Source organism: Taudactylus pleione, unplaced genomic scaffold, assembly GCF_031769625.1.
Source record: "Taudactylus pleione unplaced genomic scaffold, aTauple2 ptg000256l, whole genome shotgun sequence".
Lineage (NCBI taxonomy): Eukaryota > Metazoa > Chordata > Amphibia > Anura > Myobatrachidae > Taudactylus > Taudactylus pleione.
Window position 1 is genome coordinate 8,744,459 of NW_028284658.1, and position 72,089 is coordinate 8,816,547.

Sequence of the window (72,089 nt, forward strand, 5' to 3'; positions counted from 1 at the left end):
AAGCCTGTGGCTGGTTTGGCTTTTGGGGGGGGACCCTATGTCATTTTTTTTTTTTACTTTTAACCTGTTTTTTTACAGGTAGAAACATAACGGCAATTTTCGGGAAATATTCCAGGGGACACCCTAAAGATGTTTAGACATAGGGGATCACTATGGGTACCCCCATTATTATCTCCTGAAGGAAGTCGGGGTTTGTAATAGCCGCGGCAGGTGAATAAATGCGGCTTTGAAGAAAGTGCTGCAGAAGAGCATTTAGAAGATTTTTTGGGGGGGAAATAACTATGCCCATCAGGTTTGGGGTACTTGCAAATGGGGGTCAGCATATTTTAAACTCACTAAAGTGAGTTGAAAAAAATTTGAAAAACCTCCTGCCGCAAACAGCTGCAATGGAAAAAACACTTGGGGCATACTTAGGGACCCCCCCAGAGTCAAGTTCGCTATTTTTTAACTTTGTCCCCCAACTTTTTTTTTCACACACCCAAAATGAAAGTGATTTTTTGGGGTGTCCAAAATGTTTTTAACATTTTTTTTTACACAGTTTACCTTGGGGACTGTCTGAAGGCTGCACGGGGGGTCCCGCAATGTTGCACCCCAAAACCCCAATTCTGCACTTTTTAACGCTTGCTATTCATAGGCAATACTTTTCTGCCTATTACATAGCGTTAACTTTCCGCCTAGGTGGAAAGTCTTTCAAATTGAATACGGAGGAAAACTAAAACAGGCGATAATGACATCATCGGCGGTAAATTACTGCGAATCCGGACTTAACGCCTCAAATTGAATACGGCCCATAGAGAGTTATGGATTTAAATGATTCCTGTAATGCGGTCAGTCTAATTTGTTATGCAGCGGGAAAATGGACACAAAGAGCTGTTGGAGGCTGGAATGTGGCCATACGAATCGACCTATGAACTGTACTGTAACAGAAGAACCAGAAAGAAGAACCAATGGAATCATGCCAACCTGTTCTATTGTATTGCCTATCTCTGCTAGAGTATATATGCATGCTCTCTGAAACTAGATGCTAGTCTTCTTGCTTTGCTGTTGACGGAGGTTTCATCTTTGATGCCGGGATCTGGATTCAGAGCGCGTGCGTATGTAATGACTGTACCTTATGCCTGTATGATTTATTTGCACTAATTGTATTTAGATCACAGCGTGTAACCATCTGCTTTTATATTGAATAATAACTTTTTGTGCTTTGGAACTACAATCAAAGTCTGAAAGCAATTATTTCTATTGTGCGACTCATAACGCTAAATAGCGACAATGTTAGAGTGAATAGATAGGTAGGAATCGATAGTAGGGGGCTCGCAGTGTGAAATCACGCTACTACTTACATGATAGACACACGGTCAGCGATCTCTCACCAACAGGGTGGAAAGGCGCCATAAGCAGGAAAGAACGCTTTGCCTTCGAAAACCTGCTACCACTTGGTTGCTTCGAGGCCGCTATCCGTATATTGTGTGAGTTCAAGGAGCGCTGATTAGAATCTAGGGACAAGGGAGGAAGAAGTTTGTTTTCCTTTGTTGATAGAATTTTCATGTTAAAAGGGGTAGTCGCACAATAGCGTAAGGGTAATAATACGTTTTGTGTAGTAGTCGCATTATTGTGTATGCGACTAGTCGCACAATAGCGTATACGTATTTTCTGTATTGCTGCCACGTGTTTTAAGCAAAGCCGTTGAGATTGCATTGTGATATTGATAGATAACGTTGTTGTAAATATCTTGATCAGTGTTGCCATAATCTGGGAAAACGTTTATTTTTCTGCACAGAAAAAGGGTGTGTAACAGTGAACATTAGTTGGTAGGGGTAACATGTTTCCTAGTTAAGGGTATCTGTCGGTCTAGAGGCTCGGTAGTAGATACCGCAGTCTATACACATAAGCAGGTGTAGTTGTTGTCTTTGTTGTAGGTATCGGCTATCAGTGTGATTGCAGCATTCAGTGATCAGTTAGGGTTATTTGAGCATTGTAATTCAACCGCACAGTTGTGGCAAATTGTGATTGTGAACTGAGCAGAGGGTGGACGAAATCACTGAAAAGGGTAGGTGTTATTGGAATGCCTAAATGCTAGCAGTTGAAAGGTAGTAAAAAAGGGATTAGGCGCGTGGAAGCAGCCTGGTTATTCTTCCATAGGTGTGTGGGCTCATCCTGTTAATATCATTCACAGGTAAGTGAAAGTAGCCTTGACATTCTTTCACCAGTTTAAATCTCTATTGAAAAGCTTAAAGTTATTTTCCCAGGATGGGAGCCAAGCAAACGGTAGAGATGTTAGATGATGTGCTGCTGTTGGAAGCACCGCTTGGGTCAGCACGGCATATTATGCATACTAGGTATGGTGCTTATGCAACTAGGTACTGTGATGTATGGTTTAAAATGATGAGGAAGAGTGGGAAACTATTCCCCAGAATTGGCAGCTTTGATAAGGAGGTATTGAACAATGTCCGAGATAGCATCTGTATGGTGCACTCTCGCATGAAAAAGATAAAATATAACGAGTGTTTAAAGTTGTGGCAGCACGAGGGGGATGCGTGGCTTAAAAGTGTGCACGCGACGCAAACTAGCGTCACGAGCACGATGCAGGAGAGTGCACACGCGGCGCTAAACTGCGGTGCAGTATAGCAAACCCCTATATGCGGATGGGGGTGGAGGTACAGTCAATGTAAAAACTCATAAAAATATAACAGGTAACTTGACCCTCTCTTGAGTAATCACAAGGAAAATGTTTATGATGCGGATGATGAACCTGTTGTTATGTCTGCCATTTCCCATGCTGTACACATGTTAGATGCTCCATCACAACAAGCACGAATGGTGGCCCCATCTTCATCAGTTATAGTACAGGAAGTGTTAACATCCACTGCACCCGTAGAGGAAGTTGTTAACTCTATACGTAGCAGTAGTAGACTAAATCCCCAGCCAGGTAACAAGGTCAAAAGTAGCAGTGCGGCCGGTCTGCATCCCATCCGGACAATAACTGTTCCAAATGGGAATGCGGATACGAATGGTGTAGTGCCTACAAGGGAGGTAGCAATGCATTGTCCTTGGACAAGAGCTAAGCTAAATTCCATAATGAATGATTTCCCTGACCCTAAAAAGGAATTGCAAAATGCCAAAGATTTTTGAAAAATTTGGGTAATGCTCTTGAGCCAACCAATAAGGATTGGTGAGTGGTGTTAAGGGCTTGTCTTCCACACAATACCGATGTGAAAAGTTTATCACGGATTGCGTATTGGATGGAGATGGTCCCTTAACAGACGAGGGTAACCAAGGTAACATTACCCAAATAATAACTCACTTGGGTGTATATTTTCCAGTAGTAGTTAACTGGAGTAAAATTTTCACCATAAAACAAAAAAAGAGTGAATCTGCAGAGGATTACTGTACCCGAACTCTGCAGGCTATCACCCAGTACACTGGGATAGAAGATATTAAAGATAGCACTCATTACAGGGAAATGATCATGGATGGCCTTAAAAACAATCTTAAGACCCGAGTCCAGACCTCACTACCTGGCTGGAGGGGAGTTACTGTAGACACACTCAGTGAATCCGCTATTGAGCATGATAAAAACATCCTCAAGAAGAGAGAGACCCAGAGCGAGAAACTGATGGCTGTTAGTATTCAAGCTCTAGAAGGAATGACTGTAACATCACAGACACCAGACACACATGCTCCTGCACCGCTACATGCCCTCACCAATCCTGCACCACCACAGCCCTACCCCACTTATCACACACAGTCACAAAACCCATACTATCCACAACCACCATATTACCCTCAAAATCCTTATCCACACCCACAATCTTTCCCTACTTCTCAACCCACACAGCAACCCTTTCACCCAACCCACTCACGAAGGTGCTTTAACTGCAACCAAGTGGGACATGTAAGTAGGAACTGTAAGGTGAAGAAGGTAGGAACCCTTAACAAGGGAGTACCTGGATATCCACATAAGGGATATACACAGAGTGCAGGAAATCTCCAACAGTCACCAGCTCCAATTGTGGCCTTAAATGCTGTATTGGAGAGTGAGAGTCAATGCTAGGGGTCAGGTCATACCTGTAGTCTACAGATAGTCAGGTTAACGGGAAGTACTAGGGAAGAACCGGTGATGATTGTTGATGTAGCTGGTACTAAACATCCTTTTCTTGTAGACACAGGGGCGACCAGGTCAGTGATAAAATCTCCAGCTAATTTACAGGTGACCAGCGAGACTGTACCAGCAATGGGTGTAACGGGTAAAGTGCTACATTATCCTTTAACCAAATCCACAGAGGTCACTATCGGGCCATTGCATACCAGGCATTCTCTTCTCCTGGCAGCAGCGGCTCCTACTGACCTATTGGGAAGGGATTTGTTATGTAAGATGGGATGTGTCATATATTGTACCCCTGATGGTATATTCTTAGATATCCCAGAGAGTTGCGCACGAGGTGAGGGATATGTTGGACACTCCCCAAAGGTTGATGTATCACTCTACTGGTTCAGGTAAAAATCCATTTCAAGTAGATCAAATGTTATGCCAAATTCCAGATTCACTTTGGACCAAGGATGGACAGGACACTGGATTAATGGCAAATGTAGCTCCCGTAATGGTAAATCTTAAAAGCGGTAGGCAAGCTCCAAAAATTCCCCAGTACCCATTAAAACAGGAGGTAGAGATAGGGGTTTATCCCATAATTGAGCGGTTATTACAGCAGGGAAGTTTAGTCCGTACAGCAACTGTAGCCAACAGTCCCATCTTCCAAGTGAAGAAAAGTGGTGGGAGGGGTTATAGGCTGGTACAAGACCTTAGAGGGGTTAATAAGGTGGTAGAGAGCCAATTTCCCGTAGTGCCGAATCCAGCTGTCATTCTTATGCAGATCCCACCAAATGCAACCCATTTCACTGTCATTGACCTCTGTTCTGCTTTCTTCTCTGTACCTCATCCTGACTGTCAATACCTATTCACTTTTACATACAGGGGTGTACAATACACATGGACACGATTTCCCCAGGGCTTCATAGACAGCCCCAGTATCTTCTCCCAGGCCTTACACGACTGTTTACAATCTTTTCAACCTGCCAATGGATCTGTTCTAATACAATATGTGGACGATATATTGTTATGATCTGATTCGGTTATGTCATGTTTAAATGATACTAAACTTTTATTGCTTTATCTCTCGCAAACAGAACATAAGGTTGCTAAGAACAAACTGCAGCCATGCCAGTCCAGGGTTAAATACTGGACATTGCCTAACCCAGGGGTTGCGACATCTGACAAATGACAGAATCCAAGCCATACAGACCATGACACTGCCGCAGAACCAACAGCAAATTCGTACCTTCTTGGGAATGTGTGGCTACTGCAGAATGTGGATCCCAGGTTTTTTTATCTTGGCCTTGCCATTACAGGACTTAGGGCCTGCTTCAGAGATGGACGCTCTGAACGAGCGCTTGCTCTGAATCAGGGCATTTTTGTTTGTTTTTTGTCCGGCCTCCTGGCCGCTCTCATAGCTGTGGGTGACCACCCACAGCTATTGCGAGCGGCCAGGTTGTTGGTCGCGATGGTCAAGACCATCGCGACCATCGGGCTTGCGACGAGACTCTTGTGGTAGGGTCTCGTAGCCGCAAGCCCCAGAGAGCTTCTGGCTCTAATAGAGCCGGAAGCTCTCCCATTGACATCACTGGTGATGTCAGTGGGGCTGCCCCCAAACTGCAGGCGTTCCTTCGGGAATGCCTCCGTTTGCCCAGCCACCCCCCCCTGCCCACCTACCAAACGGGGCGAGTTGTCAATCACCATCGACAGCTCGCACCCTTTTGTGTGAGGCCCGGAGCGAGAAGCACCCGTCGCTAGCCGGGTTTCGCGCTTGCGAATGACAGAGCCGGCTCTATCGTGCACATGGCCAGTGGGCAAACATCGACCCGGTTGTGAGCGCTCAGCGCTTGCGACCGGGTCTGAATCAGGCCCTGAGTCTCTTCCTCAAAGCCCGATCGTGTCATACAGAGAAATCAGAGCAGGCTTTCCTTAATCTTACAGATAGTCTGACAAGAGCACCTACATTGGGAATACCTGATTATGGAAAACCTTTCGATTTGTATTGTACGGAAGCTGATGGTTGTGCAGCAGGTATCCTCACACAAAAACATGGTGATGCCAGTAGGCCCGTAGCATACTACAGTGCACAATTGGACACTGTGGCAAGATCACTCCCGACGTGTTTAAGAAGCGTAGCAGCAACTGCTCTATTGGTCAGTAAGAGTGAGCATGTGGTATTAGGCCATGATATGATTGTCTATGCTCCCCATGCTGTATCTGCTTTGCTAAACTCTGCCCAAACCAGACCTGTCTCCTCAGCTAGGTTCACAAAATGGGAACTAGCCCTTATAGCACCTGCAAACATCACCATCAAATGTGCAGTACGTTAAATCCAGCTACGTACTTACCATATGTGCAACATGATGCACAAAGGGTAGAGGTGAGTCGCTGGCGGAAGGTGAGTTCTGCAGGTATATTGATGCACATGACTGTATGGAATATCTGAATCAAACCTTTACTGCAAGACCTGACATATGGGATACACCTTTAGAAAATGTAGATTTGACATTTTACACGAATGGGAGTTGTCATAGACAAACTGACTCTAGAGAGTTATGTACAGGTTATGCTGTGGTAAATGACGAAGATATCATAGAGGCCGAACCTTTAGGTCCACCTCATTCAGCCCAAGTGGCGGAGCTGATAAAATTAAGGAGACCGTGTGAGTTAGCAGAAGGTAAATCTGCTAATATCTACACTGACTCTAGGTACACCTTCGGGGTAGTACATGATTTAGGTGCTCTATGGCGTCTGAGAAATTTTATGATAGCAGCAGGCATACCAATCGCACATTCCAGACATATAAAAGGACTACTGACAGCGATCCAATTGCCTAAGACAGTGGCAGTATTTAAGTGTAAAGCCCATACATGTGAGGATGATCCGGTGTCACTGGGCAACAACAGGGCAGACGAAGCTGCCAAATGGGCAGCAGGGTTAAAAGTAAATGTGCCAATTAACCAAATGATATTTCAAACAATTGATATGCTGAAATTAATTGAGATGCAAAATTTGTGTTCCATCCAAGAAAAGGCAGTCTGGAGGTCCAAGAGATGAGGGCAAGAGTCCTCTGGACTCTGGAGAGATGGGCAAGGTAAACCAGTGGCTCCCAAGGCGTACTACCCAAGCCTGGCTGAGGCAGCGCATGGTCTGACTCACTTGGGAAAGCAAGGTATGTGCAAATTGGTGAGAGCATACTGGTGTACACCGGGTTTTTCTTCTCAAGCGGAAAAGAGAGCAATGTCCTGTCTGACCTGCTTGAGGAAAAACATTGGGAAAACGATCCCTACCGAACCATCCCACATTCCTCCGACTGACAGACCTTTTCAGGTAATACAAATTGATTTCATCGAATTACCACCCTGCAGGAATCTCAAGTATGTATTAGTGTGCACTAATGTGTTTTCTAATTGGGTTGAGGCATACCCAGCTGCCACTAATACTGCTGCTTTTACTGCTAAGAAGATTGTTCAGGAGTTTGTATGCAGATACGGTATCCCTAGAATTATTGAAAGTGATACGGGTACTCATTTCACAGGTGATGTCTTCCAAAACAAGTGTAAGTTGATGGGTATTAATAGTAGACTTCACACCCCCTACCGACCGCAAGTCAGTGCCAAGGTGGAGAGGATGAACGGGACTATTAAAAATAAATTGTAAAATTATGGAGGAAACTGGACTGCGCTGGCCAGAAGCACTACCACTTGTCCTTCATAGTATCAGGACAACTCCTAGACCCCCTCTCAATCTGTCCCCCTTTGAAATACTGTTTGGTAGACAACCTCATTTGATTATAAGTCCGCAGGAAGATTTGAAAAGTAACAACGAGGTTACTGTAAGGTATCTTATAACAATGAGTAAACAGTTAAAACAGCAACAGCAGAAACTGAAATTGTTGTCACAATATGCCTGAAACAAACTGTCATGATGTTGAACCTGGAGAATTTGTTATGATCAGAAATATCTTGCATTCAGGTTGTTTGACTGATCGGTGGGAAGGTCCGTATCAGGTGTTGTTGATGAGTACAACTTCATTGAAGGTGGCAGATAGAGATACCTGGGTCCATTCCACTCACTGTAAGAAGGTTAACCAACTGGTGGAGAAACGAGGCGGAATCGAGGCAGATAACATAGACCTGTTAATTGCGAGTCTGTTCCGGGGAGGTTAAAGGTTACAGTGAGATACCTGAGCTAAAGAAATTTGTAGATCCTTATTTTCAGCAGTGGATTGGACTGCTGTGGTTATCTTTGTGTTTTCTCCCAGAGTCCTCATTATCTTGGGTTTTTTCTGGATTTCTGGTTTCTGTGATGGAGGACAGAGGACCTCATTCAGAGTCGGTCGTGGCGGCCGCACGGTCGTAAGGGAAAAGGGGCCGGATATGCAAATGATGCCCTCGCAAGTTGCGTCCTTAAGATCGGATCGTTAGCTGGCCGACCAAGGGGAGGATGCGGCCTTAAGACAAAAAATACGCCCCCTTCTCGTATGCATTACACGTCATGTCCGGGCATATAAGGATTAATCGAGACAATCGGGAACCATCGGAACTGGTCGTAGAGCTTAAGGTTGACCATACCCTCTCTTAAGCACTATGATCAGGTCAGTGTACAAACCACCCATGTCACGTGTGCCATGACACTACTTTGTTAATTATGCACTCCCATAAAACGCCGTTCACATAATTAGGCACGCCTGCATTCGGATCTCCACTCCCCCGTTTTCAAGCACCTTCCCCTGTTACCACCCACAAACGCCTCATCCTGTCACTTAAACTACCGACCTGGCTGTGTTCAAGGAGAGAGAAATTTCTGATCGTAGCAGCTAGTTTGCGCACGCGCATTGCGAACTTTACGCATGCGCAGTGCGGCAGCTACGACCGACTCTGAATGAAGTCCTGAGGACGGAGAGGGGAGCTGATGGTGATATCAATGAAATGGAGTCGGGAGAAGGAGTGCTAAACCTACCGGGGGAGTATCTGACCAAACCCAGTACAGTAATTGTTAAGAGATCTGCTATTCTGGATACTCGGAGACAGTGTGAAGGTCTATCATCTGAGGATTATTGTATGTGTGAGTTCTGTGGGTCTGTATTCAATGAGAGATGCATCCAACAGTGCCAACCTAAGTATAACCAGTATTGGGGTGGATATCCTTTAGGATTATCATACCATGGTGTGCAAAGTTTTAAATCAAACCGACTATTGGGTGTTCTCTCACGTGCCCCAAGGACAGCATAATGTAGGATTAGTGCCATTTCCATTAAATGTCTCTGAAATTCTAGAATTAAAAAAAAAAGGGAAGACACTGGATGGAAATTTTCTTAACACCAAACCACCCCATTTTAAACTCCACCAGTACCAGGTAGATAAAACACTTTTATGTTTAAACATCACCAACTCCAATGAACCAGGAAGTTGGGAGGTGACTGGGAATAACCAGACGATGACCTTCTCACTAAGAGCTGATCATGAGCCTATGAATTATGAACTGTTATGCACAATTAGGTCAGGTGGAAGACACTTCCGGTATAAATATACACTAAGGGCCTGATTCAGAGCCGCTCGTAAGCGGCCGCTCGTTCGTTCCGAGCGATGTTAGCCCAACTGCGCATGCGTACGGATCGTTATATGCATGCGCTAACCAGTCAGTGCGGGCGAAATCATGTGCTCGCAAAATAGCGAATGCCTGCTATTTTGAGTGACAGAAAGAGGCGTATGTGGGTGGTAACAGGGGAAGGTGCTTGAAAATGGGGAGTGGAAATCAGAACGCAGGCGTGCTTAAAGGTCAAAACGGGCGTTTTATGGGTGTGCATATTTAAAACAGCAGCGTCATTGACCACGTCACTGAGTTATTTTATAGTCAGAACTGCTCGCAAAATTGTGGTAGCAAACACCAACCCCAAGAATAGCGAGCAGCTCATACCCTTGTCGATGTACTCGATTAATCTAATAAATAGCGGACATGACGTAGGATGCGAGCGGCCAGGGGGCGTATTTTTCCAAAAAACGAACGCAAGTTTTGTTCGCTCGTTCAGACATAGAGGCGTGAACAGACCGCAAACAGCGAACGGTTCATTTGAATAGCCACCCCTTGTTTTAGAACGAACGACTGCAAATAGCGAGTGGCTCTGAATGAGGGCCTAAGTTCCACCAAAGAAATGGTTGGTAGAGTACCAGAAGGGTACTGTGCTAGGGTTATACAACCAGAAACGTGTATTAGCCAGATGGGAGAACCTGAGATAGGATCATTTGTTAGGGAAATGTGTTGGATGATCATGATGCATTATATTCCTTATGTTCTCCCCGATGATGTATATTTTATATGTGGTAGAAAAACGTATAAGTGGCTCTCTCCGAGTTCCGAAGGTTTGTGTTATCTGGGAAGAGTAGTTTTAAATTATTTAACAGCTGTCACTGGAGGGTATTGCGTAACTTTGGCCACCCAATTTGGTGTGAAGTGTTGCACATACATTATAAATAATACTAGTGACCCCAAGGAGAAATTCTGCAGCTGAAATAGGAATTTCGGAAGAACCATAATGCTTCAGTGGCTGAAGTAGAGGAGAAGGTAGAGGAATGGGTTTCATGGTTGAACCCAGTGAAATGGTTCTCAGGTCTAGGAGAGTGGGTCCAGGAAATGATTGAGTATAGGAAAACTCCTGATCCTCATACTGGTTGTGATCATAGTAATTGGCTTATGTGTCAGGTGTGTTCCTACTGTGTTGAAGTGTGGAAAATGTAAAGATAAGGTAAACCGAAAGAATGAAATTATGATGATGGTCAGTAGTAACAATATGAATACTCAGGTAAATGTAGGACTGCATTACAACCCTGAACTAGAAGGTACCATCAGATGATGTATAAGATGTAGACATGCATGAAATGTGTTATTAAAATGTTATTTTAAAACATCTTAAATAATGTAAGTCCCTATCCCCTTCAAGACTTCCTTTATAGGATTGGTGCATCCCCACATCTTTCCCATGATCTCCCAAGATCCGCGGTGTGCGTATAAGGGTAGTTTTATGTCCCTCCCTAGAGACACATTATTGATGGTTTAAGAACCACCTTGTGCCATCCCATAATATAACATTAAATAATATGTCATAGTGTAAGCCTAAATTAATTTTAAAGTCTGAGTGTGATAGCATGTTGTTTGCTTTCAAAGGGTGGACTGTTGAAGCTGGATAATTGGCTGAGACAGAATCTGTTTAAAATTAAATCTGCATGACACCATTTTGAGAATGGCAACAAGACGCCATTTTGTGACTGGCCGCCCAGTGCCATTTTAGCGAATCTCATACATAAGTACATACAGCGTTGCTATTATTTAGCATCATGCGATTCCCACGCAATAGAAGGATGTTAAAAGTCTTCATTATATAAATACCATCAGTTACTAAAACATATATGATCAACCCTGCAAAACACGTACCACAGTGTATTCCACAAAACACATAGCCGCACAACGCTACCTAGCATCTTTTCTCAATACCCCAATACTTACACACTGCACACTTACATAAAAAGGTTCCCTAGCATTAAGGTTAATATTTAAGGTTTTATTCATTATCATTAATGTTGTGAAATACAGGTTATTTGATATCTAAGGTTTGGTATATGAAAAGCAGACCGTGTTTGGTGTCATTCCAAACCACTATGTCTTTGCAGATTTCCGGTTCCATCAGGGAAGAAATCGCACATGTGTCTGCAAGTTATGGAACATAGAGTTAGGGATTGAAATGTTTCCTGTAATGCAGTCAGTCTAATTTATTATGCAGCGGTGTGGACACAAAGAGCTGTTGGAGACTGGATTGTGACCATACGAATCGACCTATGAACTGTACTGTAACAGAAGAACCAGAAAGAAGAACCAATGGAATCATGCCAACCTGTTCTATTGTATTGCCTATCTCTCCTAGAGTATATATGCATGCTCTCTGAAACTAGATGCTAGTCTTCTTGCTTTGCTGTTGACGGAGGTTTCATCTTTGATGCCGGGATCTGGATTCAGAGCGCGTGCGTATGTAACGACTGTACCTTGTGACTGTATGATTTATTTGCGCTAATTGTATTTAGATCACAGCATGTAACCTTCTGCTTTAATATTGAATTATAACTTTTTGTGCTTTGGAACCACAAAGTCTGACAGCAATTATTTCTATTGTGCAACTCTTACGCTAAATAGCGTAAATTTTAGAGTGTATAGATAGGTAGGAATCGATACCAATGTTCACTTAACCACGGACATGTGGACAAGTGGAACAGGGCAGACTAAGGACTATATGACTGTGACAGCCCACTGGGTAGATGTATGGCCTTATGCAGCAACAACAGCAGCAGCATCACCAGTAGCAGCATCTCAGAAATGCCAGCTCATTCCAAGGCAGGCTACTGTGTGTATCACCGGTTTCATTAAGAGGCACACCGCCAACAACCTCTTAGAGAAACTGAGGGAAATCATCACCCAATGGCTTACCCCACTTAGACTCTGCTGGGGATTTGTGATATCTGACAACTCCAGCAATATTGTGCGGGCATTACATCTGGGCAAATTCCAGCACGTCCCATGTTTTGCTCACACAATAAACTTGGTGGTGCAGAATTTTCCGAAAAACGACAGGGGCGTGCAGGAGATGCTTTGGGTGGCCTGAAAAATTTCTGGCCACTTTCGCCATTCAGCGACTGCGTGCCAAAGACTGGAGCTCAAGCAAACACTTTTGAACCTGCCCTGCCATCACCTGAAGCAAGAGGTTGTGACGCGGTGGAACTCAACCCTCTATATGCTTCCGAGGATGGAGGAGCAGCAAAAGGCCATTCAAGCCTATACATCCACCTATGACATAGGCAAAGGAGGGGGTATGCACCTGACTCAAGCGCAGTGGAGAATGATTTCCGTGTTGTGCAAGGTTCTCCAGCCCATCAAACTTGCCACACGTGAAGTCAGTTCAGACACTGCCAGTTTGAGTCAGGTCATTCCCCTCATCAGGCTTTTGCAGAAGCAGCTGGAGAAAGTGGAGGAGCTAAAATGGAGCGATTCCACTCGGCATGTGGGACTTGTGGATGAAGCCCTTCATTCGCTTTGCCAGGATTCGAGGGTGGTCAATCTGTTGAAATCAGACCACTACATTTTGGCCACCGTGCTCGATCCCAGGTTTAAAGCCTACGTGGTGTCTCTCTTTCTGGCCGACACAAGCCTGCAGAGGTGCAAAGACCTGCTGGTGAAAACACTGTCAGCTGAAGCGGAATGTGACATGTCAACAGCTCCTTCTTCATTTTCTCCCTCAACTGGGGCTGCCAGGAAACAACTAAGGTATCCTAAGCAACCCACTGGTGGTGATGCAGGGCAGGCAGGCCCAAGTTTGGACATCTGGTCCGGACTGAAGGACCTGGCAACAATTTCTGACATGTCTACTGTCACTGCATATGATACTGTCACCATTGACAGAATGGTGGAGGATTAAATCGGTGACAGCATCCAAGTAGGCATGTCAGACAGTCCGTACCTGTACTGGCAGGAAAAAGAGGCAATTTGGGGCCCCTGTACAAACTGGCTCTATTTTACCTAAGTTGCCCCCCCTCCAGTGTGTACTCCAAAAGAGTGTTTAGTGCAGTCGGGAACCTTGTCAGCGAAAGGCGTAGGAGGTTGCTTCCATAAAATGTGGAGATGATGTTCATCAAAATGAATTATCAACTCTTCCAGGGAGACCAGCCTCCAGAAAGTACAGAGGGACCTGTGGTGGTGGATTCCAGCGGGGATGAATTAATACTCTGTGAGGATGAGGATGTACACAACACTGAAAAGGGTGAGGAATTGGTGGATGAGGCCGACATTTTGCCTCCGTAGAGCCAGTTTGTGCAGGGACAGATTAATATCCAGCCTGTTTTGTGGGGGCCCAAACGAACCAATCATTTCAGCCATAGTTGCGTGGCAGACCCTGGCGCTGACATGATTGGTTTGTTAAAGTGTGCATGTCCTGTTTATACAACATATTACCCAAGGACAATTCCATCTTGCACCTTTTTTTTCTTTCCATTATGTACTGTTTGGGGCCTAGTTTTTCAAACTGCCATCCTATCTGCAGTATACAATCGGGAAGCCGGCTGCCTTAATACCGGCAGCCGGTTTCCCGACTGTCATATTCCGGTGAGGGTGAAATGCCGGGCGTCTAGATGTAGACGCCTGACATTTCCCCGACGCCGGGAGACAGGCGCCCGGCATCCCGATTGAAGGGATGCCGGGCGCCGCAAGCGGACAGCCGCGGGGGGGAGGAGGGTTAGGTTTAGGGCACCCGGTGGAGACTTAGGGTTAGGCACCCACCCGGGAGGTTTAGGCTAGTAGGAGGAAGGGTTAGGCACCCCCGGAGGGGACTTAGGGTTAGGCACCCCCCTGGGGGACTTAGGTTTAGGCAGCGGGGAAGGGGGGGTTGGGGTTAGGCCATGCGGCTGGCGGTATTTCATACCGATTCCCTGTCTGCCACTGCAGTGCCACTTCTAGATGGCCCACGTGTTTGTGCAGCACACTTGTGTCGCTTAGCAAAGTCATCCAGCTACCTTGGTGCAACCTTTTGGCCTAAAAACAATATTGTGAGGTGTGAGGTGTTCAGAATAGACTGGAAATGAGTGTAAATTAATGTTATTGAGGTTAATAATAGCATAGGAACAGAAAATCCCACAAATTCTGTGATTTTAGCTGTTTTTATGCTTTTTTCCAAAAAAATACAGATCCAAAACACAAAACCCAGAACCCAACTGACGGAAGGGTGGTTTTGGCAAAACCAATCCAGATCCAAAACCAAAACACGAAAAGTGGCCGATGCACACCCCTAGTGAAAACCAATACTTGTGTCATTCTCAAAACTTTTGTCCATGACTGTATGTTAATATAAAATATCTGGAGAACTTTGAAATTAAAATTTGAAGTAAATATTTGAGGCTGCATTGAGTGAAAGTAATCAGTAACATCATTGCAAAATAATATTTTCACCTTTTGATTTTTTTTGTTATAGTCCCACATAAAGCCCAAATAAACTAGAATTCGATATGTTGCAGAGTGTTGGTTTTTAATTCAATATCTGCCCTATACCTATACATAATTATTTCTCAATCAACACAGTGGACCTGTAACAGGACTCAGTGGTGACTAAGCCAGTAAAACGTTTTTGTTTAAACTAAAGATTCGTTCTTTATGGATCGTTTTTTTTATCAGTTTTATCAGGGAGGCGCCGAGCGCGGAAAATGGTGACGTTGACACGGTGACTGTATAGCAAGAGGCCGGGGCTAGCCATGACATCAGCAGCCGGTGCCTCTTCCATGCCTGGACAGCAGCAGCTGAGCCTGAGCGGCGGAAGAGGCGCGGCGTGCGGCGCACATGCTCCTCCTTGTCCTTTTAAATCAGTTGCGCCTGCGCAATGAGGCTAAATCGGGACTTAGTTGTTACACAATCCGCTGAGTGGCTCTGCCCCCTCTCATTTTGCTGTTGGCTGTGCCCGGCCCCGGTTCACCTTCCCAGCCTCATACTATAGGAGATTACCATACTGCTCAGGAGTCCTCCTACCGCATAGCAGTCTCTGTGCTCCCTGCCAAGCACAAGGCCTCTGTTACCCTCCCCAGCCACCATTCATTGACCCCTCCGGTACCTCGTGAGGATGAGTGGGGATCACGGACAAAACGACTCACAGGTAAGCCGGTCACATCCCTATCCCCAAACACCTACCCCACAACCACATGGCTGATCGGGCCCTGCGCCGGCTGCCAGAGATCTTCAGCCCCTAATCCCAGGATCCCCTGTAAGGACCCCTGTGCCGGGAGACCTGCAGCTGCCCAGCGTGTAACATTCCCTCTAGCTCCCTTACAGAGACACAATAGTGTGTAATGCGGGCTGGGGTGTAAATTTGTCTGATTCAGCACCTGAGAGAGGTCATTTTATTTCCAGTTGACCCCAAGTGTCCCGATGTAGCGACCCTCTCCCTTCTCTCCCGGGGAGATCGCTCAATTGCTGTCTGTGTACATGTGCGCCCCCCCCCCCCCCCCCCCATAAAATGCTGCCGGGGTACACATGGGCTCCAGAGTCTGGTGGTGATGGTTCCAGCTGGAGCGGCAGTGCTGGGTCTATTACCCGGCAGCAATGCATCCGCCAGCCTAACCCGGACTGTGTACACAGTGCTGTGCGTCTCACTGGCCGGCACCCCAGCTCATTCTAGGGTGCAGACGACACCCCACACACCTATCCAAACGTCACTCATGTAGGTAGCAGACCCCCAGGTATGTGTCTGGGTTGCTAAAAACCCCTTTGGCCATATAATAGCCCCCCTTTTGTAAGCTCTCTCCCTGATGTATCTTTCTGTTCCCTTTTTCCGTAGATTGACGCGAATTTTCGGGCGAACGGTGAGTATTCCGGGCTGCTGCTAATATTAGGGTGTAGCTGGGCGTATGCAGTTGAAATTGGGGTGTATTGAGTGTTGTTTCATGGGGTGTGGGCCCCCTGTTTTCCTGATCTAGCCTCTCCCTCCCCCTCCTCTCACTCTCCTTCCTCCTCTAGAAAGGGCAGACATGGCGTCCAGAGACTAAGTCCCGTCTGCTCGCTCACTGGCTCCTTTGTTCACTTACAGCCCTGTACATCTCCCCCATCGGGACTTGTCCCCGCCATTAACCGTGATATTCCGCTTCAGCCCGAACCGAGCTCCCCGTTCCCCTACTTCCCGGCAGCACCAGACCCCGTTTCCCCTCTGCTTTTCCCGTCTGAAAGTCGGCTTTCAGTCGGTGGGGACTTAGTCTCTGCGCCATTTTCTTTTTCTCTCTCGCTGCTGCCTGTGTGAGTGAGGCTGTGTGTGTGTGTCTCAGGCCTGGGCTGCGGGGCTGACATGGCTGCTGCTCATCTGCAGCTGTACACAGACACCTCTCCAGCCTGCTGCCATCATATACACCTTTTATTCTTATTACACACTTCTTGTTATTTCTTCTATGTTCTGAATGCTGTGCTGTCACATGTTATCCTTAATGCTCTGTGTTTAGATATTTTTATAGACCCATTTGCTCAATGTATACAGACCAGCATCACTCTAGTGATATATAGATTACCTGTATAGTGTACATTTTATGTAATAGTTAGATGTCATGTGAAAGTGGTCAATTGATAAAAAATTCATAGGTATGCAACCAAAAACATTCAATTTTTAACTTACTGATTTATTGCACTTCAATAATAAAACATTTTATTTTTTTAAATAAAACGTGACAATGAATTTATACAGTTTCTACTAGGTATATTCTGTTTACATGTAGATTTAAAAATAATTATCTGGTTACCACTATAATAAAATTTTCACAAACTTTGACAGTTTTTAAAACAAATGCAATCTGCTTGGGGATGGTGTTGGGATTGAAACTAGTTTTTAGGTTTTTTGAAGCACATATTTTTTTTTCTTTCTTTTGTTTATTCCCTATCAGACGCTCTTTAATATAAAGTATTGAATTGAGAAAATGTTAAGTTAATTTTAAAGAGCAGGAAATCGTCCCAAAACCTTTGGTGTGAAGGAGCCCTTAAGGATTTTTTTTTAGAAATATTTCTCTGGGTAGCAAAAGAGATTTGTAGCTTTAGGAACTGTGCTTTGTCTTTGTTTCCTACGGATCCAAGTATACACATTAAAGTTTGCTTGTCTACTGAGTGAGGTCAGTGTAAACGGGTTAGAAAATACCTTACAGTGTGAATATGAATTAAGCAGCTAAATACTACAAGTTAAGTCTTCATGGAAAATCAGAGCACTGTCAAATGCATTAAGGGTTATATTTATAAATCTATGGGGATGGCTCAATTCATTTATTGGGCGCCTTAACTAATGGGCGCCCGACGGACCAATTCATTTGTTGCTCCGTTCAGGCGCATATAGCCGTAGGTATATACATTTCTGCTTGCTGCCTCCTGAGGTGGCGAGCAGAAATGTGCAAGAAGTCCGTCACTTTGGGTGCCCAAACGGGTGTTTGCGCGGCTAAACTCGTTTGTCGGGCGCACAGGCGACATGGGCACCAAAACTAAGCAATAATTTAATTGCTCTGTCAGGCGACCATTAGTTAAGCGCCCGATAAAAGAATTGCATCGACCCCTTATCAACATAATGCACATTCTGTATCACAGCAATACAGAATGTTTGATACCCTATTTATTAAGATGACACCTGCCGGAGAGGTGTGAAAAACCACCTTTGGCAATGTAGTTCTACTTTCTGTAGTCAGCGTAACATTAACTGCAAAATTCACAGACCATGTTTTTATACTCTTCATTTGTGCTGCACGTGCGGTAGATGAAAAGTTCACACAATCACATGAAATATCAGAATCGCTGAGAAATCCACTCAACATACTGCTTTAACCTTTCCTCCATACTGTGCATGTGTGAGCTCAAAAGATTGCGCACACATTGGTGGGCCTGTATGTACTAGCGTTCCCGCTAGGTTGTTTTAGTGGGGCACCACACCCTGTCCAATTTCGAAAGGGCAGGATGTGCCCTGCCTATTTGGCGGAGTCAAACATGCTGAGTACCGTGCCCGGCCGTGGGGTCCCGCAGGTGGGAAAAATTGCGGTTCAACGTGCGCACTGCATCTATTTGCAGAGAGGGGAGTCCTTGGGGGCATCCCGGTATGTCCGTAAATGCCCGACAAGCCCCCGAGAGTGATGAAAAGGTGGCATGTCTTAAAGACATGCCCCCTTTTCAAACGTGTACGACTTTGGCTCACGTTAGAGTGTCCCTTCTACTGTCCGGCACTCTGCCCTGCATCGGACTTAGAGTGAACTCTATGTACTCTTTAACATAATCCTTAGACAATATTACGGTTTTAAGTAAAGCTATGAAAAGCTAATCTTTTGATCATTCCATAGTGGGCTATAGGGATGACATTAAAATGCAAAAACAGTGGTACAATTGGAGAAGCGGTGTTAACCACTTTTTCCGGCCTTATGGCAGAAAAAGGGTTTTTAACTGGTTGACAAATGCTATATAAGCATGATCTATATAAGAACAGCTTGCAAGACTAAAGTGTATAAATGTGTAATGTGTTTTTTTTTTTTTTTTTTTTTATGTGCACGTCGGCACCTAGCAAATATATCATTTGCTGGTTTTTCTTTTTTTTTATTAAATACTGATAAGTGAATCTGTGTCGTGCTTTGAATCTTGTCATGTAGTCAGTTATGCTTTAGTATTCACTTTTATCTTTGTGATCTGAGAGTCTTGGACATGTAAATAATGTCAGTTATTTTAGTTTACAATAAACTACTCTCCTATATAGTATACATTTACAGCTTAAAAGCACCACTTGGACCAAGTTGCAAAAGTTTTGATCCACCATTGAAATTAAATACCTTTTGATGGAAGTCGTTTTTTTGCTGATCTACTACAAGTATTGGGTTCTCACAAATATTAGGCTTTATTAAAATATACTGAATTTTGCATAAGCCATGTGCAGATAGTCTTATGTTTGTTGATGCGGTTATAGGTTTACACTTATAAACGCTTGTCCTTAAATGCTGGAGCTACTTGTTTTTTATGAAATATTTTCTTTGAAGACCCCACGTGTAGCCTTCTTTCCCAAGACACAATTTGAGAAGAAATTATGTGCTTTTATAATTCTGGATGCAGTACATGTACACACAAGCTAATTCATGTTTGGTGGATTGCTACTGAACTTATTTCCATCCAGACTAAATATCCTGAACTTTTTCAGACTTCTATCACTAAAGAGGTCATGGGGAAGGGTGTTGCTCAGTCTCTAGCAATGAAGGTGATGTGTTTCACAATACTGAAAATTTATATAAGATCAAACAACTTTAACCTTCCCGGTGAAATAGGGGTCCCAATATAAAATATACAACGGGATGTAGTTGGACAGTCAGAATCCCGACGCTCACATTACCGGCTGTATCCCGATGGGTCAGGATGCAGACAACTTCTAACGGTAAGTATGAGGGTTAGGCTGCAGGAGGGGAGGATTAAGTTTAGTGTGAAAATACAGAAATTTGCTGGCATCACTGTTTGGATCCCACTGTCGGCATTCTGACGGTTGAGATGCCATACCCAACCCTATACAACTGACATAAAATGTCAGATTTACAATTGCATTCCCCTGGTACCTTCTGAAGTTTACTGTCAATGTATTATCTGCTTGCATTGGTCTCTGAAGTATACATAAGAGAAGATTGTACTGCGTACCATTAAACAGGGAAATGCATGCAACAGACTAGTAGGTGCTTATTTTGTGTGCAAAGCAGGATATATCTAATGCTGGCCATACACCTGCATGAGTTCGGGCCGATTGCCCGATTATTCGATGCGTCATAAGATGGATCTTGTGAAAATCGTGTGTTATTTTAGTAAGATAAGATCCGATGCGCACTCCCGCAGCTCCTATAATCAGATCTTATGATCAGACGTGCAGCCTATATGTTTCATCCTATCGTGTGCAGATCGTGCCGTTTATTTTGTTCATGTGATCCATCGTGCAGCAATTCAAGTCATTTCAATGACTTTCCCTAATGAGCACGTTAGGCACAGGATCAATCATACGACAGATCCTGTGCTAAGAAAGACAACAAACATGCTGCTGGGACTGCCAGGGAGCTCCGGGGGAGTCTGATGCTGAATCAGAACGTATGCTGGTCGTGCAGGTGTATGGCCAGCTTTAGTGTGCTTATAAAATCTGGAGGTAAGTGGCGAAAGTTCACCCAAACAATAGTGATTCACCAATAACTCCTCTGTCTACCCAGGAGACCTGCTACTGTTTTATAGTACACAGTTTTTTATTTTCTTCTATTATCTATCTTATGTAGGGGTGCCATCACTGACAACTATAACATGGCTTAAAGTACCAAAGATAAGTATTTGGCTTGTCTCTGGGTGATATTTGCACTAAGTAGTGGACGGTTTTCCGAGTTGGGAGACATTTGGAAATAACCACTGCTAGGCACAGTGCCAGCAAGGATTGTGATTTTCTCAAGCCATAAGAGGACTGGTTATGGAGGTGTTGCAACATTGGTCTATGGGGTTATTGTAACAATATTGTGTTTTTAAGTACATTTCAAATTGTAATTTATAGCCTAGTCATGTGGGCTGGGTACTTAAATGGAAACACTTTCATACAAACTGACTGAAAAATAGATCAATATTTAGGGCCAGTGCTTTTTTTTTATTTATTTTTTCCCCTATGACTAAAAGATGGCAGTACAGGTTAAGTCTCCCATATCCAAAATGCTTGGGACCAGGGGTATTTTGGATATCTGAATATTCCGTATTTTGGAAGATTTGCATACGATAATGAAATATCTGGGGAATGGGACCCAAATCTATACACATAATGCATTTATTTATTCTATACACTTAGGCCAGTTTCACACCTGCCGGCTTTGGCCGTCCGGCCAAGAAACGGGCGGAAGCCGGACGGTGTTTTACAGGCACTCGGTGCCTTTCACAAGCAGCGGCTTTGAGCCGCTTTTAATGTTTGTGTGTTTTAGTTTTTTTTTATCTACTGGGCATGTGCTGCACAAGCGTGTGTGTGTGTGTGTAAACATTGTTTCCTATACATCACTGGCTTGCAGGGACAACATGGCGCCTGTCCTCAGTAGATATTTCCGGCTGTTACACGGCAACCATCCCGTGCCCGAGCCGTGTGAAAGAACCCACCTGCTTACCTAGATTTCACACCCGGCAAAAAAACAGTGGCTTTCTGCCACCCGGTCAAAACCAGCAAGTGTGAAACTGGCCTTATACACACAGCCTGAAGGTAATTTTATTTTTTTTTAAATCATAATTTTGTGCCTTTTAAACAAAGTTTGTGTACCTTGGACCATCAAAAAGCTAAGATTTCACTATCTCAGTCATGCTAAAAATATTCCGTATTTCGGAATATTTGGATATGGGAGACTCAACCTGTATTTTAAAGTTACAAGATTTATAGTAGCTTCCACACTCTGGACAAGTCTTCAGATGCTTCTTTTAATAATTTTGTTTTTTTTTTCGTTGGTCTCGTCCTGTTTATGAAACCAGTCATGGATTAAAAATAATACAAAAAACAGGAGCCAGTACTTATTGAGTACCATGAAGAAGACAAAAAAAAAAAGCACGAAGTGTAAGATATGTATGTTTTCAGGCTTTTTTTTTTTGTAGGATTTCTGTACCCTACTTTCATTATTAACCATACACACTTGTGAAATAATTCCCTATAATACAGGGCCATCACATTACATTACACCTTGCTTTACAGAGACTGTTTAATTCTTTACATTGGATACTGCTCCAGTGGAATGTACTGACTAAATTTCCAAATGCGCAAATACATACTTGGGTAAATTTGTTCAGACATAAAAGAACCTACTTGCATGTAGCATCCAGTGAGATCATGCAATCACAGATGGTGTCCTGGTCAGAACTGAAGCCCCAGTGCTGTGAGACAGCAATGCTAAGCACTGATACACCCTTCATGCTCTCTGTTTACATTAGCAGCCAATCAGATACTAGGTGTGCAGCTTGTAAATAAAAGTTAACATTTGGATGCGGTATGCAACACCACCTTTGTTTATAACTATTATAGTTCGTATATTACCAATGCAGGAATTCTATATACAAAACATGCACCATTACATATCCTGCTGCTTTTAGGGGCATATGCTCTGTTTTCTGCATGGGTAAAGGTCCTGGTTTAACACCTGAAGCAATTAAATTATTAGTCAAACCCACAGGTAGTGTGTGTTAACCCATAGATTCTGTTAAGTGCTGGAATCTCTGGGTTTCCTCACGCATTAAACCTCAGAAGGTACATTTAAATGCAGGGTTTTGCTCACAGCTCTTAAGGCTGTGAGGAAAAATTTGCATTTAATGCACCCACTGGGGTTTAACACATGGGGATATAGCACTTAATTGAATCTGCCACTTAGAGGGGTATTCAATTTGGGAGCGATAACATCGTTTTTGCGTTGATATCGGAGGTATGACGTCATTATCGCAGGTTTTACTTTTACACCGTATTCAATTTCAAAGACTTATCACAGTTTTGAAAAGTCTTCGATAAAAAACGGTGATAACTTTTCACCATTGAATAGGTCGAAAAAAAGTGCCGAATTGGGGTTTAGGGGTGCAGGCTTAAAAAAAATAGCCTGCACCCCTGGGAATGACATTTAAAAAAATAACTGTCAAAAAAAGTAAAAAAAAAAAAAAAAAATAGGGACACCCCAAAAAAATGTAATAAAAAATTGGGGTAAAAAAAAAATGGGAAAAAATTGTTTAACAATAGGGAAATAGGTTCAGGGCTATTCTGCCAGTATGCGGCAGGTGTTTTCTAGAATAGAATTATAGCGGCCGGTGCACAAATGCAGAATTTTTAAAAACTGACTTTAGGGACATCAAAATATGCTAGTACCCATTTTCATGTACCCCAAATTTGATGGCACCACTTAAAAAAAAACGAAAAAAATAACCTAAGTGCTCTTCTGCAACACTTCTTCAATGTCGGGGGAAAAAAAACACCTGCTGCGGCTATTTAAATCCCCGACTTTCATTTAAAGGCTAAAACGAGGGTACCCATAGTGATCCCCCATGTTTTTTTTAGGGGGGTCTTACAATTATTTTAAGGAAAAATTTGTAACTTTACGCAAATCCAACTTCGGAGTTTTCTGTTTTCGTTAATTTTATATTGAATATGGGGATAAGCGGGAGCGCGCCCGATACTTTAACGCAGGTAAAAACTCCGATATGAAACGTTAACTTCGACAGTGAAGTTAACGTTTCATATTGAATACCCCTCTTAGTGTGACACTCATTAGCTAATGCCAATACTGGAAAAAATACTATGTAATTCTGTGGATTTGTACTGTGTGCTTTCACTGCTCTTCCTAACACACACCAGTTAACATGATTGAGATCCTGTCCCTCTCCCCCTGGAGGTAAAGAACTGCCCATTTTTTTTTTTTTTTTTTGCATAGCTGTTCGAATGACAGTCCTACCTGGGAACCCTAGATATTGTAATGGAAAAATTGGATGCAATGAGACCTGCCTCTTCAGTCCATAATGGTTTGCTTTTATTTGCCAGAGACTCTTACTACCTATAGGAAACTATTCTAGTTAAGTTAATCCAGGTACACAAATTGATTTTGAACCTATTAAACTGGTAGCATCACCGCAAGTGAAGATGGATCCTTAGATCTGTTTATTGAATCATTTTAAGGGATTGCCAAAGACATTGAGACTGCCAGTATTCATTTAGGTAATAAACAGGTTTTAGAAAGATCCAAAGGTAGCACCCATACACAGTTCAGTGACTGCATGAAGTCATTGTAGAAGTAGCAAAAAGATTTAAAAAAAACATTTGAAATCATACTAAAATATAATAGTATGTAAGAACTTGACTTGGAGATGTGCTATTTTTGAGTTTAAAACAGATGTTAATGATATTTTGTAGTGCACATTAAAAAAAATGGAAGCCTCTCTCCCCGCTCTGTTTCCTAGCTATCATTGCAATATTGGGGTACCTTGCTGTGCCCTAATGTAGAATCAATGCTGGAAGTGTTTAAAAAGATTAACATATACAGTTGGGGGATGATGATGATGATGATTTGGACTTTTTTATTTACAGTTATATAGCGTCAGCATATTCCATTGTGCTTTGAATTGGGGAAAAAATAGTAGTAATAAAACAGGATTAGGTAATAACGGACAGAAAAAGAGGTAAGAGGACTCTGCTCACAAGCTTACAAACTATAGGGAAATAAGCATTGAAACACAAGGCTAAGTGCTGCATATTGCCTATTGGGCCAGCCAGATGGCAGAGGTCCTTGGTGGGTTGTGTGATCCAGTCACACAGCAATTGTATGCCTACAGTCTGCATGATGTGAAAGTGAAGAAAGAGAAAATATTTAAAGTTATGTGGAGATGTAACTGGGTAGCATAGCTTATGGAGTTTTATGTGTGTTTGTGGGATTTGATAAGATTGTCTGAAGAGGTGAGTTTTCAGGGAACACTTGAAGGTTTGAGACTAGAGGAAAGTCTTATTGTAGATGGGAGGGCATTCCACAGAGTGGGTGCAGTCTGAAAAAAGCCCTGTAACTGAATGGGAGCAGGTAATAAGTGGAGGAGAGACTCTGATCTTGTGCTGTTCGGAGAGGTTGAGCAGGGAGATATTTTGAGATAAGCGAAGAGATATATGTTGGTGTAGTTTGGGTAATAGCCTTATGTGTAAGTAAAAGTATTTTATGTTGAGCTTGGTAGAATACAGGTGATCAAAGGAGGGACTGACAGAGTGGAGCAGCAGTCGAAAGTTTAGCGAGTAAGATCAGCCTCATGGCTACATTCAAAATGGATTGTAGTGGTGAGAGTGTTTTGGGAAAAGCCAGTAAGGAGACTATTGCAATAATCAATATGAGAGGAGTTCATGAATTAGCATTTGTGCAAGATCTGGGTGTATTCTGGATGTTTGTATCTAACAGAATTTAGAAAAGGATTGAATGGGGAACAAAGGACAGTTCAAAGTCAAGGAATACACCTAGGCAGCGACTTTGTGGCGTAGGGTTGATTGTCGATTCATCAACAGCGGTAGAGATAGCTGGTTGGTAAGTACTATTAGCCCGACTAATGTATAGGTGTGTACCCAGCTTTACTGTGGCAGGCTGGCTATAAGAGGGTTATTTATATTTAACCTCAAGTCCATCAGTGGGTGTGTCCATGGAATATGTCTGTGAACAGCGTCGTTCAGACATGAGGTCGGCCCTGCAGCACAGTCAGTGCCGATACATCTAAAAGATATTTGTGCACTGCATGTGTGCATGGTGACCTGCCGACCACCCGTACACTTGTTGCAGTGACTGTTGACGCTGACATCTCAACTGAGCAGGCAGATTGAAATGCCTGCCCAGTTGTGATGTCAGTCCAAACATATGGAATGGCTAAATGTGTACCCGGTATACGTCTGTGGAGCATATTTAACTCTATCAGCCATACTGTTTGTTTTGTTTTTTTTTCCTCCCAGAGAGATTTTGAAAAGAATATAATGGTTTGTAAAATACCAACTAAGAAAAATGACTTGTTTAAAAGTTACATAAGTTGCTAATCAAATATTTGTAGTATAGTTGAATTTAGGAGATTACTATTTTTATATCGGTACTGAGAACGCAGCACTGTAGGGCTAATACACACAGTACAATTGGGGGACGATCAGATAACGATTGTTATCTGATAGTCCTGCATGTATTGGATGATAGTTATTGAACATCCAACATGTGCTGCAAGCCCCTACAACTGTAACGACCCGCGGGTCCCTATAGTAAACAGGCTAACCTGGTCGATAATGACCATATGTGGCTGAGCATCGACCATCATTTGGTCGTTTGCAGGTGCCAGAAGCTGTAAGAGTTAAACGATCTGACAGCTTATCTGACCGTGTGTATGCACCATAAGCAAGAGTTGAGTTATCCTCTTAATTAGTAAATATTTGACCGTGACAATTTTGGCATCCTGGGAAGTTAGAGATAGCAGGTCTACAATGTTTTCAGACTCCATTCATACATATTGCAAGAAATGAATATAGAAGTTGCTTCTAACTTTTAATGACAATCTTTTTTTATAAAAACCAGCACAAACTGATCTAGAGCCTGATTCAGAGGTGCACGCTATTTGCGTGCGCTCGCTCTGAATCAGGGCATCCCTATTTTTAATTTTTTTTTCTACAGGCCGCTCGCACAGCTGTGGGTGACCACCCACAGCGTGTGCTTGTGGCCTGGCGATGGTCGCGACCATCGGGCTTGTGAGGAGACCCTGTGGTAGGGTCTTAGGCCTCGCAAGCCTGAGTGGACTTCTTGCTCTAATAGAGCAGGAAGTCCACTACTGACATCACTAGTGATGTCAGTAGGGTCGCCCACAAACGAGGAACGCCTTAGTTTGTGCAGCCACCCTCCCCGCCTACAAAACTGGGCGAGCTGTTAATCAACATCGACAGACACCCCGTCTTGTAGCGAGCCCTGGAGCGAGTGATTTCTCACTCGCTCCGGGGCGGGTGTGCAATGGCCCACCATCGCCCGCTTGTGAGCGGATCTGAATCAGGCCCCTAGTCTGATTTTGGGATGGAAACTATTTTAATCAATAAAGCTGGCTTTTTACTTTTAAGCATTTTTAACTTTGCTTCATAGTTAATTGTGCCTATTGTATCTTATGTCTGTCTTGTATTAGGGTCTGGTCTTCACCCTTAAAACTGGAAATATGATAGGACTCAAAGGTCATTTGCAACTGTGTTGTTTATATGTGCTGTGTACCCTATTTCACACAGTTTTATCTCCTAATTTGCTGGATGAGGAAATAACCTCTTAAATTGCTTTTTTGTTTTGTTTTTGTTGAAGTGCTAACCACATTTGTAACAATATTATGTAAAGTAGCATGCACAGTTGCCAAATAAATATTCCAAATATATTGATAGATCACTCCTTCTGAAATAGTGCAGCACAGGTGGTGCAATGGATCGCATTACTGCCTCACTACACCTGAGGTTGTGGGTTTGATTCCAACTAAGTACAACTGTGTGGAGTTTGTATATTCTCCCTGTGCTTACGAGAGTTTCCTCCGGTTTCTTCCCACACTCCAAAAATATACTGGTAGGTTAATTTGCTCCTAACAAAAGATTAACCCCATTGTGTATGTTTTCGAGTATGTGGTAAGGAATGTAGATTGTAAGCTCCACTCGTGCAGGGACTGATGTGAATGGCCAAATATTATCTGTAAAGCGCTGTGGAATGTGTGCACTATATAAGTAACTGGTAATAGTGCATTTAATATGACTCTATCCCAGGGGTTCTTCTTTCTGTAAAGAGCAGCAGAATATGTGCATGTTGTATAAATAACTTACTAAATACATTTTATTTCCACTAAATAGATTTTAAGAAAATGCCATTTCAAGGTTGTACTTGTAACTTTAACACCTATTAACCTCAATATAGCTTAAAATAGTCTGCAAGGTCTTTCTCCCACATACTGCCATCTAGAATCTTTGTCAAAGGCCTAGTATTTCAGGTCTGTGACTTAGAATGTTTTGTGCATATGCAAACTAGCAAACACCATTGGAAAGTTAGACTGCTGATTTTAAATGTATAAGAATGATGACATACGTGCTTTGTGAAACTGAAGACTGTTATGATACATTTTATATCATTGGACACTAGTTATTTGGCTGCACTCTTCATGGCAACAGATTTGACCACAGTAACCATTTTTAGCTAAACTTTTGCTGTCCCCCAAACAGTTCTTTAATTCTTTATAGTGGGATTGAAGTTGACTGATCCATTCATAAATACTGTTCTCATTAACAAAATGACTTAAAAAAGGCAATGTATTAAGGACTGAGTGGGGGAAATGTAGAAGAGCAGCACTTTAATAAGCTACCTCAGCACTTGTGAAATCAAACTTGACCAATTCCTACTAGCAGTAAATGGGACTAGTGTGTAAGCTCAGTGCCAGCATTCACAATCTCTATTGTGGTCAACATCCCCGTAGACACTGGTACATAATTTTTAATGGAAATTGGAGCTGCTTCTGCTGAGCTTGGCTATATTTTTGATCCGTATTGTAATGTGCCTCTCTTGTGCCCGTAAGACTCCCATAAACACAAGAAAGACAAGGAACATCGTCACAAAGAACACAAGAAGGACAAAGATCGTGAAAAATCCAAGCATAACAACAGGTCAGTAGATGATTTGCAGAAATGTTTGTTTCTTCCAGCATTATTCACCCTGTAATGTACATCTGCCATTTGAGTGCAAGCTTTCACCCAGAAGTTTGCAGTCCATGAAGTCTCTTCCTCTCTGTTTTACACATTTTTGATATGGCTGGTGGTATACTGTTACTCATCCTAATTACTAAGTTTCTTGTTTAAGCAGTGGATAGGTAGGCAATCTGTGGTCAGTAGTAGCATACTAGCACTTGTAGTTTGGAAGCATTTGGCTCTTCTGCATTTCATTTTTTTTTTTTATACTAACTGTAGCAATGTGATACCCATTTTCTGTGTTTGGATGTTTTATTATTGGAATGTGCAAATGCTATGTCTTTTCATTTATTCATTTATATTTATATATATTTGTCTATCAGTGAACACAAAGATCCCTCTGAAAAAAAACACAAAGAGAAAGACAAACACAAGGATGGTGAGAAGCACGGTGAGAAGGATGGGGAGAAGCATCGAGAGAAGGATGGGGAGAAGCATCGAGAGAAGGATGGGGAGAAGCATCGGGCAAAAGATGGGGAGAAGCATCGGGCAAAAGATGGGGAGAAGCATCGGGCAAAAGATGGGGAGAAGCATCGGGCAAAAGATGGGGAGAAGCATCGGGCAAAAGATGGGGAGAAGCATCGGGAAAAGGATGGTGAGAAGGATGTGGAAAAACATAAAGATGGAGAAAAGCATCGGGATAAAGATGGCGAGAAGCGTAAAGACCGTGAAAAACCTAAAGATGGAGAAAAACACAAAGAAAAACACCGGGATAAAGAGAAGAGGAAGGAGGAAAAGGTGTGTGTTTTTTTAAATTCTATTATTTGATTTACCCTCCAGGAAACTTGTTTTATTTTGTTCCGCTCCTTTTAAACTCTTGATTTAACATTCCAAAGTCGTCTTTTATGGAACATAACCAGGATAAACAAATCAGACCCTTGTTTGCCATGATTATTGTTCCTTTCAAGGGCTTCAACGAGCATGTTGATCTGATTATGCACATATTGGTTTTCTCCTGACTTGATAAGTTCTTTAAAAAAAAAAAAAAAAAGATAATAGAAAAATAATGATCAAGGTTACAATCAATGTTACACAATACAGTTTATTTGAGTTCCCTGATAACTATTTTCCCTTACTACTGCACTCCCTACATCTAAAGTGTGTATGTATATATTTTATATACATAAGTGGATTCTTTGATTGTTGGGGAGAGAAAAAAAAGACTCTTGTTTTCTGCTTTGCAGCTAAAATCCTCTGATGGTGTCAAAGTGAAGAAGGAAAATGGTTTCTCTAGGTAAGGTAGAGCATCCAGACACACTATTCTATTGTGACATTACACTGACCTTTATCCTAACCCATTTTGGTGCAGATTGAATAGCAAGTCCGTTTTGATAATGAATTTACAACTTTTAGCACTCAGCATGCTCTGTATCTGAGAGCATGCATCTATTGGCGATTGAGTCTTAACTCCATTGGGTGAATGGGCATAACTGGGTAGCAATTAGGCTTTCACGCTTGGGCTAAATTGAATCGGTGTGTAGACGAAATTGCAGGCTATGCTGAGCTCTCTGTATATAGATGTTAGATGCATCTCTTTCACCAGGTATAGGATTGTGCAGGTGTGATCTGATGATCACTTACACAACCAAATGGATAGGGGCGGTTGCATAAATGCCTGCAGCTCGGTATATGGGTGACTATCTTCAATTTGTTCCATGCATGTGCTATTGTGGCTGACTTGGGTGCAACTCCGAATCCTAAACCTTAGAAGGCTTATCCCACTGTATCTTTGAAATGACTTATCAAGAACAAATGGGCAGCATAATGTTAGGGCATTTTTCACTGTTCTGTTTTTTTAAACATGTTAACTTCTGAAGTGACCACACTGTGACTTCTGTCTATATCTGGTTGCACAAAGCTTGTGGCTGAATTGTTTGTATTAAATACATTGCTATATTATATTGCGCTGTTCTCTTCCTTAGTCCTCCTCATGTTAAAGATGAGCCGGAAGACGAAGGCTACACCATCTCTCCCAAGCAGCATAACAAGATATTGAAGAGATCCAGAGATGATGAAGAGTATGTGGGGGTTTGGGTATCGGAACTGTATTTTTTTAAGTATTGTGAGCAAGAAAACGTCCATCCTGTTTCAGTAACTCATGCCAATTCTAAATAATTGTGTACAAGAAATTATGCCCACAACTGATTTGAGATCTTAAATTTAACTAAACATTATGGACATTTTTTAAAATTTTATTTCTACAGTATGGTTATCTAGTGTTTTCCACTAACCTTGTCTTCATTTTATTTTTCCCCCTTTTAGCTCTGATTATAAACCCAAGAAAATTAAAACAGAAGATGTGAAAAAAGGCAAGAAACGCAAACAAGTGGTGGAGGAGGTACGAGACGCAGAGATATCACAGAGAAAGATGTTCTGTTAGACGCGCCATTCTCTGGTGTAACTGTATACATCTCTTCTAGGATGTGAAACCTAAGAAAAACAAAATCAAAGGCGAAGTGGGGGATGTTAAGAAAAAGAAGGGGAAAAAAGAGGAGGAAGAAAAGTGGAAATGGTATTGGCTAATGTGTCCTGATTATCTGTAGAATTCCTGCTGGTCTGAATCTTACCTGCTGTAAGTACTCGCTGCTTTTTCTCTTAGGTGGGAGGAAGAACGTCATGCCGATGGCATAAAGTGGAAGTTCCTGGAACACAAAGGCCCCGTGTTTGCTCCTCCATATGAACCTCTCCCAGACAATGTGAAATTTTACTATGACGGTATGACTGGGTTTCTGATTTCCTGTTCTTGTTATCCTACCTATTTAGTCACTTCCCCCTGCTCATTGGAGCTCTTGCATTAGTACAAGAATTTGAGGGGAACACTTGTACTTAATAACCGGTGCATAGTGACTGTTTGTTGTTGACCATAGGTAAAGCCGTCAAGCTCAGCCCCAAAGCAGAGGAGGTAGCTACTTTCTTTGCCAAAATGTTGGATCATGAATACACTACAAAGGACATCTTCAGGAAGAACTTCTTTAAAGACTGGAAGAAGGTGCCTTAAAGTTTCTTTTCATTCCTTTCTGTAAATTTTTTTATCTTTCAAGGTTCAGCTGTAACCAATGTTCTGCTCTCTTTTAGGAAATGACCGCTGATGAACGAAATCTCATCACCAACCTGAACAAGTGTGACTTCAATGAGCTAGGCCAGTACTTCAAGGCCCAGTCTGAGGCCAGAAAGCAAATGACAAAGGAGGAGAAACTGGTACTTCATATCACATCTCTCTGAGATTACAAAATGGAACAGTGACTTCCCACCATTTTCATAGGAAGCCTTATCCCATAGATTTTACTATAACCAATCATCTTGCTAAAGTCAAAGTGGAAAATGTTTTTGCTGTGATGGAATTTAAAATGTGCTGATTTGCACCCTCCCTGTGTACACAAATCTTTGTGCTGCAATCCCTAATGCCACAGTAACGCTCCATGGGACCATACACTAGCCTTCTAGGGTAAAACTGCGAAATCTGTATAAATATCCTTTGCATATATCAAATAATCAGTAGGTGAATAATTTTCTAGCCACTATGGGGGAATTCAATTAGGAGCGATAATGCTGTGTAATCTTTGTGGCAAAGTTTTCACACCCTTCCCCTGTGAATTCAGTTTATCACGTTCTGCTTTTACTGGCGATAAGTATGGGTGAAAATGGGGAAACCTGTACCCAAAAAAAGCAGTGATATAGGGTAACAAAGAATTGTATTAGTGTCCCTAATAAAAGTATTTGGGGTTCCTAAAATTTTAGAAATATGCATAAAAACAGCAGTTTGACAAATTGTCAACTAATGATTAGAAATCAAGGGCAGGATGTAATGGAGAGAGGGTGCGGGATGCAGGCTGATCTCGATCGTTTTTTTTAAAGTTGCAGTCATTTACAAGGCAAAGCCAAACTGGCTTTGCCTTGTAAATGACTGCAACTTTAAAAAAAACGATCGAGATCAGTCTGCATCCCGCACCTCCGGCAGACTCTGACTCTATTACATCCTGCCCCAAGTGTTTTTTTGGCAAAATATATCCACTTATATTAGGGGAGCATAAAAATGCTTAAGTATATATGTAATTAAAAGACCCTTATAAAAGAAAAAAAAAAACCTTCAAAATACGACCTCTAACGCCCACCTCCAATCTTAAAAACCTGTCCCACATCAATTAACCCATTTTCCTGCGCTTTGTTTTACACCACAAAAATGACGTGTCATTATTGGCCAAATTAAGCTCATTAAAAAATGTTTTGCCTAATTGGTCATTAAGGAGGATGTCCCAGTGGTTCTGAACAAAGTCCCGACATTTTTAGCCAAAAATAGGGGTTTTGCACAGCTTTTCACCTACTCGGGAAGTGGTGAAAACTGTGGCAAATGGTATGGAGAATTTGCACCTGCGAAAAGTCATGTCGAATAGGATTGCGCGATAAGTACAAATGGAAAAGCGGCTTTTTGCACCTAATTGAATTCCCCCTAGTTGCTACAAACTGTAAAGCAGGAAATTACATCATATTCAGATTAGTTTATTATTGATGTTAAAAGCTCATTCACAGGAACTCATTCCCCTAATTTTTCTGCAGAAAATCAAAGCGGAGAATGAGCGATTGGTAGAGATATATGGTTATTGTATTATGGACAACCACAAAGAACGCATCGCCAATTTCCGGATAGAACCCCCAGGCTTGTTTAGAGGCAGAGGAGATCATCCAAAAATGGGCAAGCTGAAGAGGAGGATCATGCCTGAGAACATTATCATTAATTGCAGCAAGTATGTGGTGACGGGTAGTGGTGAACTATGTAGGCTGGTTTTGGGTTGTTTGTAAAGAAAATACCTCTACTTCTCTAGTGTTGTAGAAGCCTGTGAGATTGATTACATTTTGTTGTAAGAATTCTGGAGGTTTCAGTAAAGCATTGCATTATTAGTAGAAGTTTGGTCAACTCCCTTCTAGTAGATCTAGCTGAATTACACTCTTAGGGTGTAGTTTGCATATAGCTTCCAGCTAGAAGGCGATCATAATATTGGTGGATGTGGTGAGCATCTGACTGGAATTTTTTTTATTTTTGTGTGGTCTTTAGAGATTCAAAGATTCCCACTCCTCCTTCTGGTCACAAGTGGAAGGAGGTCCGGTATGATAATAAGGTCACCTGGCTAGTGTCCTGGACTGAAAACATTCAGGGATCCATAAAATACATAATGCTGAACCCCAGCTCCCGTATTAAGGTAAAATATGTTTAATGGCACATGAACGAATGTTTGATGGCTTCTATTTCCATATCCTGACTTCACTAACAGGCTTTTATGTATTCTATTCAGATTAGTCACAGCTACTCAATTTCATTGGAAAAAGGGTCACAACTTTCTCTTATATCTAGCCCAATGAGCTAATAATGTTCAGGCCATCTGTTTACTTTAACAGCGTCACTGAAAAAATAAAAATTTTGTCAAGCCCTTAAAGGTTTAGACCTATAGTTAGAAGTGTTATATTTCTCCTTCATCCACTAGGGGACACTGGAGCTTCATGACAGTGGGGTATAGACGGTGGGTTGAGTTGAGCCTGGCACTTTAAAAATCTACAAGTGTGACTGGCTCCTCCCCGTCTATGCCCCATCAACCCCAGTTTTTAGAATGTGCCCGAGTAGAGCCGGTGCACAGGGGCTGTCTCCAGCCCTTATATTAATTTTATATAGAAAGAATCAAAGTCACAAGAGGACAGGCAGACTGTTAGCTGTGACAGTCTGCCTGCATCGTGGGAGCCGCCAGAGAGGGGACCACACGGCTACTGCAGCCTGTGTCCGGTCACCCTATGGAGGGGAGGCTGCTTTAGGCAGTTAGGAGTCATCAGACTCAGCGGGGCCCGCCACAGCTACCACTGGCTTGTGTCCGGGTCCCCGCTCTCCCCTCACTGCCCAGCGCTCTGGCCGCAGCAGCTCGGTGAGTAGCACACCTCTCCTGACTAGCAGGAGAGGTGAAAATAACTGCTGGGTCTGAAAACAGCGCGCGGCTGTCAGCCCCCGCTGTCAGTTGCCACGCTGGTGTTGTGATAGAACACCGGCGCTGGCTGTTAGGTAGGCGCGCTCACAGCGGTCCTGCCTCTGCGTGCCGGTGCTTGTGTAAAAGGCACCGGCACGGTTATCACTGGGGCGGTCGTGCCGCTTGCCCCCGCTGTTAGTGCGGGGACAGAACGTCCCACTGTATAAGTGTATGCCGCGCGCATACAAAGCGGCGGCCATTAGGGGAGGAGCTTATGGGTCCCTCCTCCTCTTCCTCCTTCACTGCCTGGGCTAGTTTGGCGCGCTCTGAACGGGAGTGGCGCCTCAGACTGCAGGCACTGAGCGGAGGGGGAGAGGAGCAGATGAGAGCATCTACAGGGGGTCTGTAAATACAGAGGGTGGTTTTAACTACTTTCTGGTCCTATTGATTGCTCCTCCCTTATATGCCTGTCTGCCCCTGTTACTGAGTTGCATTTTCTTGAAATTCTGCTCCTCTTATACTGCTCTGCATGCAATTTGAGTAGCATTATTATTGAAATTCTGCTCCTCCCTTATTGCTCTGTCTGCTCCCATACTTGAGTAGCATTATTATTGTAATTCTGCTTCTCCCTATACTTCTGCATTCCTGAATTGTATGTGGTGCTTGTCTGTGAGTACATGATGACATCCAGGACAGAAAAAACTGCATCACAAAAGCTGTTTGCCTGCACTAAGTGCAGGAAGAAGTTTACCCATGCTCGCTCCGAAGGGTCTTCCCTGTGCGAGACATGTGAAGCAGACAGTGCTAACACGCAGTCTGTCACTCCCTCCTTCATAAATAGTTTGGCCGGGGTCATGGCGGACCTTTCTTCTGAATTAGCCGCTTCCCGTAGGGAACGGGAGTCTGCCAGAGATCTACCTGGCACATCTCACCCTTCTTTTCTAGCAGAACCAGCGTGGGCTCAGAATTTAGTCCGCTCGGTGAATAGCCTTGCTCAAGTGATGGGTTCTGCGTCTAAAGCTCCTGAAGCTACGGTAAGTCGCTCTTCTAAAAAGAGGGCTCTTCCGGCGGTTCTCCAGTCGGATGAGGATTCGGCAGCGGATCACTCGTCTCAGGAGGAAGGGGAGATGCTGGACGAATCAGACGTAGAGACTTACTCACAAGAACCTGAGGCATTGCAAGGTATTGACGCACTCATTCTAGCGGTAAGGGAAGTTCTTAAGATTTCTGGCCAGGAAGCTCCAGAATCGTTAGACTCCTTATTTGCCAGGTCACAGAAGATGGCCGTCACATTCCCTGTTTCTCTCCAGTTGGATGAACAGATGACGGCAGCCTGGCAGAATCCGGACCGTAAATTCCAGATTCCTAAGCGTTTCTTCTCTCTTTACCCATTTCCTGCGGAAAATAGGAAGAGGTGGGAGACCCCGCCACCTGTGGATTCTTCGGTTTCTCGGTTGTCAAAGAAGACCACGTTACCTGTTCCAGGAGCTACTACATTGAAGGAAACCTCAGAGCGGAGATTAGAAACCACTTTGAAATCCATTTATACGGCCGCAGGTGCACTTCTCCGCCCGGCCTTGGTAGGATCTTGGGTCAACAAGGCTGTGGAAAAGTGGGCGGAACAATTGACTGAGGGTCTTAGATCCAGCACTCCGCGAGCAGATCTGATTACCTTGGCAGAACATATTCAGGAGTCTGCTGTATACTTAGGAGACGCCTCCAGAGATATCGGCCAGGTAGGCGCTAGGATTTCTGCTTCGGCGGTCTCTGCTCGCCGGGCACTTTGGCTTCGTGCCTGGCAAGCGGATGCGGAGTCAAAAAGAGCAGTGGAAGCTCTTCCTTTCACAGGCGATATTTTATTTGGTCCAGAGCTGGACAAATGGATTTCGCTGGCCACTGGAGGTAAGAGTACTTTTCTACCTTCATCAGCACCTCCTCCGCGTCGCTCGTTTAGGGGACCTTCCTTTCGTTCCTTTCGAGCATCGGCAAGATTTCAGGGACGATCGCGAGGTTCGTCTTCAGCGGGGCGAGGAGGCCGTACTAGAGGACGTCAAGCAAATATTGGCCGCCGTCCAGATCCCAAGCCAGCAGACAAGCCTGTGGCATGACGGGCTCCCATCCCATCTCGGAAATCCGAAGGTGGGGGCACGCCTCCAGCGTTTCTCGGAGGTTTGGAGACTGACTTCTCCAGACACTTGGGTTCGAAATCTGGTATCTCAGGGGTACAAGATCGAGTTCGCTTTCACTCCTCCTCGGCGTTATTTTACAACAGGTTTGCCCGTCGATCCCTTGAAGCAACTAATTTTGCGTCAAGCGATCGAGAAACTTTTGCTGGCCGAGGTCCTTGTGGCGGTTCCCACTGCACAAAGGCAACAAGGGTTTTACTCAAACCTTTTTGTGGTTCCGAAACCAGATGGGTCAGTCAGACCCATTTTGAATCTGAAATCATTGAACCAGTATCTTTCATTTCACAGGTTCAAGATGGAATCTCTCCATTCTGTCATTGCAGGACTAGAGGCAGAAGAGTTTCTGGTGTCGATAGATATCAAGGACGCCTATCTGCATGTCCCAATTTGGGTTCCTCACCAGGCTTTCCTCAGATTTGCCATCAGGGAAGCTCATTTCCAGTTTCAGGCCCTGCCATTCGGTCTCTCGTCAGCTCCCAGGGTATTCACCAAAGTGATGGCCGTCATGGTGTCTCACTTGCGCTCTCGGGGGGTGACGATGGTTCCGTACCTAGACGATTTACTCATCAAGGCTCCAACGGCAGAAGTCCTTTTACACCAAGTGTCCCTTACACATCAGATTCTCATTCAACATGGATGGATTGTGAACTTCCAGAAGTCTCAGTTGATGCCGTCCCAGAGACTTCAGTTCCTAGGAATGATTCTAGACACTGTTCTGCTTCGTATATTCTTGCCAAGGGACAAGGCCATAGCCATACAGGAGCTGGTTCGTCTAGTGCTCAGACCCAGGAAAGTATCTGTGCATCTTTGCATCCGTCTCCTGGGGAAAATGGTGGCTTCCTTCGAGGCCATCCAATTCGGCAGATTTCACTCCAGAATATTTCAACTGGATCTTCTGTCTCAGTGGTCCGGGTCCCACCTACAGATGCATCGGCTGGTGCGTCTGTCTCCCCGGACCCGCATATCCTTGCTCTGGTGGCTTCGGACGGAGCATCTGTTAGCGGGTCGCCGCTTCGGAATTTGGAATTGGACCTTGGTCACCACGGACGCCAGCCTCCGCGGATGGGGAGCGGTGGTTCTGGACAATCACTTCCAGGGGCTTTGGTCGCAGCAGGAGTCCCTCTTACCAATCAATGTTCTCGAACTGCGGGCAGTCTACAGAGCTTTGATACAGGCTGCTCCTCTGTTACGAGGACTTCCGGTTCGGATACAATCAGACAACGCCACGGCAGTGGCATACAAAAATCGCCAAGGGGGAACCCGCAGTCGGATGGCAATGAGAGAAGCCAGTCGCATCCTTCTGTGGGCAGAAAGACACGTAGAGGTCATTTCCGCAGTGTCTATTCCGGGAGTCGACAACTGGGAAGCGGACTACCTCAGTCGTCAGGATCTTCATCCCGGGGAGTGGTCCCTTCATCCCGAGGTCTTTCATCAACTGGTTTGCAGATGGGGGAAGCCACAGATAGACCTGATGGCATCTCGGATAAATCATCAACTACCCCTTTACTGCTCCAGGACCATGGATCCGGCAGCGGTGGGAGCGGATGCTTTACTGATCCCTTGGCCGTACAGCCTTGTGTACCTGTTCCCACCGTTTCTGCTCCTCCCTCGGATTCTCAAGCGGATCAAACGAGAGTCGTCCATTGTCATCCTAGTGGCTCCGGATTGGCCTCGTCGGGTTTGGTACTCCGATCTTTTATTCCTTCTGGCAGACGAACCTTGGCATCTTCCGCTACGATCGGACCTTCTACAACAGGGTCCATGTGTGTACCCGGATTTACGGCGGCTTCGTTTAACGGCGTGGCTATTGAGACCGCCATCCTAAGAAGCCATGGAGTTCCTAGGTCGGTCATTCCTACCATGCTTAGGGCTAGAAAACCGGTAACAGCGCATTATCATCGCATTTGGAGGGCTTATATCTCCTGGTGTGAAGGTCGTGGATCCTCCACTTCCTCTTTTCATTTACCACGTCTTCTTCTTTTTCTTCAAAAAGGCCTCGATGCGGGGTTACGCTTGGGATCGCTTAAAGTGCAGATTTCTGCTCTTTCTATTTTTTTCCAGCGTCGCCTAGCTCTGATTCCGGAGGTTCAGACCTTTTTTTCAAGGGGTTCTTAGAATTCAGCCCCCCTTTGTGCCACCCACGGCTCCTTGGGACCTGAATCTTGTTTTATCTTTTCTTCAGTCATCCACCTTTGAGCCTTTGCAGGAGGTGGAATTGAAGTATTTGACTTGGAAGATGATCCTTTTATTGGCCCTGGCTTCGGCCAGACGTGTGTCGGAACTTGGAGCCTTGTCCTGCCGTTCCCCTTACTTGATTTTTCACGAAGATCGGGCGGAACTTCGTACCCGGCCTTCCTTTTTGCCCAAGGTGGTCTCGGGTTTTCATCTGAATCAGCCGATTGTAGTGCCAGCGTTGTCGGACTCTTCTGGGGATTCTCACTCCTTGGATGTGGTTCGGGCACTTCGCATTTATGTGTCCCGTACTGAGGGGCTACGTAAATCAGAGGCTCTATTCGTCCTTTATGATGCTAATCGGCGTGGCTGGCCGGCGTCTAAACAAACTTTGGCCAGGTGGATTCGTCTGACTATTCGTCAGGCATATGTTGCTTCTGCTCGACCACCGCCGGTATCCATTTCTGCGCATTCTACGCGCTCTGTGGGTACTTCTTGGGCGGCACGTAGAGGTGTCTCGGCTTCACAGCTTTGTAGGGCAGCGACGTGGTCTTCGGTTCATACTTTTGTACGTTTCTACAGATTTGACACTTTTGCGGCTTCTGCTTCAAATTTTGGTCGTAGTGTCTTGCAGGGCGTTCAGCACTCTCCCCCCCAGGAGGGTAGCTTTGGGACGTCCCCACTGTCATGAAGCTCCAGTGTCCCCTAGTGGATGAAGGAGAAAACAGGATTTTGGTACTTACCGTTAAATCCATTTCTCCGATTCCACAGGGGACACTGGACGCCCACCCAGTGCTTCTTGCCTGTTCTCAGTTGTTTGTTCTGCTTCAGTTCTGTTGCAGTTTTGTCTGTTTTATTGTGTGACTGTTTATCACTGCAGCCTGCTGTGTTCTTGCAGTGTGTCAGTATGTTGGATGTTTCTTTTCCTGTTCTCCTTCTCTGTTCTTCAGTCTGTTCTCCGTCTCCTCTCGGGCTCAGTTCTTTAAAACTGGGGTTGATGGGGCATAGAGGGGGAGGAGCCAGTCACACTTGTAGATTTTTAAAGTGCCAGGCTCAACTCAACCCACCGTCTATACCCCACTGTCATGAAGCTCCAGTGTCCCCTGTGGAATCGGAGAAATGGATTTAACGGTAAGTACCAAAATCCTGTTATTTTCTTTAACACCATGTGTGTGGTGTTTTATTAGGGAGAGAAGGACTGGCAGAAGTACGAGACTGCCCGCAGGCTGAAGCTATGTGTTGAGAAGATCCGTAACACTTACCGGGAAGACTGGAAATCCAAGGAGATGAAGGCCAGACAGAGATCTGTTGCATTGTACTTTATAGACAAGGTGAGGGCAGTGACGATCCAATCTCCTATAACGCAGCACATGTTGTTCCAACGGTGTCAGATCACTGACCTGGGGTGTCTAATTTGTCGTCTGCCAAATGTCAAACACAGAGTTGCTTAACAGTCTGATTATTCCACAGTCAATTTGACTCTGTAAATGTGCACTGTATTCTCTTGTGATTCCTTATGCTGGCCATACACTCTGCAATTATCGGGACGATCCGCCCGATATCGGCGGATCGCCGCGATAATTGCAGCGTGTATGCGGGCGACCGAGGGTTAAATATTGCTCGGTCGGGCATGCTGGATTGTCCAGCATGCCCGTCCGATGCGATATTTACCCGGGAAACTGTCGGCCGCATCGGGCAGTGTATGCCCAGCGCGGCCGACAGACAGACATTTCCTGTGTTCCTTCCTACGGAAGGAACATGGAAATGTCTCCTCCCCCGGGGGCGGAGCGCGGATGTCGGGCTATACACTGTGAGATTTCTCTCAGTGTATGCCGGCGACATCTGCGGCTGGCAGGCAGCCAGATAAAATGTCTGTCGGTCTGACAGACATTTTATCTGGCAGTGTATGCCCAGCATTAGGGGCCAATTGGAAACGTGCTGTACATTGGTAGTATGTTACTGTATTATCTTTGTCTCCCATATTTCTTCTAGAAAGTGAAACTCTAAATAGCAAAAGGTTGCACATGCAAACAGGGCAGGAAACTGGAGACTTTGTATTTCTTTAGAGTTGCACAGTGCTGACCATAGGATTCCAAGGGTTGTTATGGGGTTGGAATATTTACCTTACCAATACTGGGCACACTGAAGTGCAATACAATATCCAATTTACTTGCAAACTTTCTATGGGTTGCAGTGGGGCTTTTTGTGTCTGCATGTTGTGGTGCGTGTGGTGTTTTTTGTTTTGTTTTTTTGTTTTTTTTTCTGTGAAAATAAAGTGTGCCATAGTAGCGAACAATTGTCTTTTTTACTTTTTCCAGCTTGCGCTGAGAGCTGGTAATGAGAAGGAAGAGGGTGAGACTGCAGACACTGTAGGCTGCTGCTCCTTGAGAGTAGAACACATAAAGCTTTACCCAGAGATGGATGGACAGGAGTATGTGGTGGAGTTTGATTTCCCGGGTAAAGATTCCATTCGCTACTACAACAAGGTGCCTGTGGAAAAGAGGGTATGTACCTGACAACATGTTCTGAGCGTACTCCCTATATGCATTGTCAGACCTTTTAATTTCATTGTGTTTGTGGCCCAGTTACTGTCCATATTATGTCTTGCTCTGATTTCATGCTCTTGTTTTCCTTTTCTCAGGTATTCAAGAATTTACAGCTCTTCATGGAAAACAAACAACCTGAGGATGACTTGTTTGACAGACTCAATGTAAGTTTGTTTTTGCAATGCTAAAGATTTTCTGCAATGTATAGATCAGTATACATTCATGTGTAGCCCTATGACCACTCTGCTATGCAGGTAGAGCAGGGGTTCCCAACCACGGTCCTCAAGGCACACTAACAATCCAGGTTTTAGGGATAGCCATAGTTGAGCACAGGTGACTTAATTAGTACCTTAGTTGTTTTGATTTATCCATTCTTCAGCACAAATGGTTATCACTAAAACCAGGACTGTTAGTGTGCCTTGAGGACCGAGGTTGGGAATCACTGAGAGAGCAATCTTTACCCAAAGTGGACGTACAGGTGATTCTGCAGGGATTGTGCCGGGTGGGGCATGAGCAGATTCTGGTTAATGGAATTGTAGTTCTAGAAATCAGACATGCTGAGGGTTTTGTTGAAATTACTTTTAGATGGGGTAACAAACTATTTCAAGAAACTTCATATTTATACTTTATACTCTAGACAAGCATTCTAAATAAGCACCTTCAAGATCTGATGGACGGATTGACAGCCAAAGTGTTCAGAACATACAATGCCTCCATCACCCTACAGCAGCAGCTGAAGGAGTTAACAAATGGTAAAGCCATTCTTTGTGATGTAAACAATATCTGCTAGTCCTGACTTTTTTTTTTTTTTTCCTTGTTTTGGTTTCTTTGACTTGTGCTTAAATTAAACTCTCTATTATTTTGCAGCTGATGATAACATCCCTGCCAAAATTTTATCTTACAATCGTGCCAACAGAGCTGTGGCTATATTGTGTAACCATCAACGCGCTCCACCAAAAACATTTGAAAAATCCATGATGAACTTGCAGACCAAGGTAGGATCCCTCTAGATCAGTGTTTCCCACACTCATTTCTCAGGAAGCACTAACTGCATGTTTTCCAGGTCTTTGTAGATGTATAAAGCAGTGAAAAGAGTGGAGAAGTTACACATGGCAACCAATCAGCTTCTCCCTATCATTTTATAGAATGTACTTGATAGATGCAACCTTAAAGCTGATTGGTTGCCATGGGCAACTTTTCCACTGGCACACGTCTCCACTCTTTTTTCACTGCTTCATACATCTACCAAATAATTGGCTCCACATGTGGATCTTTTAAAATGTTTCGGCCAATACAGCTGTGCACAAACTGGGAAAAATGGAAACCGCTACCTGAGGAATGAGTTTGGGGAAACACTGTTGTAGATTGTATTGACTGTGAGACTCCTACTGATCCATTTTTTTATTTATTTTTTTTATTAAATTGAAATCCTAATTTTTGGTTTTAGATTGATGCCAAGAAAGATCAATTGGCAGATGCACGACGTGAGCTAAAGAGCGCCAAAGCAGATGCCAAGGTCAAGCGTGATGAGAAAACTAAAAAGTATGTTAATGTCTATTACAAGTTATTTATATAGCTCGCACATACTCCACACTGCTTTACAGAGAATATTTTGGCTTTTCACATCAGTTCCTTCCCCAGTAGAGCTTACAATCTATGTTCCCTACCATATGTACACGCATATACCAACTAGGGTTCATTTTTGTTAGAAGACCATTAACCTACCAGTATATTTTGAGTGTGGGAGGAAACCCACAAATAATATATAAACTCCACACAGTTAGGACCGTAGTGGAAATTGAACCCACGATTGAATCGCTGAGAGTCGGTAACGCTAACCATTACACAGACAGTGTCTACTTTTATGACCAGTTGAGGATCCAGAACTTTCACCATGTATAGGATTATCCATTTCCTTGTAGTTGGCATGACACAGCAGCTGTCCAGTATACACTGATGATGGAGATCTGGAACTTAAAATTCTCTTCTATGGCAAGAGAAGTAACCAGTAAAGTACCAACGGGGTGTCAAACTGACAAGAAACTGGTCCTAGACAGCGCTTTGTTGTGGTGTTGGGGTTACTATATATCCTGGCAGTCAGAATCCTGACATCAGCATCCCGACAGGGCTAGGATACCGACACCCAACACCCCCTTCCGCAGCCTAACCCCACTGCTTACCATCTGGCTGCTGGCGCCAGGATTCAGCACTGTCCCTCCTGCCTCTGTCTATTACCCAGTCTTGTGGTGGTCCAAATTGTAAAGCGCAACGGACTGTGCTACCGCTGTTGATAATACTAAATCATCTTATCTTTCTGCAGGTTAGTGGAAAGTAAGAAGAAAGCTGTGCAAAGAGTAGAGGAGCAGCTGATGAAATTGGAGGTTCAAGCCACAGACCGAGAAGAGAACAAACAAATTGCACTTGGAACCTCAAAACTAAATTATTTGGACCCAAGAATCTCTGTAGCCTGGTGAGGCTTGTGTTTTCTTGCTTCAGGACCTCCACTAATTTTACAGATTTGTAACTTGATTAAACTGGTTATGTTATTTGACACTTGGTGACCTTATATTTTGGGTCTTGCCTTGTAATGTAGTTTTACCATAAGAACAGTGTAGGTCTCTGTAAAAATCCAAAACTATTACACCGTTTATAATACAATTTCTTTTTTTTATTTCCTTTTTATTGCTCACAGGTGTAAAAAATTTGGTATTCCTATTGAGAAGATCTACAACAAAACACAACGAGAGAAGTTTGCATGGGCTATCGATATGACAGATGAAGACTACGAGTTTTAATGAGTGCGAGAGACAATGTTTTTAATTTTGTTTTTAATTATTTTATTTTAAGCCTGGATGTCACCTCAGAAAGAGATTTTTATAAGGAGCTGTGAGCCTTACCTTTTTATCAACTTTTATTTTGAGATGGGAAGGGGATATGCAGCAGATTAAGGGGAAAAATGTGTAGAGAAAAAGAGGTTAAAGCCCACTATAGAAATTTGGGTAATATCCCCATGCTGCCTTCAGTATTGTCCCATGGACAAGGAGTTGTATACATATGTACAAAGTGGGAAAATCTGAAATTGTGACTGCATAGGTTTTATGTAATATTAGATGGGAGGTTCGCACCAGGCATAAAAAAAAATCTGCTTTTCAAAAAAGTCTGTATAATAGAATAAAAAAAAAGAGAAATCCTGTGTGTTTTTACAGTTAAGATTTTTTTGCAATAACGTCTATTTTAATAGAAAACTATAAATTGTACCCTTCCCTTTCATCTGGACATATCCCCTTACCCTGATAACACTGTTCTGCTGATGAGAGGGGCCTGTTGTCTGGCAGCTGAGGGGGTCAGTTTGACTCCTGTTTCCCAGTTAACGTGAAACTATATTCAAGCCAATTGTTTGGTTTGGACACTTACATAAAATGTGACTTCTTCTTTGTCAGATTTCTGAAAGGGGAAATAATCTTAATCTTGCTTTAGAAATGTGATTTATTTTATTTTTTTTCTTTGCCCATAGCTATTGTACTATTAATTTGAAGTATTTAATCCTTTTATCTTGGTAGCAAACAAAAGAGAAAAAAAAAAATCAAACTATGTACAATTGTAGGAACATTGAACTTTTATGTCAGAAAATGCTTTTAACACAGAACTTTATTTAATGTGAAGAGTACCTTTCTAGGAGTGCAATGGAGACCAAACCTGTAATCCTTTTTATAAAAGCATTATTTATCAAACTGAACTGCTGCACCATAATTTAGTAGCAGTTCTGCCTTGTTCCCGGGGTTACTCATACAAACAAGGATGCATTTAGGAGCCTGTTTGAAATGGGGAGGGAGGGAGGGGAACACTTGGATGAACTATTTGAAACCTTTGGTTGTATTGGAAAGATTTACTTGAAACAGATTACACTATGGACTTTCTAATATTTTAGTACTGGCAATTGCAAAACAGCTGGTCAGAAAGAAAACTTAAGTCTTGTGCAGGTATTTTTGTTTTAAAAATCAGAGCCTGTAAAGAGATTTATTGTGAATGTTTTGCTTAGAATGCTTTATTATTTTTTAATATAAATGAGTGTTCAGAACAGTCCATTTTATTTTTTGTTTTCCCTCATCTATTTTTATCATGACTTGCCATTTAACTTGTGTAGGTTATTTAAAATAAAGCCCTACAACTTGCGCTTGTCTGTGGTGGTCAATGTTTTCCCTTGTGAGACTGAGAAATGTGGAGGTTGCCTTGGACTGCTTGGACAGCTGTGGACTTTTACACCTTGTGCTACAGACTATGGGGGGAGATGTATCAAACCGCCTAAAGAGGACAGGTGGCAAAGTTTCCCATAGCACCTAATCAGCTTATAGCTATCATTTTTATAGAATGTACTTAATGACTGGTTGCTAAGGGCAATTTCTCCACCTGTCTTAACCACTTAACTGACTATATTTTTTTCTAAACACCAACACCTCTTCGAAATTGTGTGGGTTTGTGTTTTTTTTTTTGAGAGATGTTCCTCGCATAATTAAATTTCAATTTATCCACAATTAGTTTTTTTGTTTGTTTTGTTTTTTACAAATCTTAAAAATGTAAAAAAAAAAAAAAAAATGTTTTTTCAAACATCGGAACCACCATCGTAAACATTGCAACTTTCAATTTGACACTGGTTTCATGCACCAGGTACAGAAAAAGAGTGAGGGGGGAGGTTAATTTACTTTTTCCCAGCGGCTGCTAATCTTCGCAGCCACTGGGTGGGGGGGTCCTGATATGCTGACCGATCAGCAGTGATCTGCAGCACAGCAGACACGGGGAGATGGTACAGGCAAGCAGAGGGACCGGAAGGTCCCTCTGAGAGCAGCAGCTGTGGGAAGATTCTCTTCCTGCAGCCGCCCTCATTTTTATCTGACTGGTCGAAATATTGGGACCAGAGCAGATAAAGAACTGCCTGGTGTGGTGGAAAATTGTGACCATGCCAGGCAAAAAGTATAAATTTTATGTTCGCCTAATTCCTTATATTGGGTTCATTATTCTTTGTAGGGGCCAAAGGTATAGTGTAACCTATAATAGAAAAATGAAAGGATGGAATTCCTTTTTCATCAATCTGGGGGATACCATTACTTCTGGGTTATGCATAGTGAGGTGTGCAGTCTGGCACTAATTAAAACTTGATTCACACTCCCTATACAACCCCTCCCCTTCTACTAGAACCTCCGTCTTATTTTTTGGGCCTTGGAGTAATGCACTAGCTAGGTCCTAGCTTTTAGTTAGGTTTAATTTTTCTTTATTTTCCTTTTATATGGGGTACATTATTCTTTGTAGGAGTCAAAGGTATAGCTTAACCCAGTGGTTCTCAAACTCTGTCCTCGGGACCCCACACAGGTCATGTTTTCCAGGTCACCTAGCAGGTGCACAGGTGTAGTCATTACTCACTGACACATTTTAAAAGATTCACATGTGGAGCTAATTATTTCACTTGTGATTCTGTGAGGAGACCTGGAAAACATGCACTGTGTGGGGTCCTGAGGACAGAGTTTGAGATCCTGTGGCGTAACCTATAATAGAAAAATTAAAGGATTTCATTTCTTTTGCCCTCATGTCAGTGTACATGTCTATGGTGTTGGTTGTTGATGCAAGAGTGAAAAATTTTATCTGACTTTCTGCTTCAATTACATCTCTTTATACTGTCAGTGAAATATTGATCTCTGACTTAAGGCCCCCAAACATATGTATTCGGCAAATTCCCCAATCCCTGGACGCTGGGGTCAAGGCATCAGTGAAATCCAACATGTTGTATTTTCCAATTGCGATCAAAATATGATTGTGATCAGCAAATTGGGGAATTTTACATGTAGAATTTGACCAATTCCCTGACTGAATATCGTCTGATCTGGGAAACTGTTACAGCCGCCTGTTGTATGGGGGGCCCTTAAGGTACACTGCAATATTTGGTAATTTGACCAATATCCTTGTTGCAGCCTGAAACCAATCTGGTTGTCTGATGATTAGGCTACTAATAGGCAGTTAAAATCGAACCACACCATCCCACTTTTCACCTATTTTCAACCAATAGCTGATCTTCAGCCAGCTTCCAATTAAGGAGTTCAAAAATCATGTTTGTAGCATTCATCAATTCCCATTGTATAATATTTATATCGTGTATTCCTACAAAAGGATTCAAGGCACTTTACAGAACTCATGAAAGTAGTACAGAGATGAGGCAGCCATTTTGGGTCATAAATGCCAAGAATTATTTATCCTGCCCATGAAGGTACCAGCGAGGTGGTCTTCTTGGATGTACTACATAGGATACAAAGGGTGGAATAGGCAAGAGATGACATGTAATGGGGGTAATACACAATCCTTACAAAAATCATCAGATCCATGTATTGTTTATCCTACACATGAGTACCAAGTAAGGCAGCCATCTTGGATGCACTACAGCAGGTTACAGTATGTAAGATGAGCAATACATGGGAGTAACACATATAAGGGTAACATGGAAAGTGACTAACAAGATGACCACAAAATAAATAGGTTACAGTGGACAGGATGAGCAATTTGTATTAGTGTAATCTACAGTGTAGGAATTGCAGATCAGAAAAAAAATAATCAGAACACAGGGCAGCACCCAGAAGGGGATAGGGGAGGAGTGAGAGGGTTGAAGGGACCATGAGGTGGTGGTCTAGGCAGATATGGAAAGCAGTCAGCGTATTGCAGGCATAAGAAGTGTATGGTAACAGCACTAAAATGTAGTGTGACCTATATGAAGTTATAGCGCTTTAAATGTTGCAATGGAATGACCATTATACGGTGATGGTAGTCCTGATTCCAGGTATCTGTCTGTAATTACAATGAGGCTGATTCTGAGTCTCACGCTACTGTGTTAGCGTCTTTTGTCATAGTTGCATCTGTGACTTTATGCTAATGCTAGTAAAGGCCTTCCCTTTGTGTACCAGTGCACATCTGAATGCGCAAGGGCTGGTACGCCCAATTTGTGTGGTTTCAGTCGCAACAATTGGAAGCACCAGCCCCATGCTTGGTGCATAATCTCCGTCAGAGTATAGTCTCCAATGTATGCGATTAAGTTCCTGAGACCCGTCCGCGAAACTCCAATAACACCCATCAGACGGAATATCTTTGTGCATCTATTTAGCCCAGGAATGCCCAATATCAGTGCAGCACAATTGGGCCTATGACTGTACGCAGAAACCATCGGACGCATGCAGTGCCACTTTTGAGGTTCAGATGCATGCACAGTCACAAGGAATCGACAATATACATGAACACTGGCATTGTGTGCAACTTGGGGCAGAATTCAATTAGCCGCAACGTTTTTGCCGCTTTCGCGTGTTTTTAGGCAAAACCCTGCGTGCTCCTTATCTCCGTATTCAATTCCAAAAGATGCGAAATCGGCGGAAAGGGAAACTGGCGAATAGTCTCTAAGAATTTGAGGAAATCCGTGTGTACCCCAGAAAAAGCTGCACTAACATTAGAAATCAATATAGAAGTGTCCTAATAAAAGTGTTTGTTCTTAAAGTGTCAGAATTGGCTGTTCTATGCATAAGTGCCTACAAATTATAGAAAGCACTTTCTTTAGGAAAAATAAGTACAAAGGTCAAATTTTGGGGTACATGAAAATGGGTACTAGCATATTTTGATGTGTCTAAAGTGAAGATTTAAAAAAAAAAAAAAAAAAAAAACACACCTGCTGCAACCTCATGCAATCCCAAAAACACCTGTCCCATACATATTACAGCCCAAAGTCCCAGGCCCCCCACTTTTTACATAGAGAACTTTTCTCCTGTTTTTTCTTTTTTTTTTCCGGCTTAGGCAAAAACGCCTGCAGTTGAATACGGATATAAGTTAAAACCAGGCGAAAAGTCCAAATCAGCTAAAACTTTTCTCCAAACGCCACTTTTCGCGGCTAATATATTCTGGCCATTGGATTCAGCCTCAATGTCTGTAATTACATATTTTGTCTAGATTTGTGGACATCAATAAAGTATATTTGCTATATATATATATATATATATATATATATATACACACACACACACACAATTCCAGAGGGTGGCACTCCAAATAAAGCAACAATAAATTCTCCGCTGCCCTCTGTTAGGAAACCCCCTCAAAGAGGTATCAAAAATATGCGACCAGAGACAGCAGCACTCGAGTAAATAATATGATCAAAAGTCCAGGTTTGTAACCAAAGTTTCGGAGCCTCTTTATTGCTCTTCGATACTAACCTGGATTCTTAATCATATTATTTACTCAAGTGCCGCTGTCTCCAGTTGCATATATATACTTTCTTTTATGTTAAAACTTTTTGTGCCTATACAAAAACCACGCTTTGATCTCTGCATAGAATGAAGGATATAAAATCAGGTTCAATTGTGTAAAGGGGCACATCCACTAGACCAGTGGTTCACTTTTTCCAGGTCGCCCAGCAGATGCACAGGTGTATTTGTTACTCACTGACACAATTTAAAAGATTGACAGGTGCAGCTAACTATATAACTTGTAATTATGTGAGGAGACCTGCAAAACATGCACTGTTTGGGGTCCTGAGGACCGAGTTTTGCGAAACCTGTGCACTAGACGATCTGCTCCCTGTCCAATCTCTATAAACGATTTTCCCTTGATTTTTTCCCTTGAAATTTTATCTTTCAGTGTGAACGGTTTGCAAACTATCTTTAATAGATCAAGTGAAATTGACTTGCATGTTCAGTCGACTGACGAGACGATCAAACGACCAGCGGGAGTGTGCATCGTTGATCGTTAACGACCAAACACTGCACGATTTATAAACGATTGAACAATAACGATGTCGTTATCGTTCAATCGCCTGCTAAAATCGTGTAGTGGATGCCCCCCTTTAAAGGATCTTGGGGAAGCTGATGAAGATTTTTTTTTCCATTTTCTTTTCCTTATTTAATGCCCAAAACATAAACATGATTTTTGCAACTATGGTGACAATATAAAGCCCTATCTGACCTGAGAAAAATACAAAATGTAATGTAAAAAAAACAAAACAAGTTATTCATGACAAAACAGGGAGCAGGAAAATGCAATAAAATGTGTGGCCCTTTAGGTACTAAGTTGGTAGTGACATCTAGCAGGGAGAGTGTTAATTGAAGCAACACTTGCTGACTAGGTTGTTTAATAATTTAGTAATTGCCTAGGTTGTTGAGTTTCCTACCGCATGTGTAGTTTGTATTAGGTAATTAAATTACTTGGCTGCAGGTTTCTTTATGTGCCAATACCTACTGTCCTGAAGTCTGGCACTAGTGACAAAAACCTACTGGTCTTACACAATTGTGCCGTGACCATTAACAACGTCTCTTGTTCTACTAAGTTCTCATTATTGCTATGTATGGTTAGAGGTAATTATTTTCAGTTTAATGGGCTTGGCTTGAGTAGTGAGGTCACAACAACCTTGTGCCTTGGTGAGTCAGTAGGCAGGTTATTGATTCCATTTTCCTCAGTCTGCCCTATTGTGCAGATCATCCCCTTTTGCTGCCAGCTCACTTGAAAAGTGGTTGCCAGGTAACACAGACTTCACACTGGTAATACTGAGATAAAGCAGCTTAATACAAAAAGGACAATGAGAGTAAAAACTATCAGCAGGAAAAGATATTCCTAAACTCGGAAGTAGAAACACAACACAGTTTGCCAACCACTCAAACTTGAACCTCAGGACCCCAAACAGTGCATGTTTTCCAGGTCGACTCACAAGTGAAATAATTAGCTCCACCTGTGTGTCAGTAAGTAATGAATACACCTGTGCACCTGCTAGGTGATCTGGAAAACATGAACTGTATTGGGTCCTGAGGACAGAGTTTGAGAACCACTGCTCTAAACACAAGGCTGAGATGTCTACTGGTCATGCTGGTCAGCTGTGATCTTTACATTTCATGTGAAACCTACAGAGTACATATGTGGGAAAAAAAAGATCAACATGAATGACATAATTTTTCAGTTACGGTTAAATGCACACATGGAGTGCTGTATATTTACAGTAAGGATAGTCACTGATTGACTGAAAGTAATGCAATAGGAAAATCAATATAAAGTACAGAACAAACAGGATATAAGGTTCATATAGTCGAGCAGAAAAATTATACAGGCTTCAATATATTGCAGACATCAAAACAATCTCTTTTACTTTCATTTTCAGGTCAGTTGACCTCCGGTGAAGCCTGACTGCCAGATATATGTAAAGTTTGCACTTTGCATCAATTTGGTTTCTATGCCTAAACAGCTTCCAGCAGCATGTTTGTGGTTACCATAACAATTTCTCTTCAATGAATAACGAAACAGCATTGACAAATGGGAACAACTCACCATAAATGTATTTTTGCGCTATGCCTTTCAACACCATGCACTATGAAGGTGCCCACACACATACCGACTTTTCGTCCAATTTGGCCGATTTCGACGAATCGTGACGACAGATCATGTAAAAAATGGCCAAATCGTGAGTTTCTACTCTAGATCACGATGCCGATGCGCGTCCCCGCTCTTCGTACCTCGCATCTTCAGATCTGCCGTGCTGTAGGGCCAGTGGCGGGCTGGGCCGGGGGGGCAGGGTGCCATGTGCCCCCCGGGCCGCAGCGTCATGCGGGCCGCGGGCAGTCTGTGTCACTGTAGCGCTGACCGGATGGAGTTCGGTCAGCGCTACACGGCACAAACACACAGCCGCCGGAGCCGGCAGCTGTGTGCTTGCTTTAGCAGCTGATGAGAGTCAGACAGACTCTCATCGGCTGCTGCTCCCACTGCCAGAGCCGGACATCTTCCGGCTCCCGCAGTGGGTAATGGGAGTGACGCGTCACTCCCATAATGCAAAGGGGCGGACGGAGGAGCTGATCTCAGCGGTGGGACCAGGAGCGGGTGTCAGGTAAGTGTTTTTTCTTTTTTTTTTTATATATTATGTGTGTCTACTGCGGGGGGTCTGGCACTATAAGGAGGAGACCACTACTGGGGGCACTACAAAGGGGGGGACTACTACTACTGGGGGCGCTACAAGGGGGGGACTACTACTACTGTGGGCACTACAAGGGGGGGGACTACTACTACTGGGGGCACTACAAGGGGGGGGACTACTACTACTGGGGGCACTACAAGAGGGGGACTACAAGGGAGGTACTACTACTGGGGGGACTACTACTAGAGGCACTACAAGGGGAGGGGACTACTACTAGGGGCATTGCATAGGGGGGAGGGGACTACCACTGGGGGCACTGCATCGAGGGACCACTGCTGGGGTCTCTATATAAAGGGCAATAGTGGGGGTACTGCATAGGGGGAAGACTACAACTGGGGCCACTATTTAAGGGGCACTGCATAAGGGTTACCACTACTGAGGGCACTATATAAGGGGCTTACTACTAGGGGCACAAGGGGCACTGCATAGTGGGAGCACTACTGGTGGCACTACTCGAGGCCTGCATAAGGGTGTCCTCTCCTGTGGCACAGGGTGGCACTGCATATGGGCACTACGACAGGGGGCTGCCCCTAATCTTTATTTTTACCTTACATTAATCCCATATGGACCCGCCTCCTCGCTAGAACACTTGAGGGGGGGGCGCCGTAGCACGCACGTTCTTTCGGGCACCCTAGCTACACGTTACTCCTCTGCCAGGGCCGCCTGCATGCATTTGCCCCTCAGGCTAAAAGTTGCCAGCCACCCCTGTGTAGGGCAGATTAGCCAATCTGGGATACAATGCACTGGCTGCAAGATAGATCTTAAGTCAGATTGGACATTTTTAACTCCAAGTCTTGACCACGACTGCCTGGGGAGAGTTATGGGGAAATCGTGTACATCGGCTGATTGGGAGCAAGTCGGTATGTGTGTGGGCACCTTTAGAATCAATGAAGTACCTTCACTCAGTACGGGCTGGGGGTAATTCCTCCTTCCATGGTATTACTACCCTACAACCTTGCACTATAATCCTTGGAAGGTTTCTCTTCCTTTGAATGCATTGTTACATATGAGCTGTATAATGAATACTATCCGCACGTGTCCTAAAACAAAAACAAATGCCGTCAAACATCAACTGAGCAGTGATACAAGAAGTATACAAAAATTCCTCACGCGTGATATAAGAGGCTGCTGACCTCACAGGAAATAACTATAACTTATTGCTGCTGGAGCGGTTTGACCAGCTCAATTACTTTTCACACATGGCACCTTCATGCGGCTTATTTTTAGTTGACTACATAATGACTAAACTTATTTGTCACAATATTAGATTGATAAAATGTAAATACTTGATGAAGACAAGACAAGTTAATTATGGACCATAAAATAGATATTTTTAGCTATCTACAGTATAAGGGATGTAGTTATGAGACCGTGGCCGCAATGCCGCTGGTCTGATTCCCGATGGGGGAAGTCCGACAAGGGAATTCCATCTATAGTGCTCATTAGTATATTGGAGCATGGTTTATTATTTATTTTATTACCAGTTATTTATATAGCGCACACATATTCCGCAGCGCTTTGCAGAGAATATTTGTCCATTCACATCAGTCCCTGCCCCAGTGGAGCTTACAATCTATATTCCCTACCACATGTACACACACATACAAAGTAGGGTTAGTTTTTGGTAGGAGCCAATTAACCCCACGCAAGCACAGGGAGAATATACAAACTCTGCACAGTTAGGGCCGTGGTGGAATTGAACCCACGACCTCAGTGCTGTGAGGCAGTAATGCTAACCATTACACCGTCTGTGCTGCCCACAGCACAGTGTTACAGGGGAAACCCCCGGTGGGCCCCACTGCCTGAGGGCCCTCACCTTTTTCTAGGGATCAGGCTTCAGACTCTGCAATTAAATTATAGATTATGCATATGTTACATTATACTGCACAGGACTGTGGTGTATTTTCTATAATGCATTGGTGTTATTAATATGGTACATTATCATGCATGCACTAGTAGTATTATTATATATATATATATATATATTTTAAAAGTGCCCAGAACATACACTATCTAATGGTTAGCCAATCCTCGGTGGAGGCAGGCTTCACTCCCGCTGAAGGCTGGCCACACCCCTAAGTATGGGCCCCTATCACTGCATTCCCCGGTGGGCCCTACATGCCCCAGTCCGACACTGTATTGGAACAATACATATCCAACATGCCAAATAATTTATTTCTAGTAAAGTTATTGACAAATTATCTTTTTAAAAAATATTATGCATAGGTGTCTCTATTGCCACCCATGCAGCCATTTAGCCTACAGTATAAGAACAACACTAAATATAATTGGAATAATATACGTTTGAAGATCAGTGCTGAAATTGACAGTCGGGAGATATGTCAATTTAGTGGTATCAGATTAGAATAAAGTATACTTTCTAAAGAAACAAACTGCAATGGTCAACTGTCTTTAGTTTCACACAACATTTTAAAACATGTCAAAGTCAGGGAATACCTATCCGGATTCTAATTACATAGCAGATTAAGGTGCAGGAGACCCACTTTCTCCAATACTTGGTCACACATATGAGGAAAGCAGACATATCCAACAAATCCCCAATGCCCCTCTACTTACCACTTATTTTGTTATATAATTTAACTCTTTATTTCTATTGTTAGCTCATATAAAATGGCTTCTCTCTACTTTCTATACCAGAGTGTATAGTCTACAACCACGGTTACTTCATTGTTATAGGATGCAAACTTCTTATTTCAGTTAAGTTGACTAGGTCCAAGCTTGTATTGAGGTATGTTTAGCTTCAGCAGATTGTAACACGAAATTGTACTGTTTTTGACTGATGGACCAATATATTATTTGAGTTTTTCAATAAAATAAGATCATAGAAAATAATGCCTGTCAGTGTAAATGCTTGTACCATGACAGCATTTTGTTTGCCATATCCAAGCGTAGATTGGTTATAGGGTGCACAGGACTTTTCCTGGAGGGTCAGTGGCCTGATGAGGCTGCTTGTAGGCTGGGCTTTTTTTTTTATTACTGTCATTTCACTTTTTTCTTTACTTGTGGCGAGTAGGGGAGGCGCGGTTAGTGGCAGGGGGCTTAATTGTAGGGTGGGTTGCGAGGCTCTTGCGGTCCATAACAACCAATGCAAATTGAGCCCTGGAACACGGGCTGTGACGTGTGACAGGCAGCTGAACTCTGACTGTCATAGCTGAGCAGTCGCAGGGCCTGTGAAATAAGACAGTCCTTATGTACATGCTTTCCACCACTGTGGAGTTCCTGAAGAAATGTCTCTGTCACAGAAATGGCCTGGGAGTACTACAAGGGGTAACCGGTTTCCATCAAATTCCTCAGTCAGACAAGGACTAACCACTTGCAGCTCCATCAGGGGTAGTTATTGTCACAAATCTCAAACATTTTATTTAACTTCAAATTATATAGTGCACAAAAAAATGTAACATTTGCGAAAATGGCTAGGGGGAAGAGGACAAGCTCCTACAACATGTACAACACCAGGCACACATCCTCGTTCCTGCATGTTATTAAACTACCTGATGGGATTGGTAGCAAATGCATGATGCAGGCATATAATAAACAGCCACTTTACACCAGCGGAGTAACTAATGTGCAGGAGACAGATCCTTATTCACATCCCAGACAAAAATGTAAGAAAAATAAATAGATTCTATAATTTGCTCCTTATCAGACACCTCTACCCAAAGTCAGCAGCCAGGACCCTGCAGAGAGCAAGTTACAATACAATGTACAATAAAGCAGCCCCTTGAACACTCAATGTACAATGTGGTTTATCATGAATGTTCACTGTACAAAGTGGCAGAGGCCTAGATGATCAGCGTATTATATGGCAGCCACTGGGATGCTGTTTCTACGTATTGGCAGTTATTGAGATGCTCTCTGTATTGTGGTTAGGGCTAATAGTTTGCCCTCATAAGGCCACTTGAAAAAAAAAATCTTGGACAACTTTAAGTTCCCAATCTGCCCCTGGCCATAACCTTTGAATATTGTCAGTTACGCCCTGTTGGAAAACATCAGGGGTATTTAACATGTGGCACTCCAGCTGCTGTGGAACTACACTTTCCAGAATGTACTGCCACAGTTTTAGCATGCCTTAATAGTAAAACTGGCAGGGCATTCTGGGATGTGTAGTTCCACAGCGGCTGGAGGGCTACATGTTGAATACCCCTAGAATACTTGATATTTATCACTGTCCCTAGAAATAAACTTGTCCTGACATTATTCTAGTATTGATCCCATTTGGCAAAGTTTGAGAATAGTGATACTTGCTGGGAGACCAGAACTAGCCACTAGAGGGCGCTAAGAGCCCCCACAATCAATAAACAGTTATGCAGATCATTCGGAATAATACAAACGGCTACCAGAAACAATTTGTGAGGTGAACTGCAAATATAGGCCATAAAATGGGGTAAAGACATATGAGTATTTAACCTTATGCATGCAAAACCAATGTCTGCAAAAAAATACATGGTTAATAAGGGAACAGACTAAAAGCCTGATTCAGACCCGCACACAATCCCGGTGTTCACATAGCTGAGCAATTATTTGCAACTGCGCATGTGTGAAAAAATCTGAAATCTACGGCGTATGCGTTACACTCATTGTAAGCGCAAAGGAGCTGTTGTGGTTGATTCAAACAGTATCAGAAATGTGGTGGAAAAGTGATGAGTGTTCCTGGGAGGTGGCTAGTAGTGTACACAAAAAAGGTCCATTCAGTGGGTGGGTTATGGGAGTGTCACAGGCGTGTAAATGCAAGCTACTGTGTTCACAGACACACAGCCGCAACCACGGGAGGCCGTGGTCCGACGCAGACACTGCACCTGCCATAGTGCTGGGGCAAATTTAGATGGTGAAAGTGATATTGGCGTATAAGGAAACACCAATCCATAATACTGCGTGCATGAGCACGAAAAGTGGGCATCTCAGTCCTAAATGTTGCTGTGTGTAGTATCACACAGTTTTAATTAGAAATGTTTAGGACTTCTTTAACATCCTATACTGTTCACAGTAGAAAGCCAGTAGTCTTCCCTACATCAGGGTATATTTATCCAGTATTTCCAAATCGGGTGGCTGCTCTCTAGATGCAGACCACTCCTATTTTGTGTAGACCTCTGTCTCCTGAAGAAGCCGCTAATACTCTGAAAGCGGAGAAACGCGTAGAGAGAAGCGTGAGACTGCTAGCCATTTCAGTGGACCACTAGCTGCACAGTGGGGACTGGTCTATATCATACTGAGGCATAAGATTGCCGAGGGGCGACTACAGCGGATTTATTAGCGAACATAAAAGAGAAATCCCAGTAGGGAAAGTGGATCCAAAAAGGGCCGTGAGTTATACATACAAGCATGCATGCATAAAGTGTTGATTACCCTCTCTGCCTGTGATATATAAAACTGCATAATAATAACGGCTGTGCAGTTTACACAAAATAGGAGTGGTCTGCGTCTAGAGAGCAGCCATCCGGTTTGGAAATACTGGATAAATAAACCCTGACATAGGGAAGACTATTTGCTTTCTACTGAGAACAGTATTGGATATAAAAGAAGCCCTAAACATTTCTAATTAGAACTGTGTGATACTAAGTTCCGTTTAGCAATATTGTTTCTTTGGAACTGACTAACATTGAAACTAATCGCCACAGCAGATACCAGACATTCAAATAAAGTGTGGCCTATAGCACATGGAAAAAAACGATTATTGCTAAGTGCTATGTCCTTTGTGTGCATATATGGTTTTATGATAAAGGCCATCTTGTACATATTAAGTGCTAAATTGTTCTTAATCGTTTTCTTTTAATACTTTAATTGTATGTTTCATGAGAATATATTTATTTTCATTTTTATCCTTGCTAATTTTTATCTAATATATTTCATGTGTACCTCTTATTTGCATATTAAATATTTAACTGTTGAGCGCCTGATAGTGTGTGTTTCTGATCAGCTAATTGCTGGAGGGTCCAGTTTCCTCCAATTTGACGGCTGCTGTCAGTTATTAGTACATGCATTGTAAATTTGTGTATATATATTACAATTATATTGATCTTTTTGGTTACTATTGATAATGTTTGAGAGTTGCAGCGCTTATTGTTTGGTGTGATTTATTTTTTTATTTTTATCTAGCAGCCCTTGCAGACAGGATCCAGACACAGAAGAATACAGCAGATGGGGAGTGCTTTAATTTGGTCCCAGCATCCCTCAAACAAGGGACTTGACCACGCATCATGAGAGAGCGGCTATGCCTAACAGGGGGCGTGTCACAGGGCGTGGTCTCACAGCACACTACTGCAGTGATTCCCAACCACGGTCCTCAAGGCACACTAACAGTCCTGGTTTTAGTGATATCCATGATTGTGCACAGATGGTTAAATCAATATAACTGAGGTACTAATTAAGTCATTTGTGCTCAAGTATGGCTATCCCTAAAACCTGGACTGTTAGTGTGCCTTGAGGACCGTGGTTGGGAACCCCTGCACTACTGTCTCTCTGCATGACGGCCGAGCAGAGCCCCCGAACCAGCCTACCAGGCCACCGGTCCTTCTGGAATTTGACAGAAGTGCCAGATGGCCAGTCTGGCCCAGACAGCATAACACACAGCGCTTGCAGTGGATGGAGCCAAGCCCTGACAGTACAAGTAGAGTACTGGAGATTGTGGGAACGGGAAGAGAGACCTTGAGCCAGATAAGGGATTGCAAGTGTGACCAAAGTCAGAGAGGAGAGAGCGGGTGTAGAGGAATAACTGTGAAGAAGATTGAGGATCAGTGTTTGATAATGAAATGGAGAAGCATATTGGAGCTGAAGACAAAGGAAATCTGAGGAGAAATGAGTTTGAGAATAAAGCAGTAAGAGTAAGAAGAGCAGATAAGTGCTATTGATGAATAGAGAGGTACAAGAGTGCCAAAAGAGAGAGCATTCTTCCTCAACACTGAATTAGTGTGTAAATTTGTGTGAAAAATACAATAAATGCAATGACAATTTTACCTTCTATAAAAGCAAAAAATTTTGTGTGCGGCCCTCTACTGTTTAATAAAGCTCTTTTAGTGACCCTTTAATTGAAATATTTTTCACTGTTCTATAGGCTAATAAGCAAAGCACCTGTATGCCGCTAGCTGGTTACACACTGGTGTGCATGTCATTTCATAGCTCGCTTCACTGAGAGGTGTGTGAGATAAGGAGGGGGATAGGACCCCTTCAAAATGTTGTTATGCCCCTGATTGTAGAATTATCTGGCATTTTGGTAAATGTAGGTGAATAATGGTAGTTATCAGTCTACGGATGCGGTCATCTTCCAACCACACTAGTTGTCAGTCTAGCGGGGAAATTCATCAAAGCTTGGAGAGATAAAGTGGAGAAAGATAAAGTACCAACTACTCAGCTTCTACCTGCCAAATTACAGACTGTGTTTGAAAAATTACAGGAGTTGATTAGATGTTATTTTATCTCCTTCCAAGCTTGGATAACTCTCTCCCAAAGTGTTTACCATCAACTTTGGCCACATATGTGCATGGCCAAATTGGACAGTAATCTAGTTGTTCCGCTTGGGCCAAACATCAGAATCACTACAGGCATAACCAGCATTTATCACATGGTAAATGCAGTACTGGTGTCAGTTTCACACATACTACTGTATTGTTGAGATGTGTAAGTAAGGCCGGGTACACATTAAACGACCTGGCAATCTTGCTGATGGTCGGGGCAATTACCCTTCGCCCCGGACCATGCAAGATTGCCTGTACACAGTAGAAGATTTAATGAAAGATGGAATGATCACTCGCATGTGATATCATCTGATTGGCCGTGCAGGTACGGCCAATCACAAGACGTGGCTATTGACCCGCGGTAAGTTATGGGAGCAATTGACAATCAGCAATTTGCTCCCAAACACCAGAAAACACGAAAAAGGTTGTTCAGGCAAATTGGTTAAATCTGTTTGATTTAATGAAATTGTCTGAATAACAGCTTTCGTCCGTTTCCGGTGTTTGGGAGCAAATTGCTGATTGTCATTTGCTCCCATGCATTACTGGATTTTCATTTCAACCAACCAACCAACTAGTTTGATGGTTGGAGGAAATTTAGTCTGGTGTATGACCAGATTTAGTTTATTGGTTTGCCTCATTTTATGTTTGCTAAGTCAGACGTGTCATGGGCCACTCTGGAGGACTGCGGGGAGTCCGGAACGTACCTGTCCGGGCACTCTGGCGGGGTTTCAGGCTGCTGCCAGTTAGCATGGTGTGCATGCAGGTCCCTGAGAGGCAGCGCTGGATCTCTGGCATGTTGGAGGTACTGTGACAGGAAGTCTGTGCAAACACTGCCGGGTGCTGGGCGTCGCCATCTTGGATTTGGTCACATGTCAAGAAGGAGCCAATCCAGTCTGAATGATTCACATGGGCTCTGACATCCAATCCAGCTCCATCCTTGGGTTCTTAAGGGCTTCCTGGGAGTTCACAGGTTGCCAGTGCAATGTCTTACACAGCTAGTCTGTGTGCTAGTTCTCTGTGCTCTTTGTCACGTTTACCTCCAGTGTCCCAGTTGCAGTACTCAGTTGGTGAATTTGTTTGTTGCCAGCTCCAGTTCATCATGCCACTGCCAGTGCTCTGCTCTTTTCAGTTCCGGTAATCTGTCACTACCTGTGCTACGCTACAAAGCCTCCTCCACCAGCATTCCCAGTCAACACCGGTACCAGGTTCCCATACCTCAGCATCTCTAGAGCCGCACTCTGCATTCCCGGTGGGGTTTAGTTGCCTTTTCCCTGTGATCTCCGTCCTCCGCATCATTCAGCAAAGGCAGAGATAAGTACCCCCTGCGTCCAGCCTTATTCCAATATCAGGAAACTGCTCACAAGGACTTACCTGCACCCAGTACGGGTCCACTTCCCACTTCGGATTTGACAAGAGGTTCCCAAACTCAGTCCTCAAGGCATCCTAACAGTCCAGATTTTAAGGATTTAACAGTCCAGATTTTAAGGTGGAGAACCACTGGTGTACAGAAATTTGTAGATAAAGCTGTAAGCACACATTTTTGCAAGACAAGTAACCATACACATATAATTGAATCTTTGCTTCTCTTTAATTTCATTATTCAGCCTTTAACATTTAAAACTGACAAGCACATGCTATAGTAGTATAAAATGCTATCTACTTTTGTCTTCACTCGTCAAAACCACAGCATACCAAAGCGACCAAATACCTTGAAAGGTTCTCCGGAATTAGAGGAAGCTACATGCTACAGCAAACTTCCTGATCTCTCCAAATATGTAACCACCTTGCAGCTTCACCCTACTCTATGAAACGTCTACAGTCTACTAACTAAAAAGATTTTAGTCTAGATCAGAAGTTCTCAAACTCGATCCTCAGGACACCATACAGGTCACGTTTTCCAGGTCACCCAGCAGGAGCATAAGTGTATTCATTACTCACTGACACATTTTAAAAGACCCACAGGTGATGCTAATTATTTCATATGTGATTCTGTGAAGAGACCTGGAAAACATGCAATGTTTGGGGTCCTGAGGACCGAGTTTGAGAATCTGTGGTCTAGATCATACTTGCCAACCATGAACTTAAACACAGCAGGGGTTTCAAACTGGTAGGTACAGGTGAGTGGGTGTGGCGCTGTGATTGCATAATCATGTCTCCACTCCCCACTGTTCAAAACTGCAGGGTGCACAATGGGGGAATTCAATGCAAATTGCGTCATCAAGCCAAGGACCATCCCAGATAAGTGTGCAGCATGTTGGAGACTAACCTATTCTCTCTAGAATATGGGCAATCCACCTAACAATTCATCCACACAGCAGGGAGTGGGATCATGATGACACAATTTGCCATGAATCACATCATCACGACCCACTTCTTTCATTAAAATAGTGCAGAGGTTCCCAAACGTGGTCCTCAAGGCACCCCAACAGTTCAGGTATTAGAGATATCCATGGGCAAAGTTTCCCAGCCATGCGTCACCCCCATTGCATCCCCCCAGACCCCCTCCCCCACATCCCAATCGCGTCATCATGACCCCACCACTTGCTTCACAATGCCGGTAATCTCAGCATTGTGAAGAGAGGGTGGGGCCACGATGACATGATCGTGCAGTCACGATCATATGCCACGCAACTCCCCCATACTCATACATTTCACTGCACAAATGTTTTTTTAAAACAAACCAATTTATCTAATATACTCCATATGTCCTCCTGCATTGCGTGCACAGAATGTGTATATTCAGGGCAGGCGCTACCACTAGGCAAGCTAAGGCAGCGACCTATGGGCGCCAGCCACTAGAGGGCGCTTCTGAGTCCGCCTAACTAAGGAGGGTGCAGAGGTTGCGGTTGCTATGGGGCCCGCCGGCCCAGTGATTGCACCCCCCATTTGCCGGGCGCCCACTGAGATTGTGTTACCAGCGGGCGCCCGGCTCCTTCTCTCCCCCCCCCCCCCCGGCGGCAGCCAGAGGACGGAGTTCACTCCTGATCTTCGGCTTCTGGGTCCCGCAGTGTACTATGGGAGTGGCGTCATGTCGTCACTCCCTTAGTTCCGAGGAGCCGGCGCCGGGGACGGACAGCAGCAGGCACTGGAGCTGGGTTTAACGTAAGTAGTTTTTTTTTTGTGTGTATGTGTGTGCGCGGGGTGGGGCTTATTACAGGGGGCACTACAGGGGCATCATATGGGGGCACTATTTGGAGCACTACAACTGAGGGCACTGCAGGGCACTTACTACTAGGGCACTTCAAGGGGCATTGCTACTGGGGCACTGCAGGGAGCATTACTGTTGGGGGCACTACAAGGGCATTGCTACTGGGGCACTGCAGGGAGCATTACTACTGGGGGCACTACAAGGGCATTATAACTGGGGGGCACTACAGGGGCCTTTACTACTGGGGGCACTGCAGGGGGAATCATCACTTTAATTCGGGCCATGTGAATATTATTAGGGCGCTGTGCATGTGTCTGTGAACTGGGCGGAGGATTTGGGGGTAAACAGGGGCGGCATTGTGAACCTTTGCCTAGGGCGCCCTGAAACCTTGCACCTGTCCTGTGTATATTCGTCCTTATGTAGAGTTGTATGCATCTTCCACTGTTCCCACCCCTCTCTTTATACTTGGCTTGCTAGTCACTGTTATCGTTATTAGTGCGCATTGCGCCAGCCTATATTAAGTGCAAAAGATACTTCTTAAAACAGGCATATTTAAGCCTATGTCCTATTCTGTATAGCCTGCAGATGTGCTGACACACCGTCACTGTGAGAATTTGTTGTCACAGCCCTGTTACACCTCTTCAGATATAAATGAAGATGCAATTGAAATGCATATGACTGTGCGTTGCCAGTATTTGCGTATGCTGTTTGCCATAGAAAGCACAATATGAAAACATGCATGATTCACTCTGCCAACAGGTGCACATCCAGCTCAGCATCAGTCCAATTATCATATTTGTGGCAATATCAGGAGCGGTTCTAGAGAGGGGGCTGTGGGCCTGATTCAGAGCCGGATGCTCTGACCGGAGCGCTCGCTCTGAATCAGGGCCCTCCTACCTAAAAATGGAGCGGCCACCTGGCCGCTCGCATAGCTGTGGGTGACCACCCACAGCTTATGCGAGCGGCCAATAAGATGGTCGCGATGGTCATGACCGTCGCGACCATCGGGCTTGCGACGAGACCCTGCGGTAGGGTCTCGCTGCCACATGCCCAGGAGTGCTTTTGGCTCTATCAGAGCCAAAAGCACTCCCACTGACATCACTAGTGCTGTCAGTGGGGCCGGACCCAGATGGTAGGCGTTCCCATGCGCTCGCGAGCGGGTCTGAATTAGGCCCTGTGTGCAGTCTCTGTGTGTACCCCCCTCCCTTCCCCTCTTATACCAGCACATGACTCCTGCATCTACTGCGCATGACTCCTGCATATCCTCATTGTGCAAATATCATGTAAAATAAAGTAATGCAACAATGTGTGTGGTTTTTTATTTTTAATGTGGGAGGCCAATGAGGATGTAGTCAGGAAGCGGCGGTCGAAATGCCGACCGCCGGCTTCCCAACAGTGAAATCCCGGCATGGGACTAATGATAAACGTCTAAATACTGATGCCTATCATTAGTTCCATGCCGAATCCCGATGCCCGGCTTACTGAATGTAGGTAAGCCGGGCGTATGCAGCAGATAGCCGTGGAGGGGAGGGTTAGGTTTAGGGACTCCTGGGGGGACTTAGGGTTAGGCACCCCCCCCCGGGAGGGTTAGGTTAGGGGAAGGGGGGTTAGCGTCAGGCACCACTGGGGGGAGGATAGATTTAGGCACCCCCCCCGGGAAGGTTAGGTTTAGGGTGCGGAGAGGGGGGGTTTAGGCTTAGGCACCCCTGGGGGGAGGTCAGGGTTAGGCATTAGGGGGGTGCTTAGGGTAAGGTACCCCTAAGGGAGGGTTAGGGTAAAGGGTCTTACTCACCTCATTTGGGATCTTCCAGTCCCGGCCTTGCGGCGTCGGTATTTGATCCGCCGGGCTTAGGTCCGGTGATAATTCATTCCGATTCTGGCCAATGTGTGGGGGGTTTTTGCCTGTGGGGGACAATGTGTGTTTATTTTTCCTGTGTGGGACATATATGCTTACTCTCCCGGAAGTCGCGGGAGGCTCCCAATTTTTGGGTAACCCCCTGCACTCCCGGTGGAGTAGGCACTTCTCCCGCATTCCTGCCCACTTCCTAGTGAAGTGGGCAGAATGGGGAGAATTTTCATGGAGATCCCGACTAGGGGCTTAATGACTCGATGCTACAAGAATGACGAGAAACATCATGCCCCGCCCCCCATCACCACCCACCTGCATAGGCAAGTATGGTATGGGAAAATGTGTGTGTTTTTTTCCTGTGAGGGACAATGTGTGTGTTTTGTTTCCCTGTGGTGGCCATTGTTGGTTATATTCCTGACTCTTTGTTATTTACTGTACCGCAGAGCACAGAAAAAGAAAAAAGAAAGACTCTTGTTTTTAAAGTTAATAGGATTGTATAAATTGTACACCATTTATACATTTTTATTAATATATAATGTTAATTATATATTTGTATTATTTTGTATACCTTTATCTATTTTTTGCAATTCCGAGTCTGTCTTTTATTATTTTTGACTAGTAAATCACGTGCTCTTAATTATATAATAAATATTTTTCTCCAGTATTATTCATTATACCTGGATTAGTATCACAAGAGCAGCAGTGAATATGTCGATATTTCAGCCCATTGACTTGCTGATATATACAACCATTGAATTTATTAATTTTTCATACCTTCATATAAATAAGTCTTTATTACCCCGATTTTGTTTTTTATAATTTTCATAATATGATTTCATTCTATTAATTATATAATTAGCATAATTTATACCTGGATTATTTTGAAAAGAGCAATATGGTATATGTCGACATTTCAGCCCTTTGGCTGATATATACAATCATACTGATTACCAATGCCCGCATTGCTACTATTATGAGACTTAAAACCAGCAACTAACTAGCCTCCCCCATCAGATGTACTAATATATATTACGGCAAAACTAAATGCCGGGAACCCAGCTTGATGTATAATTAGCATACCTAACACCTTGGGAGACACACCCAGTAAATGGCCATTGGTTAATTAATACTGTTGCTCTGACAGACTCGGGATGCTAATGAGGTGGGACCACGTATTTATACTGCGTTCCTGGAGGAAGATATTCTGAGTGTGACCAAGCCTCGTTGGAGGTGAAACGCACGTCACTTCACTCCTGAGGTCCGGATGATAGTGATGGGATATCTAGTTCATTTTGGTGATTAGGTCATTGTGATCTAGTTCACTCAAAAGAGTAGTTCAAAAGATCAGTTCATTTAGGTCATTGCATCACTGGCTCTGATACACTGCTGATAGAACTGATTGGAAACAGAACTAGTCTATTACATATACAGAACAGCATTTCTACTAGATGATTCTTGTTCAAATGATCAGATATGTTTAATATGTCTGATCTTTTAATATTTTAAAAAAGCAATCACTTATACAGCAAAGTAGCAGTGACATGTTTAGCTCTGCAATGTTAATATTAAGTTAAATTCACTTATGACTGATAAATCAAACACCTATAGAGTTTTATATGTGTCTTGATGCTTGGGTTGCTATTCCTGATATTTCTTTATTTACATACTATACGTGTTCCTGTCCTTGTGCCAATTACCATTTAAATAATCTATGTTAAACTTTATATGTTTTAATGTTTAAATGATCAGCTCACCTTTTTTTCCTTTGGCATCAACAGGACACCGTGTACCTGATTATATCTGCATGTTTTATATCTACACACAATGGCCCAGATTCAGAGCCGGACGCTCTGACCAGAGCGCTCGCTCTGAATCAGGGCCCACCTCCATTAATATGGAGCGTCCTCCTGGACGCTCGTATAGCTGTGGGTCACCACCCACAGCATATACGAGCGTGCAGGATGATGGTCGCGATGGTCTTGACCATCGCGACCATCGAAACTGCAAGCAAAAGCCTGCGGTTGAGTTTTTCAACCGCAAGGCCAGGAGTGATTTTGGCTCTATCAGAGCCAAAATCACTCCCACTGACATCACTAGTGATGTCATTGGGGCCGGCTTTAGACGGTAGGCGTTCCTTTGGGAACGCCTCCGTCTGGCAGGCACGCCCCCGGCACGCCCACCAAAGGGGGCGTGCTGTCAGTCACCATCGACAGCACGCCCCCTTTGATGAGACACTACGAGCGAAGGAAAGTCCTTCGCTCGTCGGGTCTCGCGCATGCGCACGACGGAGCTCCCTCCGTCGTGCGCATGCACAGTGGGGACCATCGACCCACTTGCGAGCGGACAGCCGCTCGCGAGTGGGTCTGAATGAGGGCCAATATTGTCTGATACAAATATCTTGTTAGACATATGTGATAAACAATGAAACAAGGTATATATTTTGATATTTAATGATTAGTTCCAGGAAACTTCCTTTGCATGAATAGATTGTTATGAAACAAATTACATTAGTGTGTCATATATTGAAACAAAATGCTTTTTGATACAAACACCTGATGTGTGCATACTACAAGTAATTTCACCTATGATATGAAGCAAGACAATGCTAAGTAAGGCAATTATTGCATTGATTTATAACGATCCAATGGAGATCTTGTGATCTGGACTTACATATATTATTATCTTTTTGTTTATCTGGAAATTATAAGGAGATATACTCTATATTTTAACCCTACACATTTATGGAAGGGATACATGATAATTTTTTCTTCATGTAATACACCTTACTCCTTGCCATAGTTATTATTTTTCTTGTAAATTATATTTTATGTGATTCACTTTGTCTGATATATGTATGTTTTGTGTCTTTTGTAGACTTATACCATGAGCCAACACTTATCTAAGCTTGTTTATATTTTAATTTATATCTAATAAAAGTTACATTTTAAATTGTTAAATAATACATAAAGAGTGCCCCAAAACAAGAGTCTTTCTTTTTTCTTTTTGTTTTTCTGTGCTCTGTGGCACAGCAAATAACAAAAAATCTGCTTACTGTATACACTAGACTCATGGTAAGCACCACCAACACCTTTACATCTTTAGAGTAATATAGAATTTGTGATATATCACATGGTTGGTTTCTCTGATCTTCAATAGATGTTTTGATTATACTCATTTCTTATACTTTATGGAAAACTCCTGTGCGGAATCATCCAACCATAGATATTTCATATATATTCCTGACTCCTCAGTATTTCCTTGTTTCTCCTTTATGGAATAATTTTTTTAATTACAAACAGGGAAATATTGTTTTCAGTTAATAAAAAGATTAACTATGGATGTAGTTGGATTGGAGGTTGGACGCTGCAAAATATTTTGCATAGGGTGCAAATAGACCTGGGGCTAACCCTACAATGAAAAGCCTCAATGTACATGACTGCATGTTTTTATTGGTCCTCCTGCTTACCCCAGCAGCAAGCCTCCCAACTGCCCACTGAAGGCAAGGAAAGTTCATGTTTTGCTTTCACATCCTTGTCAAAGAAATCAGTGAAATGAACAGCTGAGAGAACTTCACTTCACTGGGCCTGATTTTCAGATGCTTACAATCCTTGTGACAATCCTATTCCCCAGAACATATTAGAGGACGTGAAGGCCATTCATAACTAAGACTAAGGGGTCTGTGTACTTAGCCTTGGATGGAGATAAAGAGAATGGAGATAAAGTACCAACCATTCAGCTCCTAACTGCCATGTCACAGACTGTTTGAAAAATGACAGTTAGGAGCTGGTCGGTTGGTACTTTATCTCCATCCACTTTATCTCCTGCCAAGGATGAGTAAATAGACCCCTAAGGGGTATATTTACTAATGAGCGGGTTTATAGAAGTGGAGGTATTGCTCATAGCAACCAATAAGATTCTACTTATTTATCTAGCACCTTCTAGAAAATAATAGCTAGAATCTGATTGGTTGCTATTGGTAACACCTCCATTTCTATAAACCAGCATTTTAGTAAATATACCCCCAAGGGGCCTATTCATCATCACTAATGAGCCCGTTACATATGTGGAAACTAGCGTTTCCGCATGTTTGGAAAAACGCGAATAACATGGTGAAACTTGAACCTTAGTGGTTTGTTTAAACCATGCATAAACCATATTTGCCAAGTTCACAAGAAGAAAATAGGAATTGGAATTATTATTATTATTATTATTAATAATAATAATGTCAGTAAAAGCTGACATTATTATAGTAACAGAACTATTATCTTTTTTTTTTCTAAATGTACGTAGATGAATGGTTTCCAAACTTTCATGAATGGTGGCACCCTAGAGTACCAGAATTGTTTTCAGCCACCCCCTAAGCCAAAAGTATCCTTTTGAGACAATCAATCATGGTTGTGCTCCTATTTGTCAGCACTGATTTTTCTTATAACATTGACCAGAAAATTAAGAAACCCATAAAAAAGGTAAAGTGGAAGATGAGGATGGAGAAGGTGTGATGCAAGTTGACGGTGGGCTGTGGGAGGAAATAGAAGAAATAGGAAGGAAAACACATGAAATTGGGTGGAAAAGAGAGGCCCACATAGCTAGACCAAGAGATAGCAACACATATAGAGAGACAGATGCATACACAGGTTGGAGACTGAGGGATCAATTTACTAATCCTTGGATGCAGATAAAGTCGTTGGAGATAAGGTGCCAGCCAATCAGCTCCTAACTGTCATTTATCAAACACAGCCTGTGACATGGCAGTTAGGAGCTGATTGTCTGGTACCTTACTTCCATTGATATTATCTCCATCCAAGGCTTAGTAAATAAACCCCTGAGAGATTAATACAAAGATTGCTACAGACAAGCAGAGAGGGAGGGAATGGAGGAGGAATTAAGCCAAAAGTGGGTAGGGAAGGAGATGGGACTCTGGTCCTCATTCAGAGGCAGTCGCAAGAAGCAAGCGCTTGCTCTGAATGAGGGCGGCCGCTTGCCTTTTCAAGTGCGGCCTCCTGGTCGCTAGCTAAGCTGTGGGTTACCACCCACAGCTTTAGTGACCGACCAGGTTGATGGTCGTGATGGTCAAGACCATCGCGACCATCAGGGCTTGCGACGAGACCCTAAGGTTGGGTCTCGGCAACAGCAAGCCCCAGGGAGTTTCCTGCTCTGATCGAGCAGGAAGCTCCCCACTGACATCACTGCTGAGGTCAGTGCAGCCGCCCATAAAACGGCAAGCGTTCCGCAAGGAGCGCCTCCGTTTGTGAAACCACCCCCCCACCACGCCTGCAAAAAAGGGCGAGCTGTCGATCAACATCGGCAGCCGCCCCTTTTGTAGTGAGCTCCGGAGCGAGATAATTTCTCTCTCGCTCCGGGGCTTGCATACCCGCAGTGCGGCCGCTGCATGTGCGCAGGACCTAAACATCGACCCGGTTGCAAGCGCTCAGCGCTCGCGACCAGGTCTGAATGAGGTCCTCTGTGTGTAAGAATCTGCACGAAGGAGGAGTAATAAGATGGGGGAAAAGTGCAGGAGGTAGCAGGGATGCCAGGCACAGACAAAGCAGTTTACCCTGTGTAAATGGCTGCACGGTGCCTATCTAAACTAAAAGGCAGTGCACGGCCCACACCTACAAAGGTGCAAGTCCAAATAATTTAATTTGGGACTTAACCACCAAGCCTTGGCACCCCTTCAATTGTCCTACGACACCCTGGTGTGCCACGGCACCCAGCTTGGGAACCACTGAGAGAATTCAGGAAAGACTTTGCAAGGGTGTAATAAATTAAACTTTAGCATTTTTCTGCACCGTCTTCTGTGTATTTTTCTGCTCCCTGGATGGCCTGCAAGCAGCAACAAAAGGATGAATTTGAAATTACTTTTCTATAGTTTGTGTAGAAAACAACAATTCCTTTCTCTTTCATGTCAGACACAATCCAAGCTCAAATTGTAAAGGGTCTAGCAGTTTAGAAGGGTTTTCTGCAAGTGATGAATAATTGTTGAACATCCCCTCTAATTGGTGTAGGGAGAGAAAGGTAAGTTGCCAAGCAGGTAGCAACATACAGAGTAGGTCCCGTGCAGTCATTAATTGAATCACATTTCACAAGAGGATTGTAAATAATAGAAGTCTTGGTGTTGACATTTAAAATGATATTGTAGCCCTGAAGAGTCTATGTTAGCCAAGGGCCGGAGATATTAATTAATGTAAGCTTTACAATGCAAGCAGCAAAGGCCAAAGCTAATAGAGATAGAAACTATATTAGAGGTAGATTCTAATAAGGATAGTAATGACAGAAGTGGATCAATATCCCAGGTTTTTGAATATTTTGTACTTTTAGCATGGCCGTATATCTGGCTTTTGATCTTGGTTTTAAAGAAGCGTTAATCAACTCTGTAGTTAAGGAAGCTAGAGGTAAGTTTGGTAGCATCCTAGCAATGTTGCCATCCACATGCAGTGGGGAAGAGTCTGAAAAATATCTACCGTACCCTGAAAACAATCCATGGAAAACCCCATTGTGGCCATCTATGGATGGCCACAATGGGTAGACTTGGATGATTTTGGGTACCCAAGCCTGTTTTGATTTTGTGCAGAATCCACAATAATAGGGTTGGAGGAGGTAAAACATATGGGAAAGGTAAGTCTGTCCAAAGGAAGAACATTACATCCATTCTCCATGTCCAAGTTATGGACACAAATAGAGGAGCATAAGCATTAAAGGGAGTGGCAAAGAGATCCACAGCTGGGGCTCCCAATGTCAGTACCAGGGGCAAAATCACCGCTAGGCAACCTAAGCGGCCGCCTACGGGCCAGCAGGTCTCATCGTCTCCTTCCCTGGAGAGAACCTGGCCCTGCTGGACTGTGTTTCGCACACACAGCACACACAAGCAGGCAGCATAGTAGCAGCAGCACAGGGGAGTAGGAAGGAGGAGGCAAAAAGGAGGGGGCGGTTACAGGCCAGGGCA

General features: G+C 43.5%; 1 protein-coding gene across 1 annotated transcript; it reads left to right on the forward strand.

Annotated features, from left to right (window-relative positions):
* Positions 1–15,502: 15,502 nt before the first annotated feature.
* Positions 15,503–45,899, forward strand: TOP1 (DNA topoisomerase I). The gene is made up of 21 exons (XM_088480624.1): positions 15,503–15,764; positions 16,446–16,470; positions 28,694–28,781; positions 29,186–29,600; positions 30,047–30,096; positions 30,785–30,880; positions 31,125–31,200; positions 31,283–31,374; positions 31,462–31,577; positions 31,730–31,851; positions 31,938–32,060; positions 33,417–33,604; positions 33,913–34,057; positions 40,353–40,496; positions 41,484–41,669; positions 41,807–41,875; positions 42,349–42,463; positions 42,579–42,706; positions 43,159–43,253; positions 44,032–44,181; positions 44,404–45,899. The coding sequence occupies exons 1-21, from the start codon at positions 15,732–15,734 to the stop codon at positions 44,504–44,506; spliced, it is 2,559 nt and encodes an 852-aa protein (XP_088336750.1). The 5' UTR covers positions 15,503–15,731; the 3' UTR covers positions 44,507–45,899.
* The last annotated feature ends 26,190 nt before the right edge of the window (positions 45,900–72,089 follow it).

Coding starts and splice junctions, on each gene's coding strand:
- TOP1 (XM_088480624.1), top strand. CDS start 15,732: ATGAGTGGGGATCACGGACAAAACGACTCACAG. Junction 16,471..28,693: donor CGCGAATTTTCGGGCGAACG/GTGAGTATTCCG, acceptor TGTGCCCGTAAG/ACTCCCATAAACACAAGAAA. Junction 31,375..31,461: donor GAGGAAGAAAAGTGGAAATG/GTATTGGCTAAT, acceptor TTTTTCTCTTAG/GTGGGAGGAAGAACGTCATG.